Genomic DNA, 72089 nt, shown 5'->3' with positions numbered 1-72089 from the left:
GCATCGTCCGGTGGCTGGTTAGCAGGGGTCGTGTCGGGGGGCAGAGGCGATGGTTCAGGGGCTCGGGGGGGTAACGGTGAGGCAGCATGGGGGGGGGCAGTTCTCCTTGGGGCGGGCTCTCTCCTATGCCCGGTAATATCTTTGCTGCAACCTCCTCCATAGGCTCTGCTGGATTGTTAACAGCAAGGGCGGGGCTCCCTCACTCGTCTGGGTGTTGTAGGGGAGGTGTCTCTTGGGCCCGGGCAGGAGCAGCGGTGGATTGAGCAGGAGGAGAGGTGGTTTCAGATCTCGGGTGTCCAGAGGCGTCAGCAACGACGGAGCCGATGTCCTGCCGGGTCTCGGGGGTCTCGGGTGTCCCTCCCCGCCAGGCCAAGGGGCAGTCTCTTCGGACATGCCCCGCTGATAGGCAGAGGTAGCACCGGGCCTCTCCTGTGGAATAGTAGACCCGATAGTGGGCTCCCTGGTAGGGGACTAGGAAGGACCCCTCGAGCGCCTCTCCATCACGTATTGCCGACGGCGGTAAAAGCTGCACTTGCCGGAGGAACGAAAGGATGTGACGAAGGGTGGGGTCCTTGCAGCCCAACGGGAGAGGGCTGATGACGGAAACGGGTTTCCCCAGGGTGGAGAGAGCGGGTAACAGGGCAGCATTGGGTAGAAAAGGAGGGACGGAGGTCAGGACTAGGCGGACACCCAGGTCTTCTAGCGGCTCCAGGGGGACAAACACCCCCCCCCCACTGCCAGGCCCTTCTCCACCGCCTCCTGGGCGGCAGCCTCCAATGCTAAGAAAAAGACAACCTTCCCGTACATTTTGGAGGCAGCCACAATAACCGTGGGTCCTACCACCCTCTCCAACGCCTGCACGTATGTCTCCACGTGGGGCGAGGCGGGCACCAGGAGGCGACGGATGCCATGCTTCCTGGTCATGGTGGGAAAGGGGCCCCGGCCGCTATTGATGGTAGTGGAGGTGGTGGGTGGGCGAGATGACGAGGTGGCAGGCGGGGGGGGCTGCCACCGCCCGGGCATATGTCCTGGGGGCCGGGGGAGGGACGCTCGCAGAGCTGGTGGAGGGAACAGTGGGGAGGGACGCCATGGTCGATAATGAGGCCACAGCAGTGGGGGCAGCCTCTGCCATGGAGGGCTTGGTGGTTGTAGCGGAACCCTTCCCCTTCTTCGCACCCTGGCCTTTCCGGCTAACCGGGGGGGCTTTCCTAGAATCTGGGGGGGCGGTGGGCGTAGCAGTGGCAATAGTCACCCCAGTGCCTCTGGCTGCCGATGCCCCAGCAGGGCCGGTGGCAGGTGTTTTGGCAGCAGTGGGGGCGGGGGGCTTGGGGCTTGGGCAGGGGGGTAGGTGGGGGAGGGGTAACTGAGGTTGTTAGAGGGGTCTCACCCCTCTCATTCCCCGCCATCGTGAGCAGGGAGAGACGGGGAGACACCAGAAGGAGGAGAGGGAGGGGGAAGCAGATTAACCATTTCTCCCTGTTAGGCTGCAGGCGGAGGGGGGCAAATGGATTGGACTGGACAGGGGGAGGAAACAGGAGTTGGGGTCAGGTAGTAGGGGCAAACTGTGGGGTGGACAGTTCGGGGGGGGGGACGTGAACCCACGTGCGTTTGTCCAAAGAGTCTCATTTAGTCAGCTGTTGTTTCTGGTCTGGAAGGTGGAATCAGGGCGAGCAGCTGAATCCAGAGGCAGATGGCAAGTTGCCAGCAGGGACGGACGGCGGGGGGGCCATGACGGTTGTAGTAGTGTAGAAGTGACCAATGGATCGGGGGGCAGCTCCGTGCCACAACCCCTGTACCCCTACAAACGCGGTCAAGACACAGTCAAACCTCCCCCTACACGAGAGTACAGTTCAAAAGTTACTCGGTTTTACGGCCCCCTCCGCAATGGTTCGTAGCTTCACTGGGCGATTTCTCTGTCGGCTGTCTTCTCTCCCGGGCTTTGTGGAGCATTCCAGAAATGCCAAACAGATAAGAGAAGTTCCTCTTGGCCAGTACGGGTCCAAACAAACAGAAAACGGTTGGGTCTGGGGGCTTCCACTCCCCTCCTCCAGGGAGTGGGTTGGCAGTCTCCCCCCCGGGGGTTTCAGTTGGAGCAGTAGCAGCGTCCGAGGACAGGCAGCTAGCTGGCAGCCGACCAGCACTCGAATGGCAGCAGAAAAACAACAAAAAAAAACCAAAAATGAAGGAAAAGCGTCTGGCTCAGTTGCGGGGGTGGGGGAAGCTGAAGCAGGGGCAAAAAGTAAGAAAAGCCCAGGCCAGGGGGCTATAGGAGAGTAATAGAAGGCAGATATATAAGCCCCAGGCTAAGCAGGTCCCTTTTCCCTGGGTAAGGGAGCAGGGAAGGTTCAGGAACCTTCTGGAGACAATTAAGACAGGCTGATTAGAACACCTGCAGCCAATCAAGAAGCTGCTAGAATCAATTAAGGCAGGCTAATCAGGGCACCTGGGTTTTAAAAAGGAGCTCACTTCAGTTTGTGTTGTGTGTGTGAGGAGCTGGGAGCAAGAGGCACTAGGAGCTGAGAGTGAGAACGCGGACTGTTGGAGGACTGAGGTGTACAAGCATTATCAGGCACCAGGAGGAAGGTCCTATGGTGAGGATAAAGAAGGTGTTAGGAGGAGGCCATGGGGAAGTAGCCCGGGGAGTTGTAGCTGTTACACAGCTGTTCCAGGAGGCACACTAGACAGCTGCATTCCACAGTGCCCTGGGCTGGCACCTGGAGTAGAGGGCAGGCCCGGGTTCCCCCCAAATCCTCCCAACTCCTGGCCAGACACTAGAGGAGTCAACCTGGACTGTGAATTCAGAAAAACGGCCAAGCTGAGGGCTGCAGTGATGCTCCAAGGCGAGCAAATCCGCCAAACTGCAGAGGCAAAGATTGTAACTTGCTAACATTAAGCTGTAGTCACTAGAAAGCCTGGTTTGTTTGGTTTTTAACCAGACCTGTCCCTTTTTCTCTTGCTTAGGATCACTTTAAGGCTCTGCTCTTTGATAATAAATGTATTCATGTTCTATTCAAAACTGAGTGCTGGGGGTCGGAGTGAAGTGTGAGTCTTCAGCTCACCTGCCAGGTTGATGTGTGCCCTATCTCTATGGAGGCAGTGAACCTACTCATTTCTGTAAGTGTCCAGAGAGAGGAACTGGACACTGCAGGGTGACATCTTGGGGAACTCAGGAGCTGGGGTTCACTGCCTTGTTCATAGTAAGGCAAGGCTTAGACTGACAGAATGCTGCAGAGTTTGCTGGCAAGGTGACAGTGTGGCATGGCTGGGAGCTGACACAGCTTAGCCGCAGCAAACTCTCCCTTGCTGAGGCAGAGGGGTAACACTGGGGTTCACAGTTCTGGGTCTCCTGAGGTTGAGACCAGGGCTGATGGCCGAGCTAGCTGCTTGGCTTCATCAGAGAATAGAATCTCAGAACACAGCCCTTCAAAGGCATTTGATTTCTGGAAAGCAAATCAAGGTCCACTCTCCCTATCATTATTCTTTTCCCCATTCTATGCTGTAATTTGCTGTTTGTTGTTGCCAGCAAGGTGTTGCAGTGTGACTCTCAGTTCAGCCACACATGTGTAAGTATTATGGCCAGAAGCTCCAGAGGAAAAGAGCTCTCTACTTCCTCTGTAAGTGAAAAGGGAAAAGTGCTGCCATAGGGAGTGCTGCCATAGTCTGTGCCATTTGGATAGACGACCAACCCACAATTCACCTAGTGACACTTGAAGGGTCACCATAGCTACACATGAACCTGGATTTTTGGGTGTAGTGGGCTACTAAAGCAGCTTAAAGAAAGGAATGTTCTTACTTTGTGGTAAAGAGCTTATTTCCAAGTAGCTAGGATTCGGGTCAAGAGTTCTAAGTACAGAAAAGGCAGTAGCATTCAATAGCTATTTCTGTTCTGTATCTGGGTAAAACAAATTGATGAGAATCATATCATATGATAATGCATTCTGCTAGCATCTCAGAGGATGTTAGAGAGCAGCCACTCAACTCATACATTTAAAAAACAACAAATCTGGATAACTTGCGTCTAAGAATTTTAAAAGAGCTGGTTGCAGAGCTTGTTGGACATCAATCCCTGAACTTACTGAAAGTTTCCCAGTATCACCACTAGTGGCACTCATTATGGGGACGAATGGTTATGAAAACCAATACCCCAGTAAAAGAAAAAAGGTTGTCCCAATCCCACAGGACCAAGCCCCAGACCCAGGTCAATATACAAATCAGATCTTACCCACAAATCACGCTGTTGCCAGTCCTTTAGAATCTTAAAATCTAAAGGTTTATTCATAAAAGGAAAAAGATATAGATGAGAGCTAAAATTGGTTAAATGGAATCAATTACATACAGTAACGGCAAAGTTCTTGGTTTAGGCTTGTAGCAGTGATGGAATAAACTGCAGGTTCAAATCAAGTCTCTGGAGTACATCCACAGCTGGGATGGGTCATTCAGTCCTTTGTTCAGAGCTTTTGTTTGTAGCAAGGTTCCTCCAGAGGTCAGAAGCAGGATTGAAGACAAGATGGAAGGTTTTTTAGGGCCTTTTATATTCTCTGCCCATGGAAGGACAACCCTTTGTTCTTACTGTGGAAAATCACAGCAGCAAGATGGAGTCTGGAGTCACATGGGCAAGTCACATGTCCATGCATTACTCAGTTTGCAGGCTGATGCCATTGTTTACATGTTAGTTTGAATGTTCCCAGGAAAGCTCAGATGTGGATTGGCATCTCCCAAAGTTCATTGTCAGTTAAGTGTTTCTTGATTGGGCACTTGCTGAGAATAATCCTTTCTCAAGAAGCTGACCAAGTGCTTCACTGAGGCTACTTAGAATCAAAACACATTGAGATACAAGTACATAGCCAATATTCATAACTTTACAAAAATGATAGACACATACAGATAGCATAACCATAACCAGCAAATCATAACCTGTCCGTAGACACCTTACTGGACCTCCTTTGTATAAGCTTTGGTGCAACTATAGGACCTTGGTTGCAACAATGATCTATGCGGTCACAGTTCATGTCAATAACATCACAATTAGAAATCTCACATTGGTACTTTCTTTGCATTTTGTGAAATCTACAGTGAAATTGTTCTTAAAATGAGCATGTGCTGGATCATCATCTGAGACTGCTATAACATGAAATATATGGCAGAATGCAGGTAAAACAGAGCAGGAGACATACAATTCTCTCCCAAGGAGTTCAGTCACAAATTTAATTAATGCATTATTTTTTTAATGAGCATTATCAGCATGAATGCATGTCCTCCGGAATGCTGAATCATGAAGGGCCATACAATTGTTTAGCATATCTGGCAGGTAAATACCTTGCAATGCCAGCTAAAAAAGTGCCTGTTCTCACTTTCTGGTGTCATGGTAAATAAGACGAGTGCAGCATTGTCTCTTGTAAATGTAAACAAACTTGTTTGTCTTAGCAATTGGCTGAAGAAGAAGTAGGACTGAGTGGATTTGTAGGCTCTGAAGTTTTACATTGTTTTGTATTTGTGTACATTTGTAAGTTTCACTTTCATGACAAAGAGATTGCACTACAGTACTTGTATAAGGTGAAATGAAAAATACTGTTTCTTTTGTTTATCATTTTTGCAGGGCAAATATTTGTAATACAAAATAATATACGCTTTGATTTCAATTACAACACAGAATATAATGTATATGAAAATGTAGAAATACATCCAAAATGTTTAATAAATTTCAATTGGTATTCTCTTGTTTAACAGTGCAATTAAAACTGTGATTAATCACGATTAATTTTTTTAATCATGATTAATTGTTTTGAGTTAATCTGATGAGTTAACTGTGATTAATCAACAGCCCTACTGCATACATTTAGAAACAAAGAATTCAAGCCACACTTACCAGATGGGGGACTCTGAAAAAGATTTGGGGTAAGGAGGGGTGGATAATCAGCTGAACATGAGCTCCCAGTGTGATGTTATGGCCAGAAGGGATAATGTGATCTTTGGGTACATAAATAGGGGAATCTTGAGTAGGAGCAAAGAGGTTATTTTACCTCTGTATCTGACACTGGTTCAACTGCTGCTGGAATACTGTTTCTGGTTCTGGTGTCCACAATTCAAAGGATGTTTATAAATTGGAGAGGAGTCAGAGAAGAGCCATGAGAATGATTAAAGGATTAGAAAATCTGTCGTATAGTGATAGACTCAGGGAACTCAATCTATTTAGCTTAACAAAGAGAGGGGTAATGGGTGACCTGATTAGTCTGTAAGTACCTACATGGAGAACAAATATTTGACAACGGGCTCTTCAATCTGGAGAGAAAGGTTTAACATGATCCAATGGCCTGAACCTAGACACTTTCATACTGCAAATATGGTGTACATTTTTAATAGTGAGGGTAGTCAAACATTGGAACAATTGACCAAAGGTTGTGGTGGATGCCAATTTTTGAATCAAGATTGGATGTTTTTCTAAGAGATCTGCTCTAGGAAGTACGTGGGGGCAGTTCTCTGGCCTGTGGTATACACAAGGTAAGACTAGATGATCACAATGGTCCCTCCGGGCCTTGGAATCGATGAATCATGGCTCCCCACCCAAGGGGACATGGGTGATAATGCAGAGTGAAGACTGCAGCAAGGGATAGTAGCAGAGCTGAATGGACTCCAGGGAACTCCTGCCTACTGAGCACCTCAGTCAAGCTGAATCATTAGCTGGGTCAGGTGGTGACATCTGTAGGCAGGACCAGCTGCTTTGGGACTGGAGATAGAGCCCCAGAGACATTTAGATGCTGCTCTTTCTTATCCCAGCCATGAATGGGGATTGATGGATGGGTGAGGAGGGGCAGCCAAGGGGCTAGCACCTGTGGGACACTCACTGATGGATGGGAAGGGAGTTACACAGACTGAGGCCAACATTATTGGAATCAGGAGGGGAACAACAGATAAGAATGGCCATAATGGGGCAGACTAAAGGTCCATCTAGCCCAGTATCCTGTCTTCCAAAAGTGGCCAATGCCAGATGCCCCAGAGGGAATGAACAGAACAGGTAAACGTCAAGTGTTCCATCTCCTGTCACCCATTCCCAAGCTTCTCGAAAACAGAGGCTAAGGGGACCATCCCTGCCCATCCTGGCTGATAGCGATAAATGGACCTAATCTCCATGAACTTATCTAGTTCTTTTTTGAACCCCATTATAGATTTGGCCTTTACAATGTCCCCTGGCAATGAGTTGACTATGCATTGTGTGAAGAAGTACTTCCTTTTATTTGTTTTAAACTTGCTGCCTATTAATTTCATTTGGTTGCCCCCAGTTCTTGTGTTATGAGAAGGAATAAATAACACTTCCTTATTTACTTTCTCCACAACAATCATGATTTTATAGACCTCTATCATATCCCCTCTTAGTCTTCTCTTTTCCAAGCTGAAAAGTCCCATTCTTATTAATCTCTCCTCATATGGATGCTGTTCCATACCCGTAATCATTTTTCTTGCCCATTTCTGAACCTTTTCCAATTCCAATATATCTTTTCAGAGATGGGCAAACACATCTGCAAGCAGTATTCAAGATGTGGGTGTACAATGGATTTATATAGAGGCAATATGATATTTTCTGTCTTATTATCAATCCCTTTCTTAATCATTCCCAACATTCTGTTCACTTTTTTCACTGCTGCTGCACATTGAGTGGATGTTTTCAGAGAACTATTCACAGTGACTCCAAGATCTCTTTCTTGAGGGGTGACAGCTAATTTAGACCCCATCATTTTATATGTATACTTGGAATTATGTTTTCCAATGTGCATTACTTTGCATTTATCAATATTGAATTTCATCCGACATTTTGTTGTCCAGTCACCCAGTTTTGAGAGCTCCTTTTGTAGTTCTTAGCAGTCTGCTTGGGACTTAACTATTCTGAGTAGTTTTGTATCATCTGCAAATTTTGCCACCTCACTGTTTATCCCCTTGTCAAGGTTCCTCCCCCACTCTGAATTCTAGGTACAGATGTGGGGACCTGCATGAAAACCTCCTAAGCTTACTTTTACCAGCTTAGGTTAAAACTTCCCCAAGGTACAAATTAATTTTATCCTTTGTCCTTGGAATAACCACTGCCACCACCAAACTTTAACTGGGTTTACTGGGAAACTTAGTTTGGACATGTCTTTCCCCCCAAAATCCTCCCAACCCTTGCACCCCACTTCCTGGGAAAGGTTTGGTAAAAATCCTCACCAATTTGCATAGGTGACCACAGACCCAAACCCTTGGATCTGAGAACAATGAAAAAGCATTCAGTTTTCTTACAAGAAGACTTTTAATAGAAATAGAAGTAAATAGGAGTAGAGGAATCACCCCTGTAACATCAGGATGGTAGGTACCTTACAGGGTAATTAGACTCAAAACATAGAGAATCCCTCTTGGCAAAACCTTAAGTTACAAAAAAGACACACAGACAGAAATAGTCATTCTATTCAGCACAATTCTTTTCTCAGCCATTTAAAGAAATCATAATCTAACACATACCTAGCTAGATTACTTACTAAAGTTCTAAGACTCCATTCCTGTTCTGTCCCTGGCTAAAGGAGCATACAGACAGACACAGACCCTTTGTTTCTCTCCCTCCTCCCAGCTTTTGAAAGTATCTTGTCTCCTCATTGGTCATTTTGGTCAAGTGCCAGCGAGGTTACCTTTAGCTTCTTAACCCTTGACAGGTGAGAGGATTTTTCCTCTGGCCAGGAGGGATTTTAAATGGGTTTACCCTTCCTTTTACATTTATGACACCGCTTTTCCATATAATTTATGAATATGTTGAATAGGATTGGGCCAAGTACAGACCCCTGGGGGACAACACTATTTACCTCCCTCCATTGGAAAACTGACCATTTATTCCTACCTTGACGTTCCCCTCTGGTGTTATCTGGACTGGTGATCTGCTAGGTCACTCCAATCCTTGACTCTGGGAGCCAGCCTTACTCTGCTCTGCTGTGAGAACTCCCACTCCTGGCTGTTCAAGTGTAGCCTCTGGCATGTAAGCTGCTCCCAGCTACTTGCAACCAGATGACAATCGCCAATATCTCCAGTCCCAGACACAACCCTAGGAACCTCCATCTTGCAGTGTCCAGTTATGCCCGCTGGACACTGCAAGCTTATATGAGTTCATCAATTTAACAAAGAAATTGATATGTACCAGGCTTGTTATCCCACAGGAAGCCTCTGGTACACTTCAAACCAAATGCACTGCTTCAGGTAGAATAAACAAACAAATTTATTATCTATAAAGATAGATTTTAAGTGATTATAAGTCAAAGCATAACAAGTCAGATTTGGGCAAATGAAATCAATGCAAAATGCATTCTAAGCAGATCTTAACACTTTCAATGCCTTACAAACTTAGGAATTGGCTACAATTGCAAGTTAGAGTGCATTAAAGCAGCCCTGGGTGCCCTAACTCATGATGCGTCCACTCTGGCAAGGCACATAGAGCACTTGGACTCCACGGCTGGAGCGCTACTTGTCATCCACCTCCATGAGAAACATAATGCTTGCTGCGTCCTGGCTGGAGCACCACGGTGCCAGTGTGGACGCCCTGGTCTATTAATGCACTCTGATCAGCCTCCAGAAGTGTCCCACAATGCCTGTTCTAGCCATTCTGGTCATCACTTTGAACTCTACTGTCCTGCCTTCAGGTGACCAACCATCAGACCCACCCTTTAAATTCTCTGGGAATTTTGAAATTCCCCTTCCTGTTTGCCCAGCCAGGCATGGAGTGCTCTGAGCGAATTTTTCCAGGTGACCATGCCTCCACGCACCAGGCCATCCCCAGTATGGAGCAATGGCGAGGTGCTGGACCTCATCAGTGTTTGGGGGGAGGAAGCTGTCCAGTCCCAGCTGCACTCCAGGCACAGGAATTACGATCCCCCTCCCACCCCCTCCCTGCAGCCCTTGTGCCAAAACTCTTTCCTTTGTTCCTCCATGTCACCGCCAACCTGCTTTCCCCAACATCCGGGTTCTTATTGCCACTAGCTGCCTCCAACACCTATAGCTTCACCACACAGCCCTGCAAACTACAACCTTTACCCACTGCACTCAACCCCCATCACTTATCATGTCCTTTCTTCCCTCATGGCTTTCCCCCCATCACTTCAGAGTCAGGTGAGCATTACTTCATCTCAGTTCCAAACTGACCAAAGGAAGGGGGTGACTCCCTCGAGAGTCTAACAGATTCTTTGTTGCTGCCTAGGCCAGCATCTTTTGTTCCTGTGAAGCTGGGCTGGGTTTCTCCCATACCTGCCCTGATGAGGTGTGAACTGCCTCTTTGCTCTCAGAAAGATTTTGTCTGGGCTTGCTTTAAGCCATGAGGATATGTTTTCAGTCTCATAATTACATACATGAAATTATAAGCTATAACATTACTATAACATTACTGTAACAATTACTATAACATTACTATAACAATGATGCTCAGTGCATCATAAGCCATCCAAAGACACCCAACATGACAAACTTTGCATTGGATACCACACAATCATTTTATAGGGATGAACATGGGGGTTCTCGGTGTTCCCCCGACCTACACAGTGTCACACCTAGCCTTTGTTTCCAATCTATTAATCAGTTACCAATCCATGAGAGGACTTTCCCACTTATCCCATGACAGCTTACTTTGCTTAAGAGTCTTTGGTGAGGAACCTTGTCAAAGGCTTTCTGAAAATCTAAGTACACTATATCCACTAGATTCCCCTTGTCCACATGCTTGTTGAACCCCACAAAGAATTCTAGTAGATTGATGAAGCATGATTTCCCTTCACAAAAACCATTTTGACTCTTCCCCAACAAATTATGTTCATCTATGTGTCTGGAAATTTTGTTTTTTACTATAGTTTCAACCAGCGTGAGTGGTACTGAAGTCAGGCTTACTGGTCTGTAATTCCCGGGATCACCTCTAAAGCCCTTTTTAAAAAGTGGTGTCACATTAGCTATGCTCCAGTCATTTGGTACAGAAGCTGATTTAAATGATAGGTTACATACCACAGTCAGTAGTTCTGCAATTTCACATTTGATTCCTTCAGAACTCTTGGGTGAATACCATCTGGTCCTGGTGACTTATTGCAGTTTAGTTTATCAATTCGTTCCAAAACTTCCTCTAATGATACCTCAATCTGGTACATTTCCTCAGATATGTCACCTAAAAAGAATGGCTCAGGTTTGGGAATCTCCCTCACATCCTCAGCCGTGAAGACCAATACAAAGAATTCATTTAGTTTCTCCGCAATGGCCTTATCATCCTTAAATGCTCCTTTAGCATCTCGTTCGTCCAGTGGCCCCACTGGTTATTTCCTGCTTCTGATGTACTTAAAAAAAACTTTTGCTATTACTTTTTGAGTCTTTGGCTAACAGTTCTTCAAATTCTTTTTTGGCCTTCCTAATTATATTTTTATACTTCATTTGCCAGAGTTTTTGCTCCTTTTTATTTTCCTCACTAGGATTTAACTGCCACTTTTTAAAGGATGCCTTTTTGCCTCTCGTTGCTTCTTTTACTTTGTTGTTTAGTCATAGAATCATAGAATATCAGGGTTGGAAGGGACCTCAGGAGGTCATCTAGTCCAACCCCCTGCTCAAAGCAGACCAATCACCAACTAAATCATCCCAGCCAGGGCTTTGTCAAGCCTGACCTTAAAAATATCCAGGGAAGGAGATTCCGCCACCTCCCTAGGTAAGGCATTCCAGTGTTTCACCACCCTCCTAGTGAAAAAGTTTTTCCTAATATCCAACCCAAACCTCCCCCACTGCAACTTGAGACCATTACTCCTTGTTCTGTCATCAGCTACCACTGAGAACAGTCTAGATCTATTCTCTTTGGAACCCCCTTTCAGGTAGTTGAAAGCAGCTATCAAATCCCCCTCATTCTTCTCTTCCACAGACTAAACAATCCCAGTTCCCTCAGCTTCTCCTCATAAGTCATGTGTTCCAGTCCCTTAATAATTTTTTGTTGCCCTCCACTGGACTCTTTCCAATTTTTCCACATCCTTCTTGGAGTGTGGTGCCCAAAACTGGACCCAGTACTCCAGATGAGGCCTCACCAATGTTGAATAGAGGGGAACGATCACGTCTCTCGATCTGCTGGCAATGCCCCTACCTATACATCCCAAAATGCAATTGGCCTTCTTGGCAACAAGGGCACACTGTTGACTCATATCCAGCTTCTTGTCCACTGTAATCCCTAGGTTCTTTTCTGCAGAACTGCTGCCGAGCCATTCGGTCCCTAGTCCGTAGCAGTGCAGGGTTAGGGTTAGGGTTAGGGACATGGAGCCATTGATCACTACCTATTGAGCCTGACAATCTAGCCAACTTTCTATCCACCTTATAGTCCATTCATCCAGCCCATACTTCTTTAACTTGCTGGCAAGAATACTGTGGGAGACTGTGTCAAAAGCTTTGCTAAAGTCAAGGTAACACGTCCACTGCTTTCCCCTCATCCACAGACCCACTTATCTCGTCATAGAAGGCAATTAGATTAGTCAGGCATGACTTGCCCTTGGTGAATCCATGCTGACTGTTCCTGATCACTTTCCTCTCCTCTAAGTGCTTCAGAATTGATTCCTTGAGGACCTGCTCCATGATTTTTCCAGGAAGTGAGGTGAGGCTGACTGGCCTGTAGTTCCCAGGATCCTCCTTCTTCCCTTTTTTAAAGATGGGCACTACATTAGCACTACATGCTCTTCCCACTCTTCGTTAGGTGGAGCCCATGTCTGCCTAGCACTCCTCCTTCTTGGAACACCATCCCATGGTCAAAGAATCCAAAGCCTTCTCTCTGACACCACCTGCATAGCCATTCATTGACTTCCACGATTCGACGGTCTCTACCCCGGCCTTTTCCTTCCACGGGGAGGATGGACGAGAACACCACTTGCGCCTCAAACTCCTTTATCCTTCTTCCCAGAGCCATGTAGTCCACAGTGATTCGCTCAAGGTCATTCTTGGCAGTATCATTGGTGCCCACGTGGAGAAGCACAAAGGGGTACGATCTGAGGGCTTGATGAGTCTCAGCAGTCTCTCTGTCACATCGTGAATCCTAGCTCCTGGCAAGCAGCAGACTTCTCGGTTTTCCCGGTCAGGGTGGCAGATAGATGACTCAGTCCCCCTGAGGAGAGAGTCCCTGACCACCACCACCTACCTCCTTCTCTTGGGAGTGGTGGTCATGGAACCCCCAACCCTAGAACAGTGCATCTCATGCCTTCCAATTGGTGGAGTCTCCTTCTGTTCCCTTCCCTCAGATGTAGCATCTAGTCCACTCTCCGCATTAGTAGCTGTGGAGAGAACATGAAAACGGTTACTTACCTGTATCTGCGTTGCTGGTACATGGATGCTCCCCTTTCTTTTTCTGGAGGTCACATGCTGCCAAATTTCTTCACCGTCCTCCTGTCCCCACAATGCAGCCTGCTTTGAATCGTCAGAACGTTGTGCCTGTAGAAGTATATCTTGAGGTCTGTCCAGGAAATCTTCAGTTTCTCTTATGCAACGCAGGGTTGATACCTGTTGCTCCAGACCTTGAACCTTCTCTTCCAATATGGAGACCAGCTTGCACTTTGTACAGACAAAGTCACTTCTGTCCTGTGGAAGAAAGACAAACATAGCACATCCAGTGCAGGCCACAACAGCTGAACACCCCCCATCCATATTACCTTCCTTCTACGAGCTTCCTCAGGAGTTGTAGTAACTACTCAGAGAAGCCGGCAAGATGTAAGCCTCAGCGGGCTCTCCCCAGGCAGATCCCGGCAAACTCCCTCTGTTAGCTGCTCTGCCGTTCGCTGTTCAGCTGGTTCGCAGCTGACTGGCTTTTTATACAGTCAGGCCCACTCAAGGCTCACCTGGAACAAAGCACTCCCAATTCATACTTTTCATGGTGGCATTTTTTTGGTTCTCTTACTTTGCTTTTTAATTTGGGGTATACATTTAAGTTGAGCCTCTATTATGGTATCTTTAAAAAGTTTCCATGAAGCTTGCAGGCATTTCAGTTTTTGCGCTGTACCTTTTAATTTCTGTTTAACTAACTTCCTCATTATTGTGTAGTCCCCCTTTCAGAAATTAAATGCTCCAGGGTTGGACTGTTAGGTGTTTTCCCTGCCACAAGGATGTTAAATGTAATTATATTATGGTCACTATTACCAAGCGGTCCAGCTGTATTCAACTCTTGGACCAGATCCTGTGCTCCATTTAGGACTAAATCAAGAGTTGCCTCTCCTCTTGTGGATTCCAGGACTAGCTGCTCCAAGAAGCAGTCATTTAAGGTGTCAAAAAACTTTATCTCTGCATCCCGACCTGAGGTGACATGTTCCCAGTCAATATGGGGATAGTTGAAATCCCCCATTATTACTGAGTTTTTTAGTTTAATCTCTAAGCTAATCTCCCTGAGCATTTCACAGTCACTATCACCATCCTGGTCAGCTGGTGGGTAATACATCCCTACTGCTATATTTTTATTATTAGAGCATGGAATTACTATCCATAGAGATTCTAGGGTATAATTTGGTACATTTAAGATTTTTACACTTTCTTTCACATATAGTGTCACTCCTCCACCAGCACAACTTGATCTGTCCTTCCTATATATTTTGTACCCTGGCATTACTGTGTCCCACTGGTTATTCTCATTCCACCCAGTTTCTATTATATCAATATCCTCATTTAATATGAGGCACTCTAATTCACCTGTCTTATTATTTAGACTTCTAGCATTTGTATATTAGCACTTTAAAAACTTGTCACTTTTTAGCTGTCTGCCATTACATGATGTAACTGAATGGCATTTGTCAAGGTTTCTCCCCCACTCTGAACTCTAGGGTACAGATGTGGGGACCTGCATGAAAAACCTCCGAAGCTTATCTTTACCAGCTTAGGTCAAAACTTCCCCAAGGTACAAAATATTCCACCCGTTGTCCTTGGACTGGCCGCTACCACCACCAAACTAATACTGGTGACTGGGGAAGAGCTGTTTGGACGCGTCCTTCCCCCCAAAATACTTCCCAAAACCTTGCACCCCACTTCCTGGACAAGGTTTGGTAAAAAGCCTCACCAATTTGCCTAGGTGACTACAGACCCAGACCCTTGGATCTTAAGAACAGTGAACAATCCTCCCAACACTTGCACCCCCCCCTTTCCTGGGAAATGTTGGATAAAAAGCCTCACCAATTTGCGTAGGCGACCACAGACCCAAACCCTTGGATCTGAGAACAATGAAAAAACATTCAGTTTCTTACAAGAAGACTTTTAATAAAAATAGAAGTAAATAGAAATGAAGAAATCCCCCCTGTAAAATCAGGATGGTAGATATCTTACAGGGTAATTAGATTCAAAACATAGAGAACCCCTCTAGGCAAAACCTTAAGTTACAAAAAAGATACACAGATAGAAATAGTTATTCTATTCAGCACAATTCTTTTCTCAGCCATTTAAAGAAATCATAATCTAACACATACCTAGCTAGATTACTTACTAAAAGTTCTAAGACTCCATTCCTGGTCTATCCCCGACAAAGACCAGCATATAGACAGACTATAGACAGACACACAGACCCTTTGTTTCTCTCCCTCCTCCCAGCTTTTGAAAGTATCTTGTCTCCTCATTGGTCATTTTGGTCAGGTGCCAGCGAGGTTACCTTTAGCTTCTTAACCCTTTACAGGTGAGAGGAGCTTTCCCCTGGCCAGGAGGGATTTCAAAGGGGTTTACCCTTCCCTTTATATTTATGACAGCATTCTTTTTCATTTGACTGTTTCTCATCAGATTCTACCCGTATTTTATCATCTTCCATCTTCTCCTCTTTACTCGGACATAGAGAATCTCCATTAATAGATCCTTCCCTAAGGGATGCCTCTGGCCATACCAGGTGCTCTTCCGCACCTGTTGGCTTTCCCTCAGCCCTTACTTTAAAAACTGCTCTATGACCTTTTAAAGTTTAAGTGCCAGCAATCTGGTTCCATGCATTGGTATAGATGGAGCCCATCCTTCCTGTGTAGTCTCCCCCTTTCCCAAAAGTTTCCCAAGTTCCTAATAAATCTAAACCTCTCCTTCCTACACCATCATCTCTTCCATGCCTAAGTTGCCCTGAGCGTGGAAATAAAAGTATTTCAGAGAATGCTACCATGGAGGTCCTGGACTTTGATCTCTTACCTAGTAGCCTAAATTTGACTTCCAGGATCTCTCTCCTATCCTTCCCTATGTCTCTAGTACCTACATGTACCATGACTACTGGCTCCTCCCAGCACTACACATAAGTCTCTCTAGATGTCTTGAGAGATCTGCAACCTTTGCACCAGGCAGGCAAGTCACCATGTGGTTCTCCTGGTCATCACAAACCTGGCTATCTGGATGTTTAGGAGTGGGCTTTTTAAAGCCCTGGTCTTCCTGAGTAGCCCCACCCCCTGGTTAAGGGTTGTTGGGTGCTAAAGGGCTTCGGGGTCTAAATCTTGTTAAGATGCTCTCAGCCGTGCCTAGCAGGCTACTAGACTCAGCACATGGTCCCCCAAACAAACAGACCACACGGTATATTTCAGTCAAGCAGCAAGCACACCACAAACACAAACACACACACTACAGACAGCAAACTTACCCCAAGGATCACATAATCACTCCTCCTTCCCTTGGAGAACTCCCTCACAAAACTCCCCAGTTAGCTGCTCCTGTTCGTTAGTTCGGAGGGACTATTCTACTCTTAATTTGCATCTCTAGTCTGTGTTTTCCCATGTCTGACTCTGTTCCCTTCATGAAGATCCCCTTGTCTGTGCACAGCTTGCCATGCTGGTGAGTGGGAAGTTTTGCCTCTTGGGGCACCAGGGAGGGGGGCTCTGGGTTGGGCTCAAGCCAGTTTAGCTATTAGTCAAGAGGGACCCTAGACACACTGAACCCAGCCCTGAGCGCAGCTGTTACCCACCCGGCAGAAGGGTTACACATGCCTTTGTCACCCCTGAGCCAAGGTGCTGTTGCTGCTTGCTCAGACTGACACAAGCTGTGGATCTCTGTACACACTTCATTGGCTTCTGGTGCATTTTCAGGTGCAGTTCGTGCAGCTGTTTGACCTATAATCTCCCTAAAGCTTGGGTCTTGTTTACCCAAGAGACTCAATTCCCTTCTTGCACTCTGCTCTACAACTTCTTCTGGGATGTGGTGTTCAAGTTAACACCACATGTCACCTCCCAGTACCCAGTGTGAAATGGGGATAAGGGGACTGCCTGGCCTCCCAGGAGATGAGAGCACCACTAGATGTTGGGCTGGAAGGGTCAGCATGAACTGGTTACTGGTAGAAAGGAGGAGACAGAGTGAGTTGGCAGAGCTGCTCGCTGTCCAGCCTCACTGCCATTTAGTGTCATTACAGCAGCTACTTAAGTGTCCGACAGCACTGGATTTAACTCCTTTGGCCTTCGCCCATTGCAGCCTCCCCACAACTGCTTCCTCGGCATTCAAGATGAACTCTCATTCTCTTGCTCTCATACCCAGCCTCAGCAGATTCCTCAGCTGCAGCCCCCATGGCCAGCTGTACCTGTCTGTACAATCTTAAGTCACTCCCCATTAGCTGAGCTGGTGCTCTCACATGAGCTGACAAGGAGGCAGCCAAAGGTTAATGTTCTTGTGGTTTCCGTGCCAAAGCCGGTAGTCCCTAAATAACACTGAATTACAATATACGCAGCTAGTGACTTTCAGACCCAGCTGTCTGGACTCACTCCAGGGCTGCCTCCCTGCAGTTAGCATTTCATAGAATCATAGAATCATAGAATATCAGGGTTGGAAGGGACCCCAGAAGGTCATCTAGTCCAACCCCCTGCTCAAAGCAGGACCAATTCCCAGTTAAATAATCCCAGCCAGGGCTTTGTCAAGCCTGACCTTAAAAACCTCTAAGGAAGGAGATTCTACCACCTCCCTAGGTAACGCATTCCAGTGTTTCACCACCCTCTTAGTGAAAAAGTTTTTCCTAATATCCAATCTAAACCTCCCCCACTGCAACTTGAGACCATTACTCCTCGTTCTGTCATCTGCTACCATTGAGAACAGTCTAGAGCCATCCTCTTTGGAACCCCCTTTCAGGTAGTTGAAAGCTGCTATCAAATCCCCCCTCATTCTTCTCTTCTGCAGGCTAAACAATCCCAGCTCCCTCAGCCTCTCCTCATAACTCATGTGTTCCAGTCCCCTAATCATTTTTGTTGCCCTTCGCTGGACTCTCTCCAATTTATCCACATCCTTCTTGAAGTGTGGGGCCCAAAACTGGACACAGTACTCCAGATGAGGCCTCACCAATGTCGAATAGAGGGGAACGATCACGTCCCTCGATCTGCTCGCTATGCCCCTACTTATACATCCCAAAATGCCATTGGCCTTCTTGGCAACAAGGGCACACTGCTGACTCATATCCAGCTTCTCGTCCACTGTCACCCCTAGGTCCTTTTCCGCAGAACTGCTGCCTAGCCATTCGGTCCCTAGTCTGTAGCTGTGCATTGGGTTCTTCCGTCCTAAGTGCAGGACCCTGCACTTATCCTTATTGAACCTCATCAGATTCCTTTTGGCCCAATCTTCCAATTGGTCTAGGTCCTTCTGTATCCTATCCCTCCCCTCCAGCGTATCTACCACTCCTCCCAGTTTAGTATCATCCGCAAATTTGCTGAGAGTGCAATCCACACCATCCTCCAGATCATTTATGAAGATATTGAATAAAACCGGCCCCAGGACCGACCCTTGGGGCACTCCACTTGATACCGGCTGCCAACTAGACATGGAGCCATTGATCACTACCCGTTGAGCCCGACAATCTAGCCAGCTTTCTACCCACCTTATAGTGCATTCATCCAGCCCATACTTCCTTAACTTGCTGACAAGAATACTATGGGAGACCGTGTCAAAAGCTTTGCTAAAGTCAAGAAACAATACATCCACTGCTTTCCCTTCATCCACAGAACCAGTAATCTCATCATAAAAGGCGATTAGATTAGTCAGGCATGACCTTCCCTTGGTGAATCCATGCTGGCTGTTCCTGATCACTTTCCTCTCATGCAAGTGCTTCAGGATTGATTCTTTGAGGACCTGCTCCATGATTTTTCCAGGGACTGAGGTGAGGCTGACTGGCCTGTAGTTCCCAGGATCTTCCTTCTTCCCTTTTTTAAAGATTGGCACTACATTAGCCTTTTTCCAGTCATCCGGGACTTCCCCGGTTCGCCACGAGTTTTCAAAGATAATGGCCAATGGCTCTGCAATCACAGCCGCCAATTCCTTCAGCACTCTCGGATGCAACTCGTCCGGCCCCATGGACTTGTGCACGTCCAGCTTTTCTAAATAGTCCCTTTCGGAGATCCTGAGCTCTCATCCTCCTTTCCCTGAGGGCGAGGTCCATCCATGTCTTTTCTTCATTGCTCATTGAGGGTGGGGATACCCTTCCCTTCCTCTGCCTCCCTCAGAGGGGCTCCTGGGCCTCTGTGAAAATGGCTGGACCAGCCCCCTAGTAACTCACGGGAAGCACTGACTGTCCAGATTGCTGCTAGGTAACCAAGCAACCAAAACTGCATCATTCCAGAGATTCCTAGGCTACAGAGAGAACAACTTTATTCAAGAAAATGAAGTAGCAACTCCAGCCGAAGAAGCCACCTCCCAACTACTTCTTGCTGACAGATAACTGGTCAGGGAAGCACCCAAGCGTCTGTCAAAAAGACCACAGGAGGAAAGAGCCGTTATTTTGCTCTCCTGCCCTAGCCTGCTCTTCCCTACACAATGGTGGGGAAGTTGTAACTGCTATTATTTCTATCGCTGTTTTATTTTATTAGGTATGAGCTGCTGCTGCCTTCTCCCAGCCGTAGGCAGCCAGAGGATCATCCTTCCAGATAGGAGGAGAACGAGGGCTGGTGGGGCCGCCATGGCGCTGGGCTCTGTCCATGAGAACACGGCACCTACAGAGACTTTGGTGGATGGGAAGCAATTGTAAGGGCCACCGCTGCATGCTCTGTGTTTCTAGTTGCTCACTAGCTTTTAGTCTGACTTGTTTGCTTGTGACAGTTCTACTGCTTGGGGCATTTGGGGCCCCTCTATGTTTCTTCAGCTTTACACAGCTGTGGCTCTACTGAAACCACTGAAGTAACAGCAATGTCAAACCGAAGCAATGATGTGCTGAACCAGGCGCCTTGCTCCTTTTGGGAACATGGGCTGGCATCTGTCATGAGGGTTTTAGTTGTCTCACAGATGGGTGGGAAATTTCTCCATTCTTGAGAATATCTCCTCTTTATTGTAATGAATTGAGCTAGTTTTGCCTCTTGCTCTGGTGTGATTTTTAATTTGTTGTTTGCGGAAGAGCTATGAAGGCCCTAATGCAGAGAGGGGCTCGGGAAGGCCCCAAACAAGCATCCAGAGAAATTGCTTTCTGGACTTAACTATGCAGCACTACCAAGAGGAGGCTCATGCCATGCCTTCCAGATAGTGAGGATAGCCCAAAGACATCCCAGGGGCAGGAGATTCCAGCACTCTAGCTGCCTCCTCAACTAGAGAGAGGCTCCAGCATACATCGTTGTTGATTATTATAACCCCGGAGGTAACAATGGAATTTAAAATGGGTACTATCACTCCTTGTTAGGATAAAATAGATAAAAAATTCAATGCATTTGAAGGAGAAATAAAAATAGTGTCTGATAGCTCAAATATTCCTGCATGTGAGACCGCAAGCTCTAAACCTCTCACAGTCACCTTGATTAAGAAACATCTTAATTTACAGAGAGATTGAAGCTCTAGAAAATGTATCCAAAAATGGAATCCTCTGAGTATTAAATCTAATTGCAGGGGCTTGGAGGGATTTATATGTAGGTGCCTTTTTATTTTTATTTTTTTGCCCCCTCCCCTTTAGATCACAAATCCAAAACGACTCTGAGAGTTAGTAAAGTTTCTCAGATCCTAGTAAAGCGTATGAATCCTCACTTCAATTCAGGTCTGAAATTGTCCACTCTCTGAATATGTTAAAAGTCTGATCCTGCCTTTCTTGAGTTTAAGGGGAGTTTCCCATTGACTTCAATAGGAGCAAGATCAATTATTTCTTTGGTTTCTTGAGTGAGAATGAGATTATGTTGCATATTAATTTGGTTTGCAATGAGCCTTGACTATAATTTTCTCCCAGCAAAAGAGGATTCATATATTTCCATAAATTCCCATATGTTCCAAATATTCATAGACATTATCTACATTTCCAGATCTGGCCAGACAAAAGTTGGTTCCCTTTATGGATGAATTATTTTTCAGTGGTGATGATGTTTCTAATTTTTTAAAACAAAATTACACATTTGAACAAATGAGCCAAAAAATTCTTTTAGGTGAAGCAGTCTTTTTTTAGTGGTAAAAGTACCTTAAAAAAGTAGAAGATTGTTTGGAAAGTTTGGGAAAAGTATAGGAATAACTTTCAGTCATCTTATATTTTACTTAAGTTCTAGAATGTTATTCTTGCTTTCTGTATCTGAGCTGTTCTTTGAAATGTCTGAATGCATCTTATCATTGGTGTTCTATTTAATCTTTAAAAGAAAAGGAGTACTTGTGGCACCTTAGAGACTAACCAATTTATTTAGTCTCTAAGGTGCCACAAGTACTCCTTTTCTTTTTGTGAATACAGACTAACACGGCTGTTACTCTGAAACCTATTTAATCTTTGATTGGCTAAATGTTTGTATTGCCAGAGACCTAATAGTACCTTTTGGCTTTGAATGGTTCTTCCCGGGACATACAAAAGCGGTATTGGACAAGCCTCGGCTGGTGTAAACCAGCCTTGGTCCACTGATTTGTGGTACCCCTTGTAACATTCTATACCTTGGGGGACTGCCCTGTAACCTCCATATTCCTCATTTATATATAATTGTGATCTTGCATATAAAGCATATTATGCAAGGTATCAGGGTAAAGGTTATGATCTGCTGAAAGTCATTTCTCTATCCATATATGTATATCATTAATGCATGTGAAGTTATGAGAATTGTGCAGCATGGCTGTCAGTAAAACATGCATAAACTGCAGAATCAGCCAGATATTAGCTCCCCAGAGACAACAGCAAGGAAAGTAAGCAACGCCTGGGCGGGTGTCAAACAACCATCAACAGCCATTGTCCAGCAAGGGAGTTACAATTCAAGGACTCACCTGCATAAGGCCACACCAGGGGAATTGCTCAACTTTGCCTGGGGACTTAGCAATGCCCACCAGACATGCCCAGGGCCAGTGCAACCACTAGGCAAACTAGAGGGCTGCTGATGGCGCCAAGTGGTTGGGAGGGCCAAAAAGCGTGCTCGAGGGAGGCAGTGGAGTGGAGGTGAGCTGGGGCAGGGGGGCGCGGGGAGGGCGGCCCGCAACAAGTAATGGGGGGGTGCCAGGGAACCGCTTCCCGCCCCAGCTCACCTCCGTTCCACCTCCTCCCCTGACCACACTGTCCCCGCTCTAATTCTCCTCCCTTCCCAGGCTTGCTGTGCCAAACAGCTGATGGGCGCCACAAGCCTGGGAGGCGGGAGAAGTGGAATGGTGCCGGCATGCTCAGGGGAGAAGGCAGAGTGGAGGTGAACTGGGGCAGGGAGCTGCCGTGGGGGGGCTGCCCGGGGGGGCACTGCAGGGCTGGGAGCTGCCACAGGGGAGGCTACCCGGGTGGAGGGGGAAGTGGGGAGCTGCCACAGGGCTCCCTGGGCTGGAGTGGGAATGCAAGGTGGAAGTTTCACCTAGGGCGCAAAATATCCTTGCACTGGTCCAGGACATGCCTCTGCTTGTGTTCTCAAAGCACATGGGCTAAGAGTATTAAACAGAACACAGAGGACCCATGCTTCTCCTTTCTCCTTCCCCCACCTATGCTGCAAGCAACAAGGACACTCAGAAGACTGAAGACTCCGACAGAGAACACTGACCCAGGTTTCAAGGGTGAGATCTGTGTACTATGAACTGGATGTGACATTCCCCTCTGGTGTTATCTGGACCGGCGATCTGCTCCAATCCTTGACTCTGGGAGCCAGCCTTATGCCGCTCTGCTGTGAAAACCTCCATTCCTGGGCTGTTCACGCATGGCCTATAGCATGTAAGCTGCTCCCAACTACTTGCAAGCGAATAACACTAGCCAATATCTCTGGTCCCAGACACAACCCTAGGAACCTCTGTCTTGCAGTGTCCAGTTATGCCTGTGGAACACTGCAAGCTTATATGAGTTTGTCAGTTTAACAAGAAATTGATATGTATCAGGCTTGTTATCCCAAGGGGAGTCTCTGACATGCTTCAAACCAAACACAATTCTTAAGGTAGAATAAACACACAGGTTTATTAACTACAAAGATAAATTTTAAGTGATTATAAGTCAAAGCATAACAAGTCAGATTTGGTCAAATGAAATAAAAGCAAAACATATTCTAAGCTGATTTTAACACTTTCAATGCCCTTACAAACTTAGATGCTTCTTACCACAGGCTGGTTGGTTGCTCTTCAGCCAGGCTCTCCCCTTTGATCAGCACTTCAGTCTCTTTTTATGGGGTCTGTAGATGTAGGTGGAAGAGAGAGGAAGAGCATGGCAAACATCTCTCCCTTTTATCATGTTCTTTCTTCCCTCTTGGCTTTGCCCCCCCCCCTTCAGAGTCAGGTGAGTATTACCTCATCGCAGGCCCAGACTGGCCAGAGGAAGGGGGGTGACTCACTTGAGAGTCCAACAGATCCTTTTGTTGCTGTCTAGGCCAGCATCCTTTGTTCCTGTGAGGCTGGGCTGGGTTTGTCCCATACCTGCCCTGATGAGGTGTGAACTGCTTCTCTGCTCTTGGAGAGTTTTTGCCTAGGCTTATTTTAAGACAGGGGGATACATTTTCAGCCTCATAACTACATACATTAAATTATAACATATAAGATTACTGTAACAACAACACTCAGTGCATCATGAGCCTTCCAAAGACACCTGACATGACAAACATTGCATTTGCACACAATCATTTTACAAGGATGAACATGGGGGTGCTCCCCTGAGGTACAGAGCGTCACACTGGAATATCCAGTGGGGTGAGAAAAACTGCTTAATCAAGATGTTGCCCAGTCTAAAAGGGTTGAGAGTTTAGACTTTGTGCTTATATTTTCTTTTCTTTTGGTAACCACTCCTACTTTTTTTCTATCACTTATAATTACTTAAAATCTATCTTCTGTCATCAATAAACTTGTTTAACTCTTTATCTTTGCCTGTGAGTTTGCTTGAATTGTTTGGTAAGGATGTTTGCTCAGGTTTACACCCTGGGCTGGTAAATATCCACTTTCCATCAATGAAGTGGTGAACCAATTAATAAATTTGCACTGCTCATCTTGAGCAGTGCAAGACAGTATATTTCTGAGGTACAAGGCTGGAAGCTGGGGGGATTTGTCTGGTGCCTTTCTCTGTGTGATTCATGAGTGGCTCTGGGAGCATTCGTACAATCTAGCTGGATGTGGGGCTCCACATGTGGTAGTGATGAGTGATAACAGCACCAGGAGGCTCATGCTGCTTGTCACTAGCAAAGCATTGTGAGAGACAGCCCAGGCTGGAGAATTAAGGGGGCATAGCAGTCCCACAGTCCCAGGCTACACCCCAAGGATTGTGCCATACCCTTCACCTCAGCTTCAGGGGAGCTATGCCGAGGTGACCAGGCAGCTAGGGCTGTGGCCCACAAAAGGTACTAGAATGGGATGGAATGAATATTGTATCAGCACTAATAGAAAGCTAAACAAAGACAAATAGTAAATAGGTTCTCCAGGACCTTTTGGCTTTCTTGGGGAGAAGCTGCAATGTGAGGTGCACAAACACACACGTGCAGGCAAGTGGAACCAGCCTAAAACTAACTGTGTCAATAGGAAGCTTAAAGGACAACCCATAAGGACATCCTGCCCCTTGTACTGATGAGTTTGCTGCCTTCTTTTGCAGAGCCCACAGTGGGAAGGAGCTCTGGGGCTCACAGTTTCTCCGAGACACCCAGGTACTGTCCATGGTGTGACGTTATTGAAATGAACTGGGACCATATAGATCATTGTTGTAACCAAAGTCCTGTAGTGACACCAAATCTTATAAAGGGGGTCAAATAAGGTGTCTAAGACTAGGTTATGGCTTGCTGGTTATGATTATGCTATCTGTATATGTGTATCATTTTAAAGTTGAAGTTATGAATATTGGCTCTGTACTATCTGTATTTCAAACTTATGTTATGCTTCTGGGTGACACCCCAGACAAGTTGGTGTCAGCTCTGCCTAGCCTGCTTGATGGCCCATTAAAGACCATCAGCTGTATAATTGACCCTTAGGACGGAAGAATCCCATGCACCACTACTAGGGACTAGTATGGCTAGGGACTAGACTAGGGACCAAATGGCTCGGCAGCAGTTCTGCAGAAAAGGACCTAGGGGTTACAGTGGACGAGAAGCTGGATATGAGTCAACAGTGTGCCCTTGTTGCCAAGAAGGCCAATGGCATTTTGGGATGTATATGTAGGGTCATTGCCAGCAGATCGAGGGACGTGATTGTTCCCCTCTATTCGACATTGGTGAGGCCTCATCTGGAGTACTGGGTCCAGTTTTGGGCCCCACACTCCAAGAAGGATGTGGAAAAATTGGAAGTAGTCCAGTGGAGGGCAACAAAAATGATTAGGGGACTGGAACACATGACTTATGAGGAGAGGCTGAGGGAACTGGGATTGTTTAGTCTGCAGAAGAGAAGAATGAGGGGGGATTTGATAGCTGCTTTCAACTACCTGAAAGGGGGTTCCAAAGTGGATGGATCTAGACTGTTCTCAGTGGTAGCAGATGACAGAACGAGGAGTAATGGTCTCAAGTGGCAGAGGGGGAGATTTAGGTTGGATATTAGGAAAAACTTTTTCACTAGGAGGGTGGTGAAACACTGGAATGCGTTACCTAGGGAGGTGGTGAAATCTGCTTCCTAAGAGGTTTTTAAGGTTAGGCTTGACAAAGCCCTGGCTGGGATGATTTAGTTGGGGATTGGTCCTGCTTTGAGCAGAGGGTTGGACTAGATGACCTCCTGAGGTCCCTTCCAACCCTGATATTCTATGATTCTGTGACCCATTGAGAGAAGGTAGATACACCTTGTGACTCGGCAAGGCATGCAGGGACATGCCTATGGACAGAACGCTGAGGTTTTTCCATGCCATGTGATGTACAGCTTGTCTTTGGAACAAAGAAAGAAAGACCACATGGCAAGAGAATATAAAAAGCTGCTGCAGCTCCTCCATCTTGTCTTCAATCCTGCTTCTTACCTCTGGAGGGACTTTGCTACACTGAAGCTTTGAACAAAGGACTGATGACCCATCCCAGCTGTGGATGTATTCCAGAGACTTGATTTGAACCTGCAGTTTATTCCATCACTGCTACAAGCCTGAACCAAAAACTTTGCCATGACTGTGTGTAATTGATTCCATTTAACCAATTCTAGCTCTCATCTATATCTTTCTCCTTTTATGAATAAACCTTTAAATTTTAGATTCTAAAGGATTGGCAACAGCATGATTTGTGGGTAAGATCTGATTTGTATATTGACATGGGTCTGGGGCTTGGTCCTTTGGGATCGACAGAATCTTTTTTCTTTTACTGGGGTACTGGTTTTCATAACCATCTGTCACCATAATGGGTGGCACTGGTGGTGATACTGGGAAACTGGAGTGTCTAAGGGAATTGCTTGTGTGACTTGTGGTTAGCCAGTGGGTAAAACCAAAGTCGTCTCTGTTTGGTTGGTCTGGTTTGCCTTGGTGTGCACAGAAACCCCAGCCTTGGGCTGTAACTGCCCTGCTTTAAGCAATTTGTCCTGAATTGGCACTCTCAGTTGGGTCCCACCATAACCAGCATCGTTACACATGGCCAAAAGCTTTTGTGTCTAGAAGGGCAATTCTGAGGCAGTTTGTCAGGGCCAGGCCTTACAGCCGTTGTCTGTACTATCTAGGAAGGCTGGTCAGAAAACAACAATTCTGTTTTGCAAAATATTCTGAAGTTTCAAAGTTTGTTTTCATTCCACTGAAGAATTAAAAGGAGAACTTTCAAAATCTGAGAGAGCGGGAAAGACTCTGAGTCAGGGTCTCTCGCTGGTCTGATATATCTTTCTGACCAAACTGTCAGCAACCCAATATGTTTCTGTGAAACATGTAATTTTTTATGGGGAAAAGTTTTTCAAGAATATTTTGTCCAGCTCTGCATCCTCTATTGGGTTACTGCACAGTACTCTGCATGAAGCTACCCGAATGCTGCTCTGAAAGCACAGCTGGAGCAGCTGCCTCCAGACGTGGCAGGATTAGCTGCAGGGAAGTCTATTACATCAGTTCTCAAATAACTGCACAGATTCCAGGTGCAATCCAATCCAATTGACTTTGGCCTTATCTAGACAAGAAAAGTTGCACTGGATTAACTAATCAATTTTAAATTGATCTACTTAACCAAGAGCAAACCACTAATATGAATGCACGTACGCAAGTTTAACCCTGGCTTAAATTGGTTTAGCATTGAACCCTACGTCCACTTTCTGCCATGATGCTGCTTATACCAAGAATCCACTTCTACTGCAGCCAGCACCAACCTTCTCATTCCTCTTCAAACTATACTCCACTCAGCAAATCAATCAGTGATAGCCCTATCCATTAAGCTGTTGCAATTTATTAATAACAAAAATACTTGCTGCACTGTGTCACAGAAATGCCTTGCAATGCCTTGCCTTGTTCTTTGCAAACAACTCTGACCACATACCTGACAAAGTCACTACACCGAACACATGTCTTGCAGGGTATTAATCCAGCAGGATAAGACATAAGGTGTCTGCAGTAGGCTTGTAACTTATCAAGACTCTCACAATCATTGTGACAAGTATGTGTGGGTAATATTTAAGGAATAATGTAGCTATACTGAAAGTATACTTTATGGTATTGATATAAAAATTAGTCACTAGGTGATAATATGTCTCGGTGGTGGCTAATTCATATAGGAGGGAGTTGTCACCCTTCCCTAATTAGTCGGCGAAGTAATGCATGACTCAGTTGTCCAGCCTTGCTCCATCCCAAGACTATTGATGCAAAATCATCAGAGACAACTGCAAACAATTAAAACCCCTTGAAGGTAAGAAAGAAACATTGCAACAGATAGATGTTCATCCTGTCTATCAATCCAGACAGAAGATTATTTCAGTGTAATAGAGTAGGAGGAGGAAAGACCTTCTGCATCCTTTCAATGAGAAGACATCTTGGGGTGGGGGATCTCATGGAAAATTGGATCCTGGTTCCTGTGAGCTAGCTAGCTCTGCAATAGACTGAACTTTGGGGAGAAAACTAACTGTATTAGAAAGGAAAGGTAACTATTAAGTCTCTACTCAGGTTTGCATTTTGTGATTTTTGTTTTGTATGGTAACCATGTGTTTCCACCACCCTCTCTTGTTTCTAGTTAACTCTCCATTCTGTCTTAATGAACCCTACTTTTATTTTATTACACGGGCTCCCAAGTGCTATATGATTTTACAGGAGGGATGACTTGAGGTAAAACTGGTAAACTGGGGTACATTGTGCCTTTGGGAAAGAGGATCTGAGATTTCTGTGAGGAGCCAGTGTCAGGGGCTGGAAATCACAAGGGAATGATTCAAAGAGTCTCAGAGTCTGAGGTACACCTATTGTTAACCTGCAAGGCAAAGACAGCACTGACATAGACCAGAGGGGAGCGCTTGAGTGGCTGAAAGGCTGGTGGTCCTGTTGGGATCCTGGAAGTGGGTGGGCGGAAGCCTAAGGGGAGTAATGGTCTCAAGTTGCAGTGGGGGAGGTTTAGGTTGGATATTAGGAAAAACTTTTTCACTAAGAGGGTGGTGAAACACTGGAATGCGTTACCTAGGGAGGTGGTAGAATCTCCTTCCTTAGAGGTTTTTAAGGTCAGGCTTGACAAAGCCCTGGCTGGGATGATTTAACTGGGAATTGGTCCTGCTTTGAGCAGGGGGTTGGACTAGATGACCTTCTGGGGTCCCTTCCAACCCTGATATTCTATGATTCTATGATTCTATGATCCACAAGGTCCAGTATCTCTGAAAGGCTGGCGGTGTCAAGCAGTTGACTGTCAGGGTGGGTTGCGGACTGCCCATGGGCACAGAGCGAGCTGTTCAGTATTGGGGCTGAAGGTCAGAGATCAAGCCAGGGCCAGGCCAAGTCAAAATCACAAAGTCAAAGTCTGCTATTAAATTGAGAGTGTGAGGTGAGAATCAGGGTCAAGGCAGGCCAGTATCTTTCACGTGGGTCAGCAATGGTTTTAAGCCAGAAGCAGTAAACCAGGATCAGAGTCAGAAGCCAAGCCTAGGTCAATAACCAGGAGTCAGAGATCAAGGCAAGAAGCAGCGAGCAGGATCTAGCCTGAAGCACACCAGAGTTCTGCATTACTCAGACAACTCCCATAAATGGCTTCTTGGTTCATATGGGAAGTGCCAGCCAATCAGGGAATTGTGGAGAGCTGTCACTCATGCCCCTTAAGGTGAGACTTCCTGCAGAACTTAGCATCTCAGTTTCTCTGGGGGGCAACCTTACCTGAGTCCCTGGTGGCAGTGAGAAAGTGGTGCCTGCCTTGACCCCTGGTTCTAAGGCTGTAGATTCTTACATCACCCCCTCCTCAGGCCACCCTCTTCAGGGTGGAACCAGGTGGGCTTCTCTGGATGAGCCTCATGAAACTCTTCCTAGGTCAGGGGCATGGACATGGGAAGTATGTTTGCAACAGTGCTCTGTGGGTCCATATCCTTCCCAGTCTACTAAGTAGTACAGGTATCCTTGGGTGCATTTGAAATCAATGATGGCATGCACCTTGTATTCTTCATGGTCCTGGACCTTGACCAATAGAGGTGAAGTAGTGATTCAGTCAGGGACGGAGTTATCAACGTAGGGTTTTAGGAGGGATATGTGGAGCATGGAGTATCTTGAGGGATCAAGGAAGCTATAATTTGAAAGTGACTGGGTTGACTTTCTGGAATATCTGGAAGGGTCCCAGGAACTGGCAGGCCAGCTTGTTGGAGGGTCTACTGGATGGAGGACACTTCAAAGCAAGCCAAACTTTCTGGCCTACAGAGAGGGCCAGGACCTTCTGGTACCATTGGTCAGTGTACCACTAGTACACTCTCTTTGCGTTGTCTAGATGGTCCTTAAGTTCCTTCTGATATGATGGATTTGTTGGACCCAGTTTATGGTGGCTAGGTTCAGTGATGCTGCTGGTAGCACAAGTTGGAATCGGGGTTGGAACCTATAATTTGCAAATAGGGAACTTGGTCCTGTTAAGGCATGATCCTCATTGTAGCAGGAAAACTAAGCAAGTGATAAGAGGTTTTACCAGTTATCCTGGTGATAGCTAGTGAATCATCTGAGGCACTGTTCCAGTACTTTATTCACCCTCTGGTATGCAGTGGAGGTAGAGGCATTGATGTTCAATAGTTGTGGGTCTCAGTCAGGTCCTAAAACCCATGAAGATTAATTGCATGTCTTATCAAGAGTTGCCTGGTAACTTCAGCAGAGGGTAGGCAGCTGTAGAGGATGAAGTGGGCCATTTTCATCACATGGTTCTTGACTGTCAGTGTGACCATCAGAGTCTGGAAGCTCCAGGATGAACTCCAGTGAAATCAATGTCTAGGCCTTGCTTGGTGTTTCTAGGGGTACCAAGGGGCTTGGCTCAAGGTGTATTGGGGCAGGCACAAAGCTTACATGAATCCACAAAGGCTTGAATTTCAGCCCTCATAAGGGGCCAGTAGAAAAAGTGGGAGGCTGTGCAGGAGGTCTTACAATAACCCAGCGTCCTGCCAGTAGTGCATCATGACAAAGATGTAGTATCTTGAGGCAGGGACACCACCGATGAACATACATGCCCACACTGAAATATGGGCAAGCAGGTCCTCCTTTGAGGTGGGCTGAATGAGGGAGATCATACCTTGGTGAATTACCACATTGAGATTACTGGGTTTGAGGAGTTATGATAGTTTAGCAGTTGGTTCCTCACCTTTCTGTTAATACTCTCCTTTTCATGAGAAGGCATTGACCTTTCTATTTCAGGATTCAGGTTGGCAGGTGGTGGTGAACTTGAACTAAGAGAATAACAAAGGGCCCATTTTAGCTGCCTTTGATTTAAAGCTTAAGCCTTGTGGAGATACTTGAGGTTTTTATGGTCTGTGAATGGTGCCAAGCCCCCCTGAGGTAGTGTCACCATTGCTTAAACATGGTTTTAATTGTGAGCAGCTCCTACTTCTGAGTGCATTCTACACCAAAAAATTAAAAATTCTGCGCACAATATTTTAAAATTCTGCAAACTTTATTTGTCAAATAAATGTGGAGGCCCCAGCATGGCACTGGGGAGCACAGAGCACTGGCTGCACAGAGGTGGGAGATCACTGTGCAGCTCCCCCCAGGACACAGATTTAGCAGTGAGGCTGCACCCAACCTTGACACAGCACAAGGACCAGGCCTGCCTCAGAAACACCTCAGGGCCCTGCCCCTCCATGCCAGGTGTGGGCGGGCAGGCTCAGCAAGGCATGATCCAAGTGTGGAGGGGCTTAGTGTGGGTGGATCCAGGTGTGGGTTGAGAGGGCTCTATGTGGGGCAATCTGGGTGTGGGCAGCTCAGTGGGGGATCTGAGTACAGGGGGGATCTGAATGCACAAGAGCTTGTTGAGGGGTTCTAGATGCAACAGTAATGGGACTGTGCGGGGTGGGGTTGAGGTGAAGGTGGTTGGGGCTCAGAGGGAAGAGGGGTCTGGGTGTGGGGGGGACAGAGCTTGGAAGAGGGGTCTGGGTGTGTGGGGCTCAGTGGGTGGTCCAGATGCTGGGAGGGTGGGGCTCATTATGGGGGTGAGGGTTGGTGGAAGGGTCTGGGTATGAGAGGGTTTGGATGCATAGGGGTTGGGTGGATGGGGGAGCACTCCCTGTACAGTGATCCCTCCCCTGCAGCTGAGGAGCGATGGGTGCAGGAATCAGGGAGGGGGTGGAGTTTGTAGCGATTTCTGCAGCTGGGTGAGAAATCTGGGGGTGAGTCTGATTCATCCCCAGGTGCCATGCAGGGGAAGAGGAAGTTCCATCCTCCTTGGCCCAGGTGGGACTAGCAGCAGAGCCCGGCGCAGGGTAGGATCCACGAGCCGGGTTTTCCCCAGTCCTGCCCCTCGCCTTTCAGTGATTTACCTCTCTGGTGGCTGCCCTGGGCACCCAAAAGAAATCTTCAGGGGACATAAATTCTGTGCACGTGCAGTGGCGCAGAATTCCCCCAGGAGTAAGCAGCTCCTTATTTAGTATTGCATAATTTCTTTCCACTAGGGTGAGCTTGTGGGAGTAAAGTGTGCTGGGGGCAAGACTTGCTGGGATATGAGCTTCTGCAAGAGTACTGCCCCAAGGGCCAAATTGCACACATCAGTCTCCACCATGAAGATTGGATTGGGTTGGGGTGCACTAGGATGGGGGCCATTGTGAAAGCAGACTTGACCTGGATTAAGGCATGCTGGCCTTCCAGTGACTGAGTGAACTGGAGAGTCTTACACAGGAGTGAAGTCTGGGGAGCTATTTTTCCTGAGAAGTTAGCAATAAACCTCCAATAAAAATTGGCAAAACCCAGGAAGTGTTGTAATTCATGGGGGTTCTGGGGAACTACCATGTATAAGATTGCTACTGTCTTTTGGAGATCCATCTGAATGCCCCCTAGGGAGATGATGTAGCCCAAAAATTCAATGAAATAGTGGTCAAAGAAACGTATTTCCAATTTGGCATAGTGCCCATGATTCCTCAGCCTTTCTAGAACATATCAGACATGATGATAGTGTTATTCTTTGTTCTCTGAAAATACTAGAATATCATCAAGAACACATGATGACATTGAACCAGTATGTTTCTGAACATTTTGGTCAAAGTGTTGGAAAGTTGTGGGGACACTGGTTAAGCCAAATAGCATTATTAAATATTCAGTGTCCACACTGGGTATGAAAGTTGGTTTTTCACTAAACCCCAGATCTTATACACACCAAATTTGTAAGCTCCCTGAAGGTCTAGTTTTGTCAACATGCACGAATGGCCAGCATCATCTATCAGTTCTAGGCTAAGTGGCAGAGAATACCAGTTGCAGATTGTGACCTGATTTAGGACTTGATAGTCCACACAAAGGCACAACAACTGATCCTTCTTCCATCCAGTTCTGGTTGGGATCTGGTTTATATTCATATCCAAGGGCTGCAAATCTATGGGACAATCATAATCCCAGTGTAGGGAGAGGATGCCCTCATTTTCCCCCTCAAAAGCATTGGCATTTCTTGGAGAGATGGGGTTGTGGGCTCAAGGGAATTTCTTTCTCACAGGTCCCACCTTTCCTGGGTTTCCCCGCAGGTGGAAATGTCCCTTTCTGAGAAACGGAGATTGGCTCACTTGGGGGTTGCAGGCAGGTTTCTTGGCAATAATTGGAAGAAAAGTTGATGATCTTCCTCCTCCAGAAGATATGCGTGTAGTACTACTCCAACTATGGTATACTAAGTATTGGTGGGAAGGGCAGAGAGTAGATCACATTGAAGTATGGTAACTCATGGTGCTCTCCCACTCTGGCCTCTAAGAAAACAGCTTCATGAGTTTTTGGATCAGATGACAGAGGTGACCCATCAATTGGCCCCAAACTTCACTGGGCCTGGTAGAAACACAGGGGAATTTGTTGGATCTGGGCTGCCTTTCCAACTATAAAATTATCGGTGGTGCTGGAGTCAGTCATGACTGATAGCAGGGGAATTGACTTTCATCCCCCTAGGACAGTGGTCTCCAACCTTTTTATGCACAAGATCACTTTTAGAATTTAAGTTCAATCCAGGATCTACCACATCCCTTCCCCAATGCCCCGCCCAGGTCACTCCATCCCCCCTCCCTCTGTCACTCAATCTTCCCCACCCTGACTCACTTTCACTGGGCTGGGGCAGAGGGTGGGGGTAGAAGGGATGTGGGCTCTGGCTTGGGGCCAAGGGGTTTGGAGTGTGGGAGGGGGCTCCAGCCTGAGCCTGGGGCAGGGGGTTGGGGTGCAGGAGAAGGTGAGGGGTGGAAGCTCTGGGAGGGAGTTTGGGTGCAGGAGGGGGCTCTGAGCTGAGGCAGAGTGTTGGGGTGCAGGAGGGGGTCTGGGGTGCTGGGTCCAGGAGAGGGCTCAGGGCTGGGACATGGGGTTGGGATGCAGGAGGGGGTGCACGCTCTGGGAGAGAGTTTGCGTGTGGCAGGGTGTTCAGGGCTGAGGCAGGAGGTTGGGGTGGAGGAGGGGTGTGGGGTGCAGGCTCTTGGAGGAGATCAGAGTTGGGGCAGGGGTGCAGGAGGGGTGCAGGCACTGGTAGGGAGTTTGGGTGCAGGAGAGGGCTCAGGACTTGAGCAGGGGGTTGGAGTGTGGGAGGGGGCACGGGGTGTGGGCTCCAGAAGCAGCCAGCCAGTCCCTGTAGCCCCTAGGCAGGGGGGACAGGTGGCTCCGCATGCAGCCTCTGCCTGCAGGCACTCTTCCCTCTAAGCTGTGCGCGTGTGCGTGCGCACACAGATCCTAAATCCCACGCACATGGCAAAACACTGCATGCAAAAAAAATGTGCACAGAAGCCCAACAATTTGCACAGAAGAAATTTTTTGCACACACAGCCCGTCAAAAAATAATGGGAACATTGTAGCTGCAGGGGCAGTACCTGCAGGCAATTGGCCAGTTTCCAGCCAATGGGAGCTGAAGAGTCATCGCCCAGGGCGGGAGCAGTACACAGAGACCCCTTGTCCCCCCTCCACCCTACCTAGAGGTCGCAGGCAGGGACGTGCTGTCTGCTTCCAGGAGAGGCACAGGGCCATGGCAGGCAGGGAACCTGCATTAGCCTCACTGCACTCCTGGACTTTTAGCAGCCAATTTCCCGGTTTGGCTTCAGGAGCCTCCGGGAGATTGAGCCCAATTCTGGGAGACTCCCGGTGAACAGGGAGGGTTGGCAACCCTAGTTGCACGGCATGGGTCTGTGACTGCGCCCACTACTCATGCAGGGCAAGCACTTCATCCATGGCCTGTGCTCACTAGACCTGCAGTGGGAGGTTCTCCGTCTGTAAGCAAGCAGCTCATTCCTGGGAATTTGGGGCCCCTGGGAAATGCGAGTGGAAGATGCACCTGCCCCTTCCATCGTCTGTTGAGGGATTGCTGGAAGGGGTAAGTCTGAGGTTGTCTGAACAATCTGTCAGGGTCGGGCCATCGGTGGCCCGCGAGCACAGTGTGTTGTTCAGTATTGGGGCTGAAGGTCACAGGTCAATCCAGGGCCAGGCAAGGTCAAAACTACAAAGTCAAAATCTTACCAGATTGAGAGTGTGAGGTGAGAATCAGGGTCAGGCCAGGTCAGCATCTTTCACTGGGGTTAGCAATGGTCTTAAGCTGCTGACAGTAAACCTGGATCAGGGTTGTGAGCCAAGCCTAGGATGAGAACTGAGAGTCTAGGATCAAGGCATGTTACAGCGAGGAGTGGCTAGCGGCGCCTAAAACAGAAGCACACCAGAGTTTTGCATTGCTCAGATGACTCCCCAAAATGGCTTCCTGGTTTATATGGGGAATACCTGCCAATCAGGGAATTGTGGAGAGCTGTTGCTCATACCCCTTAGGGAGCAACTTCCTGCAGGGCTTTGTCTCTCAGTTCCTCTTGGTGGCAACACTACCTGAACCCCTGGTGGTGATGAGGAAGTAGTACCTCCTGCAGACCCTGGCTCTAGGCCTTGGGTACTTACAAAGATACCTTGTTATCACAAGCAAAGACTCTGTCTTTGCAGCCAAGGGGTTACGAGAGGACCCGAGATTCACCAGCTTCCTCCACAACATGTGTGCATGGTGCTTCTGTGTTTGGCTGTTCCCTGTGTCTGACTTCTTAGGTCTTATGCTGCTTAGATCAAGGACTGTGTCTTATTTCTATGTTCTATTTGGAGCCAAGCATCCTCCAATGCTTAGCTAATAATAATAATACTAAATCTGTAAGGTGTGGGGTGGAAATATTAAAATCCACCAATGTCAAAGGTGTCTCAGGAATTCTAAAAGTCACCAGAATTAAGGCCCAACTGATCCCAGATCCTCTAGGAAAGAGATGCAAGAAAAAGACATGGACAGTGTGACTTCATGAGGGGGCTCAAAAATCTAAGATTTAAAACAACTTTCCTAGAAAGGGAATAGCGAGAGGCAGCTAAACCAGATCACGCATAGAGTCAGACAGGACTTGGAGGAAAACATAATGGCCAAACAAGCAATGTGAGCTAATGGTATAGTCAAGGGAGTTTAGCAGAGTAAGAGGAGTCTCTATAAATATATCAGAGGGAAAAGAGAAAGTGGTAGTAAACAAGGAGCGGGGTAGGGGGCAGAGAATCAATGACCACTAAAAATCATTGAGAAACCGAGGTTTTTTCATCTTTAAAAGAAAAGAAGTTTGGGCACCCAAGGAGTACCGCTAGTTGCTATAGGCTCCCCAGGGGGAGCTGGGCAGGTGGTGACTGGCCTCTCCAGCAGCTGCCTCCTGAGTGAGCTCTGAGGTTGGGCTCTTATACTTCCTGTCCAGCCTCTGACTCTCTGGGGGGCGGGCTTGGAGCGCTCTGGCTCCACCCACTCTGGTATCCGGTGGAGCTCATCCCTGTCTAGGGCACCAGGGGACAACACCACCTCCCTACAAACAGGCAAATGAATATTTGGACAGCTGAGTTTATACAAAACAATGGACCTGAATAACGTACCCTTAAATGTGAAGAGAATCAGCAAGTCAGCTACAGCTACTTCATAGCGTTTAAGGCTGGATGGGACCATTACACCTTCTCATCTGACCTCCTGCACCTCACAGGCCATTACATTGCGCCCAGCTACCCCTGTATTGAGCCCAGTGACTTTAATTAGACCAAAGCATTTCAGTCCTCAGGAGACAGAACTATTGAGAGCCCCAGGCAGTGAACAGGTGGGACTGAGGGGCTCCAGTGCCCAAGGCCCCTGCACTGGCAGGGAACTGATTAGGTAAGGAGTGTTCAGATGACCCCAGCAAGCAAATCTCAACCCATGCTGTGAAGGAAAGTGACCCCCCACACACAGATCCCTGCCAGTCTGACCTCGGGGAAATGCCTTCCCAACCCCAAATTGGGCAATAAGTGTGACCATGTGAGCAAGACCCACCAGCCAGGCACCTAGAAAAAGGTGCACCACTTCAGAGCACTGGTACATCCCAATCAGTGTTCCATCTCCAGCGGTGGCCAATCTCTGATGCTCAGAGGAAGGCAAAAATAAGCTACTGACACATCTAGCCAAGTATGCATCAGGGAAAAAAATCCTTCCTGACCCCAGCAGGTGACTGCCTGAAGCCTTAGGACATGAGACCGGATTATAGTCAGTCTTAGTGCAGATCTGCAAGTGTTCTGAGCATGTTGTTAGCAATGTAGGCAAACCTGTTCCCCCTGTGGCCCAGGAAGGAAGGGGATGAACAGGAGCACACACAGATTCGCAGGCCCCTAGAAGGAGCACAGACGACACCCAGCCCAACTCCCTGCATGCACAGAATCTCTCATAAAAATTGGACGAATGAATATCTTTCATACAAGAAAGAATCTCTTTTTAAAGCCCACAAGTGCTGGTGAGTCTGCTTCTTCCCCAGGTAATCTGTTCCAGTGTTTAGCTACGCTCCCTGCTAGAAAACTCCATCATATTTCAAGGTTGAATTTGTCCGATGTTAGCTGCCAGCCATAGGATCTTGTTCTGCCTTTGCCAGAAAGGTTGAATCTCCCCTCCCACACACACACACTATCAGATCTCTTTCCCATGTGTCAGCGCCAAGACACAGCAATCGCGTCACCTCTCACCCTTTCTTTGATAAGCTGAATAAAGTGAGCTTCTTAAGTCTCCCATTGTATGGCTTATTTTCCAGCCCCTGGATCATTTTTGTAGCCCTCCTTTGAATTCTCTCCAGTATTTCCACTTCCTTCTTGATGTGCTGACACTAGAACTGGACACAGTACACTAGTAAAAAGAAAAGGAGGACTTGTGGCACCTTAGAGACTAGTGTGTGTGTGTGGGAGGGGGGATGCATCCGATGAAGTGAGCTGTAGCTCACGAAAGCTTATGCTCAAATAAATTGGTTAGTCTCTAAGGTGCCACAAGTCCTCCTTTTCTTTTTGCGAATACAGACTAACACAGCTGTTACTTTGAAACCAGTACACTAGTAGAGGTCTTACCAATGTTACATACAGAGGCAAGATCAGTCCCCCACTTCTACCTGCTATTCCCCTTTTCATTCATCTGAGGATCACATTAGCCCTTTTTGCCACAGCATTGCATCAAGAGCTCATACTGAGGTGGTTATCTACAGTGACCACTAAGTCCTTCTCTGAGTCACTGTTTTCCAAGACAGTCTCCCATCCTGTGGCTGTAACCTGCATTCTTGGTTCTCAGATGTATTATCTTGCATTTGTTTGAGTAAAAACATATTTTGTTGGATTGCAACCATTTAACTAGGTGATTCAGATCATTTGGTAATGGTAACCTGTCCTCCTTATTATGTACTACCCGTATGAATATTTATGTCATCCACAAACTTCAGCAGCAAAGATTTTACCTCCTTGTATAGATTGTTAATAAAATTATTGAACAGCGTTGGACCAAGAACTGCTCCCTGGTGGACTCTGCTAGCAATAGTTCTGCTCATTCATATCTCCTCAACAACTATATTCTGAGATCTGTCAATGACCCAGTTTTTAATCCATAGAATGTGTGCCATGTTAATTCCATATAATGAAATCAAACTTTTTTAATCAAAATGTCATGTGGTATTAAGTCAGATACCTTTGTGAAATTCAAGTATATTAGGTCAGCACAGTTACCTTTATCAATCAGACCTGTCATCTTGTCAAAAAAAGACAGCAAGTTTATTTGTCAAGATCTACCCTCCAGGAAATTATGCTGACTGATATTAATTATATTTTTAGCCTCTAATTCTTTGTTGATAGAGCCCCAACTTAACCATTCGATATTTTATCTTGGCTTGACATCAGGCTAACATATGTCCCTGCATTGTCTGTTTTACCCTTTTTAAAATATAGAAATAAATATTGACAATTCCTTTTGAAAAGACATGAAGAATGAGAGGAACTAAAAGATTGGGAAAAAAACAAATGTAGTAATAATCTTCACATAGAGAAAGAAAAGTGATCCTGACAACTACCATCCAGTTAGTCTAACTTCAGTCATTAGTAAAATAATGGTACAAATACTAAGAAAGAAAATCTCTAAACACGTAGAAGATAATGGAATCCCAATGAATAAACAGCATTAGGAAATAAGGACACATCATAGCAGAGAAACTGGCTTTAAAAAAATAAGAGCATATAATTGGCTGCAATCCTGCAAAGACTTGAGCATGTGAATAACTTCAGTCATGAATAATCACAATGAAATTCAGTGAGACTAGTTTCAGAGTAACAGCCATGTTAGTCTGTATTCACAAAAAGAAAAGGAGTACTTGTGGCACCCCTTCGAGACTAACCAATTTATTTGAGCATAAGCTTTTGTGAGCTACAGCTCACTTCATCGGATGTTGCATCCGATGAAGTGAGCTGTAGCTCACAAAAGCTTATGCTCAAATAAATTGGTTAGTCTCTAAGGTGCCACAAGTACTCCTTTTCTTTCAGTGAGACTAATCACTCGGGTAAAGTTACTTGTGTGTAAGTGTTTGCAGGCTTGAAGCATCTGTGGATAAAGGGAATGCCTTTCTGCAGATGTAATATATATGTGTCTAGATTGAGCTATACTGATGTACACCAGCTGAGGCTCTAGCCCTTCACAGTGTCATGCAAATGTACCGTATTTGTAAAATTAATTCAAAACTTAAAAGGACGATATCTGTACAGCTTCCCTAAGTGAGGCCTAAAAGGGAAGGGGGAAATGATAACTGTCTATGTGTATCTGAATGATGTAAACATGGAAGAGGAGGAATAATTTAGCATGGTACACAGTGGTGTAATGTGCTGTGCTCTACTGGGATGAAAGCAGAAAAAGGAAATGTATGTGAATTACAATGTCAGAAAAACCTCTGCAGCTGAGCTAGACCGGACACTGGGGCTGGGAGCCCCATCCCTGGAGACATTTCAGACTAGACTAGACAAATCATTAGGGAATGCAGAATGGGAGAAAGCCTCCCTAGGCAAGTCTGATAACCCAACCTCCTATGGTTCAGTGGTAGGTGGATTTTAATTCCCGATGCTCCCATTGATTCAGGACAGTCACATGAGATCAGCTGCTCTAGTAAGAACGGCCATATCCGGTCAGACCAAAGATCCATTTAGCCCAATATCCTGTCTTCCGACAGTGGCCAATGCCAGGTGCCCCAGAGGAAATGAACAGAACAGGTAATCAACAAGTGATCCATCCCCTGTTCCCCATTCCCAGCTTTTGGCAAACAGAGGCTAGGGACACCATCCCTGTCCATCCTGGCTAATAGCCATTGATGGACCTATCCTCCATGAATTTATATAGTTCTTTTTTGAACCCTGTTATAATCTTCACCTTCAAAACATCCTCTGGCAAGGAGTTCCACAAGTTGACTGTGCATTGTGTGAAAAAATACCTCTTTTTGTTTCCTTTAAATCTGCCGCCTATTCATTTCATTTGGTGACCCCCTAGTTCTTGTGTTATGAGAAGGAGTAAATAACACTCCCTTATTTACTTTCTCCACACAAGTCACGATTTTATAGACCTCTATCATATCCCCCCTTAGTTGTCTCTTTTCCAAGCTGAAAAGTCCCACTCTTATTAATCTCTCCTCATAGAGGAGGAGAGCTGTTCCATACCCCTAGTCATTTTTGTTGCCCTTTTCTGAACTTTTTTCAATTCCAATATATCTTTTTTGAGATGGGCGAGCACATCTGCACACAGTATTCAAGATGTGGGTGTACCATGGATTTATGATATTTTCTGTCTTATTATCTATCCCTTCCTTAATGATTCCTAACATGCTGTACGCTTTTTTGACTGCCGCTGTATATTGAGTGGATGTTTTCAGAGAACTATCCACAATGACTCCAAGATCTCTTTCTTCAGTGGTAACAGCTAATTTAGACCCCATCATTTTATATGTATAATTAGGATTATGTTTTCCAATGTGCATTACTTTGCATTTATCAATATTGAATTTCATCTGCCATTTTGTTGCCCAGTCATCCAGTTCTGAGAGATCCTTTTGTAGCTCTTTGCAGTCTGCTTGGGACTTAACGATTTTGAGTAGTTTTGTATCATTTGCAAATTTTGCCACCTCACTGTTCACCCCCATTTCCAGATGATTTATGAAAATGTTGACCAGCACAGATCCCAATACAGATCCTTGGTGGACCCCACTATTTACTGCTCTCCAATCTGAAAACTGACCATTTATTCCTACTCTTTTTTTCCTATCTTTTAACTAGTTACCAATCCATGAGAGCACCTTTCCTCTTATGCCATGACAGCTTACTTTGCTTAAGAGCTTTTGGTGAGGGACCTTGTCAAAGGCTTTCTGAAAATCTAAGTACACTATATCCACTGGATCCTTCTTGTCCACATGCTTGTTGACCCCTACAAAGAATTCTAGTAGATTGGTGAGGCATGATTTTTCTTTACAAAAACCATGTTGACTCTTCTCCAACAAATTATGTTCATATATGTGTCAAACAATTTTGTTCTTTACTATAGTTTTAACCAGTTTGCCAGGTACTGAAGTCAGGCTTACCAGCCTGTAATTGCTGGGATCACCTCTGGAGCCCTTTTTCAATATTGGCCTCACATTAGCTATCCTCCAGTCATTTGGTACAGAAGCTGATTTAAATGATAGGTTACAGACTACAGTTAATAGTTCTGCAATTTCACATTTGAGTTCCTTCATAACTCTTGGGTGAATACCATTTAGCACTGGTGACTTATTACTGTTTAGTTTATCAATTTGTTCCAAAACCTCCTCTAATGACACCTCAATCTGGTACATTTCCTCAGATATGTCACCTAAAAAGAATGGCTCAGGTTTGGGAATCTCCCTCACATCCTCAGCTTTGAAGACCGATGCAAATAATTAATTGATTTTCTCCGCAATGGCCTTATCCTCCTTGAGTGTTCTTTTAGCATCTCAATCATCCAGTGGCTTCACTGGTTGTTTAGCAGGTTTCCTGCTTCTGATGTTCTTCTGATGTACTTACTGATGTACAGACGTACTGATGTAAGTCTGATGTACTTACTTCTGATGTACTTTTGCTATTCCTTTTTGAGTCTTTGGCTAACTGTTCTTCAAATTCTTTTCAGCCTTCCTAATTATATTTTTATACTTCATTTGCCAGAGTTTATGTTTCTTTCTATTTTCCTCACTAGCATTTAACTTCCACCTTTTAAAGGATTTCTTTTTGCCTCTCACTGCTTCTTTTACTTTGTTGTTTAGCCACGGTGGCACTTTTTTTATTGTCTTACTTTGCTTTTTAATTTGGGGTATACATTTAAGTTGAGCCTCTATTATGGAATCTTTAAAAAGTTTCCATGCAGCTTGCAGGCATTTCAGTTTTTGCGCTGTACCTTTTAATTTCTGTTTAATTAATTTCCTCATTATTGTGTAGTCCCCCTTTCAGAAATTAAATGCTCCAGGGTTGGGCTGTTGTGGTGTTTTCCTTGCCACAAGGATGTTAAATGTAATTATATTATGGTCACCATTACCAAGCGATCCAGCTATATTCAACTCTTGGACTAGGTCCTGTGCTCCATTTAGGACTAAATCAAGAATTGCCTCTCCTTTTGTGGATTCCAGGACTAGCTGCTCCAAGTAGCAGTCATTTAAGGTGTCAAAAAACTTTATCTTTGCATCCCGACCTGAGGTGACATGTTCCCAGTCAATATGGGGATAGCTGAAATCCCCCATTATTACTGAGTTTTTTAGTTTAATCTCTAATCTAATCTCCCTGAGTATTTCACAGTCACTATCACCATCCTGGTCAGCTGGTTGGTAATATATCCCTACTGCTATATTTTCATCATTAGAGCATGGAATTACTATCCATAGAGATTCTATGGTATAATTTGGTACATTTAAGATTTTTACTCCATTTGATTCTACGCTTTCTTTCACATATAGCGTTACTCCCCCACCAGCACAACCTTTTCTGTCCTTCCGATATATTTTGTACCCTGCTATTACTGTGTCCCATTGATTATCCTCATTCCACCAAGTTTCTGTGATACCTATTATATCAATATCCTCATTTAATATGAGGCTCTCTAGTTCACTCATCTTATTATTTAGACTTCTAGCATTTGTATATAAGCACTTTAAAAACTGAATGTGCCTTTTTTCATTTGACTGTTTCTCATCAGATCCTACCTGTATTTTTTCATCTTCCATCCTCTCCTCCTTACTAGCACATAGAGAATCTCCATTAATAGATCCTCCCCTAAGGGATGCCTCTGGCCATACCATGTACTCCTATGCACCTGTTGGCTTTCCCCCAGCCCTTAGTTTAAAAGAGCCCAGGGGAGAAATTCTAAAACTCAAGGTACATGAAACACTGGTGATCATGTTGCAGCATAAATGTGACTTAAGACTAAAGTAGAAATGAAGGGGGGAAGAGAGGACTGAAACAGAAGAAGAGGATGGAATGGATAAAGAGCCCAAAACAGTGAGAAAAGAGGAGATGTAGGAGCATAGTGGGTATTGTCCTGGGAAGCAACTAGCAGATGAGATTTTGGAGCTCAGACTGCAGGCCCCCATGCTCTCCTATGTGGAATACACTCAATGGTGGATTAGCCACGGGGCTGATGGGGTCCCCAGAAAATTTGGGGTCCCCAGAAAAATGGACACTCCTGCACCTCAAGCCCAGTCCTTGGCAGAAGCTCCAGGTAGCGGGGCAAGCCCCAGCTCCTGGACCCTGGTTGCAGCCCCAGGACTGGAGGAGCTCTAGCTCCCTGCCACAGCCTCAGGGCTGGGGGAGCTCTCACTCCTGACTGCGGCCCTGGGCCGTAAAGGGTCGGGGCAGATCTTCTCTGGTCTTGTGGCCACAGTGGTGGGAGACATAAAGGAACAAATGGGAGCCCTGGGCCCTTTTAAATTGCCAGGGTCAGGGCAGCTACCCCTTTTTCTCCCCCCATCGGCAGCCCTGTGGGTCCATCTGGAAACTGGGCCCCACAGGAGCCTTTGCTGGGCTACTTCAGAGCCCAATGTTAGATACCCACTTGGTAAATGTTTGTAAGAAAAGCTCTTCTGCTCAACAGCCAAACCCTGAGCCCATCAGTCATGGGCCAGTGAGCTCCCCATCCACAGGATGGGCTTTCAGGCATAACACTTGCCTAGCATAGCCACTCCTGAGGTCTCTAAGGAGAACAGAAGCAGTATGAAGAACTGTTTTTGCAAGGGGAAACCCTTTCGGACATCTTTATCTCCCTGAAAGAACAAAGAAAGGCACAAACCTGATACTTCTAACCCTCTTCAGGTCACCATTAAGCTAGGTGGCAGTGTGGCAAACGTGTGGACAGCAGAGAGGATTGATTTCTGATGCCAGCGCATGTGTGGGAGCACTGCTGTTAGAGGCCACCCTAGCACTAGCGGAAGGAGATCTCTGAGTGGTAAAGGCCTGTGCTTTGCAGTGGAAGGGCCAGCATTTGAGTCCTGGCTCCACAGGAGCATGTGGGTCACCTGGGAAAACACCCTGGTAGGGTCCCTAGTTCCGCCTGCCTGAGAGGCCACAGTGAGGCACCACTCACAGTAGATTGTGCACTAGTTTAAATATGATCATGTGTGCTCTGCTGCAAGACTCAGGTTCAGCCCCCCTTCCGGGGGTGGGTCAGACGCACCTCTGTGCAGGGCTGGTTTAGGCAGAGTGGTGGGGTAGTGTTTATTTCAAATAAATATTTTTCTAATCCTCATGGTTGCAAAGAAAAGTTTGAAAATGTAACACAAGTGTAACCGGTGCAGTGCAGTCTGCCTGAGTCTGCAGAGAGCCTGAGAAAGCAGCAGCAGCACACCCTCCAGCCAGGGAGGAGCCAGCCAACTTACACCCACTGCAGATCAGAACAGGCCCCCAGCGCTCTGGGGCACCTGGGGTCATGACTGTTCTGTGTCACAATATGGAATTTTCTCTTCCTTGGTGGCCATCAGATGTGCTCTGGGCTCCACTCCATCCCTCTGACATTTTGGTTCCAGGGGTCAGTTGGGGGGGGGGGGGGCAGAAATGATGGTACCAGAATGGGATGCCACTCACAGCAGATTGTGGAGATCTTCACTATATGATCATCCTTCTCCTCCCTGCCATACTTTGATCAGCAATGAAACTGTTAGCAGTGCTGACATTTAAACAACCATCACTGAGATGATGTATCCCCCCCATCTATGAGCTATTGCTTCAGGCTCCCTGCAGACTCAGGCATATGTCACTGCACCAGTTACATGTAGGACATGCATTCTAGGTTTTCTTTACAAGCCTAAGGCTATATAATTGACTTTTTTAAAGATGAAGGCTGAAATGCAGGAGAACAAGATAGCAGTCTAAGGCTATGTCTGCACTGGTAACTGAACAACAAAACTTTTGTCTTTCAGAAGTGTTAAAAAAACCCACACACGCATCCCAAAAGACAAAAATTTTGCTGACAAGCGCCGATGTGAACAGCGCTTTGTCATCAGGAGTGCTCTCCTGTCAACAAAGCTAATGCTGCTCATTGGGAGTGGAAGTTTTTTGTTGGCAGGAGAGCCGACAATCAGCCGACATGACTGCTAGTGGCACAGCTGTAACACACAGCCATGTCGCTAAAAGCTGCGTAGTGTAGACATACCCTACACAAATGTACAGATCACTGATCGGGTGAGATACAGCCCCATTCAAGCCCTGGGTTTACTTTGGAATCGTGTCCACAGCACCTGGCTTTGTTCCATTCTGCTTGCACTGAGATAGCCATCAGTGTAGTGAGACAGGGCAGCTCTACGAGGTGTCAGCAAATCAAGAGATTTGTATTTAATGACTGCATTAGTATGGACAGGGAAAGATCTCTGCCAGAGGTGAGAGAGGCCCTGAGCACCCTCTTTCTGCTAATGGACAAACAGGAGGGTTGGCAGCCTGGCTTTGACCAGCCCACTTGATTGCTATATTGATTGTCCAGGCGTATCAGCATGGACAGTGAAGAGGCAGAGCAGCAGCAACTAATTTCCATATAAAATGGAAGAGAAAATACAGGAAAGGAGCAGGGTGATGAGAGGGATGAGAAAAGTAAAAGCATCAACATGGCTTTCTGGGCATGGCAAGCACTGGGTGTGCCTGGCTTGGTCTCTCCCTTCACTGTTACAGCAGGTCTTTCTCTCTCTCCTGTGCCTCTAGGCAGCATTTTCTGGAGACCTCCCATGGCAGCAGTGGGACGGGAGCAGCTCCCCAGTGGTAGCAGTGCTGTGAATGCTGGTGTGGGAGCGCAGAGGCACTTGAGTACTGTGTTCCGTTGGCCTCCCAGTAGCAGTGCTAGTGGAGTGTGATCCCTACACTGCATTGGCTGGGAGGGGCTTGTGAGAGGACTTGAGGCTCTTGTCCAGTTACCTTGCACAGGCAAGGGCAGTGCCACAGAGAAGGGGATACGTGGCTGTTTCTTGTCCTCTCCCAGGTGTGACCATGGAGAAGGCCACAGCTCAGCAGCTGGAGCTTGCCAGGCAGCCAGCGAGCACACAGCTATGCAGAGAAGTGCTGAGATGGCGCAGTCACTCTCTACAGATGGATTTTTTAAATTAAGCTTTAATTTCCTCTTCTTCTGATCTCAATCCCTCCCTCTATGTTTTAATGAGCTCACTCCCCCAGCATATCAAACAAGCCTGATCCCTAGTGCTCCCTCTTTGCAATTCCCAGTGGCTCCGAACCAAGAGATGTGCTGTTTAATTTTGCCAGGTTTCCAGCTTACACTGAAGCATTTAAAAAAAACAAAAAAAAAAAACCACCAGAAGGCCTGTATTTCTCCCAGCCTATTGATAGAGCACGATAGGTATTAAATTCTATAATTCTTTCACTGGCCTTTAAGCAGCCTCACTGTTAATATTTAATGATGAAAGATGCTGGTAATCAGCCCTGCATCCCAAGTGTCTGAATGCTTTATGTTCTGCCTTTGGGAGCCTGATTGTGAACCCAGCCCTCCAGAGCTTCCTACCCCAACTTAATAAACTTTGCCATTCAGGCATCAGCTTCCCCCCAGAGCCTCATCAATCTTCCACAGATGTCCCTAATGCCAGGCCCAAGATGAGTAGGCACGAGAAAGGGGGGGGAAAGGTAAGGGGAGGCCAATAGGAAGCATTGGCCAGCTTCTGTGCTACACCTAAAGAGACACAGCCAAGGAACAATGGGGCAAAGGTGGCCTAAGACCCTCTTGTGCTTCCTGAATTCTGGGCTGCTCCAGGGGCTGCTCTAATTGACACCGGCCTGGCATGGCTGCCTGTGGACTGCAGCCCAGAACTACCACACTGCAAAGGGCTTTGACCACTTCCTCTCCTGCCCTGGCATGTCCCCTCCCATCCCAACCACGGCCTTACCCCAGGGGCTGCAAAGGCAGGTGGCACAGATCTGTATAGACTGGCCCTGTCCTGCTACTCCATGTGGGGCATACTCCTGGGGCCACCCTGCTTCTATGACCCCCTACATCACTGGGGGAGTAAACAGAGGCCATCACAGGGGCAAGAATCTGTCCCTTAGTCCTCAGCAAATGCATTATTTATGGGGCTGAGCTGGGATTGCTGAGATGCTCCCTATGCATCTGGGTATCCATGTGTGGTGCACTGGAGCAGAGGTGGGCTGAGCTACTTGCATATATTTTAAATAACTGGGGCAGGGGAACAGGATGGAGAAAGCGGTCAGCTGAAACAAGAATGAACCTGAGCCTCTCCATTCTGAGAGCAGGTCTCTTCCAGCAGGCAGCCTGAGGCCCTGCCATCCCACCCAGCGAGGGGCTTTCCCATCTCTCACGCCAGCCTGGGTCTCACTGAGATTCGCCGCTGCCCGCTCAGCACTGGGATCTTGGCTCGGGATCCTGGCTGTCAGGTTCCAGGGTTTGATAGCATGTTGGAGCTCACCAGTGGGGGGCAGCTACACCACAGATAGTACGGCCTTGGGCTGATTGGCCTCAGGCAAAGTGAGAAGAGCAATGTTCCAAAGAGAGCTACCTTTACCTGCTAATAGTACTTACATATTGCAGCACTATGCAGAGCTGTGTGCAAACATGATCTAATTAACCACTGGGAGGATTTTACAGATGGGGTAACTAAGGCAGACTAGTTGAGGTGCAGTTACAGTAATAAAAGCCATATACACCCATGCATGATCTGTAGGATGACATGGATTGTACCCTCAGCAAGTTTGCAGATGACACTAAACTGGGAGGAGTGGTAGATATGCTGGAGGGTAGGGATAGGATACAGTGCGACCTTGTAGCGAGGTCAATGACTCACCACCACGGCACCTCCTGCTGGTCATCCTGGGAATTAGCTCCCCAACATATGGAGCACCTCCTTCTGCCAGTGGCTTGCCTGCCTCAGACTCCCATGTCCCTCCCAGACTCCAGTGCCCCTTTACTTCAGGGTTCTGCCCCAGCAGTACCCCCACACTCTGGGTCTCCACTCCTAGGGGAACCCCCAACCCTCTAATCCCACCTTGCCTCAGTAGCTACTGCCAGTCACCATCTAGCCCCCTTTCACTGGGGCAGACTGCTGTCTATAATGGCCATTCATCATTGGCAAGGAGTTAGGACCTGCTGCCTCTGGCTATCCCCAGGCTGTCCCTTTGCAGCCCCAGTACCTTTTGTAGGCCTTCAGCCTGGGGCTTTACCAGGCTGGAGCTCCCCAGCACCCTTTGCCTTTCCCAAGCACTGCTCCACTTCAGGTACCTCCCTCTCAGGCAGCTAGCCCTTCTCCCTCCAGGGCTGGAGAGAGACTCCTTCAGCTCTGGCCCCCAGCCCTCTTATAAGGGCCAGCTGGGCCCTGATTGAGCTGGCCACAGCTGTGGCTGCATCCCCAATTAGCCTAGCTTGGCTGCTTTTACACCCCTGCCGATCAGAGTGGGGCAGCTGCCCCACTACAGACCTAGACAAATTAGAGGATTGGGCCAAAAGAAATCTGATGAGGTTCAACAAGGACAAATGCAGAGTCTTGCACTTAGGACGGAAGAATCCCATGCACCTCTACAGACTAGGCACTGAGTGGCTGGGCAGCAATTCTATAGAAAAGGGCTAAGGGGTTACAGTGGATGAGAAGCTGGATATGAGTCAACAGTGTGTCCTTGTTGCCAAGAAGGCTAAAGGCATTTTGGGCTGTATAAGTAGGAGCTTTGCCAGCAGATCGAGGGACATGATCATTCCCCTCTATTCGGCATTGGTGAGGCCTCATCTGGAGTACTGGGTCCAGTTTTGGGCCCCACACTACAAGAAGGATGTGGAAAAATTGGAAAGCGTCCAGTGGAGGGCAACAAAAATGATTCGGGAACTGGAACACATGACTTATGAGGAGAGGCTGAGGGAACTGGGATTGTTTAGTCTGTGGAAGAGAAGAATGAGGGGGGATTTGATAGCTGCTTTCAACTACCTGAAAGGGGGTTCCAAAGAAGATGGATCTAGACTGTTCTCAGTGGTAGTAGATGACAGAACAAGGAGTAATGGTCTCAAGTTGCAGTGGGGGAGGATTAGGTTGGATATTAGGAAAAAACATTTTCACTAGGAGGGTGGTGAAGTACTGGAATGGGTTACCAAGGGAGGTGGTGGAATCACCTTCCTTAGAGGTTTTTAAAGTGAGGCTTGACAAAGCCCTGGCTGGGATGATTTAGTTGGGGATTGGTCCTGCTTTGAGCAGGGGGTTGGACTAGATGACCTCCTGAGGCCCCTTCCAACCCTGATATTCTATGATTCTATGCAGTGCTGTTGTATACATACACCACCTTACTGCACAGACTGCAGAGTTTAAGCTGTGACTTTTCTGACTTTGCCACTTTCACTATACCAGTATAGTGAAAACCAGTGACACCCCATACCCCTTAGTGTGGATGCAGTTATACCAGTACAAAAGTGCTTACACCAGTATAGCTTATTTGGGAAACAAAATACGCTGTACCAGTGTAAGGCACCTTTATAGGGCTATAGCGGCAACCACACTAATCTACTTAGACATCTGTAAGGCATTTGACTTGGTACCACATGATATTTTGATTTAAAAAAAACCCTCTAGAATGATATAAAATGAACATGGCACACATTAAATGAATTTAAAACTGGCTAACTGATAGTTCTCAAAATATAACTGTAAACAGGGACTCATCTTTCAGAGGATATTTTTCCAGTGGGGTTCCACGGGGATTGGTTCTTGTCCCCATGATATTTAGCATTTTTATCGATGACCTGGAAGAAAACATAAAATCACTGATAAAGTTTGCACATGATACAAAAATTGGGACAGTAGTAAATAATGAAGAGGACAGGTCACTGATACCAAGCAAATATTTGGCACAAGCAAATATCATGTGTTCTAATATCGCTAAATGTAACTGTATACAGTGGTGAGCTGGAGCCGGTTCGCACCAGTTCCCGCGAACCGGTTGTTAAATTTTGCAGCCGGTTGTTAAAGGGGTTCGGCAAACTCCGGCCCGCGGGCCACATGCGGCCCATGGGACCATCCTGTCCATCCCACCTGAGCTCTACTCATGCAGTAGCCCTGCGGTCCTTCGGCAGCACTTCGGCGGCATGTCATTCACTCACTCCGCTACTTCGGCGGCACTTCGACAGCGGGCCCTTCAGTGCTGCCGAAGACCCGGAGCGACTGAAGGATGTGCCACCGAAGTGCCGCCAAAGACCCGGAATGACTGAAGGAACCGGTTCTTCAGCTTCTGGCAGCTCATCACTGACTGTATACATGTAGGAACAAAGAACTTACAGGATGGGGGACTCTATCCTGGAAAGCAGTGATTCTGAAAAATATTTGGGGATCATTGTGGATAATCAGCTGAACATGAGCTCTCACTGTGATACTATGGCCAAAAAAGCTAATGCTATCCTTAGATGCATAAATGGGAATTTTGAGTAGGAGTAGAGAGATTATTTTATCTCTGAATTTGGCACTGGTGTGACCGCTGCTGGACTCCTGTGCCCAGTTCTGGTGTCCACAATTCAAAAAGGATGTTGATAAATTGGAGAGGGTTCAAACAAGAGCCATAAGAATGATTAAAGGGCTAGAAAACCTGCCTTATAGTGATAGACTCAGGGAGCTCAATATATTTGGCTTAACAAAGAGAAGGCTCAGGGGTGACTTGATCACAGTCTGTAAGTACCTGCATGGGGAACAAATATTTAATAATGGGCTCTTTAATATAGCAGTAAAATGTCTAACATGATCCCATGGCTGAAACTGAAGCTAGACAAATTCAGACTGGAAAGAAGGCATACATTTCTGAGTGAGAGTAATTAGCCATTGGAACAATTTACAGAGATTGTGGTGGATTCTCCATCACTGGCAATTTTTCTAGTGAGATTGGGTGTTTTTCTCAAAGATCTGTTCTAGGAATGATCTGGGGGCAGGTTTCTGGCCTGTGCTATACAGGAGGTCGGACTAGATCATCATAATGGTTCCTCCTGGCCTTGGAATCTAGGAATGTATTAATCACATGAGGGCTTATACTGGTATAAATATATCAGTCAATAATAATACCCCTAACTGACGTCATTGTAAAAGTGTAATTTTTGTACTGTGGACCAGGCCTAAGATATGTTTTACTGCATTCACTGGAGTGAGTCTTGCGTAGCCAGCATGACTTTGGGAGAGGGAGTTGGAGTCTCTTCTTACCTGTCCATCACCAACAAAAAGCAGTTAACTGAGGCCTGATGTACACTTAAAATGTAGATTGACCTAGCTACGGTGCTCTGGGGTGTGAAAAATTCACACCCCCTCAGCAACATTCTTAACCTGACCTAAACCCTAGTGTAGACGCAGCCAGGTCAACAGAGGACCTCTTCTGTTGAGCTAGATACCACCACTCAGATGGACAGATTACTTACATTGATAGAAAACCCTTTCTGTCCCTGTAGTAAATATCTGCATGATAACACTACATTGGCACAGCTGCAGCACTGGAGCTGTGCCGCTGGAGCTCCCATAGAGCAGACATGGTCTAGAATTTTGTCTACACTGGGAAAATGAGATGTGTTCAAAAACGTGTTAAGTAATATGCTCCTCCTCTGGAGTTTAAACACGAGCAACTAAAGCTCTAGACAGGTTTCAGAGTAGCAGCCATGTTAGTCTGTATCCGTGAAAAGGAACTTGTGGCACCTTAGAGACTAACAAATTTATTTGAGCATAAGCTTTCGTGAGCTGAAGTGAGGCAAAGTGAGCTGTAGCTCATGAAAGCTTATGCTCAAATAAATTTGTTTGTCTCTAAGGTGCCACAAGTCCTCCTTTTCTTAAAGCTCTAGACTCTGCTTAGAGGACAAAGAAAGTGATGTTAATAACATGTTAGGTACATTAGCATGTTTTCTAACACCTTATTTTCCCAATGAAGACATAACCTGAGGGTATGTCTGCACTTCAAGCTGGAGGTGTACATTCCCACTTTAGGAGACATACCCGCCTTTGGTCTCATTGAGCTAGCATGCTAAACAGAGAGTGTAGCCCTGGCAGCATGCAGGGCTAGCTGCCTGGAGTATGTACTTAATGTCTTGGGCAGTATGAAGGTGGGGTGACTAGACCCTCCCACAGCTACACTCTATTTTTAGCATGATGGCTCTATCAGAGCTAGCACAGGTTCACCTTCTGGAGGTGGAGCGCACACCTACAGCTCTGAGCATAGACTTACCCTTAGGCTCGGGTGGGAATGTGCAGGGAAAGGAAAGAGACTTGCCCAAGGCCACATAGCAAGACAATGGCTGAAGCAGGAATTGAACCTTGGTTTCTAGACACCCAAATCACTGCCACATCCACTAGGCCATGCTGCTTGCAAAGAGCACATGCCAATGCATGAGGCTCAGTGGAAAAAACAGCAGTCTGCCAGATGCCCCATTTCAGAGTGACAAACAGCAGCTGTGGCTCTCAGACCAAGGGAGGGAGTTAGGCAGGGGTGAAAGTGAGCCGGTACGAGCCAGTACGGCGTTCCGGTAAGGACCCGCACTGACCTGTACCCAGCCCACATTAAAGCACTCCCTGCCCCTTTTGCCTGCCCGGTCAGTGGCCCTGCCGGTACGGACCCTACCAGCAGGGCCGCCAATGGGGTAGGGATGTGGGGGGGACAGCAACATTAAAGCGCTGCCACAGCAAAGGACTGTCATTAAAGTGCTGCCGCAGCAGTACTTTAACATCGCTGCCCCTTCCCCCCGTCGGCTGCCCTGCTGCTAGGGTCCGTACTGGCAGGGCCACCAACAGGGGAGACAAAAGGGGCAGGGACATTAAAGCGCTGCCGTGGCAAAGGACTCCGTAGCGCTTTAACGTCCCTGCCCCTTTTGCCCCCCCCCGGCCACCACCGAGCCTGGGGGGGCCAGGGGCAAAGGGAGCAGCTGTCCTGGGGCCGGTGATTTAAAAGGGCCCGGGGCTCTGGATGCCGCTGCTGCTACTGCAGCTGCAGCATCCGGGGCCCCAAGCCCTTTAAATCAGTGGGAGCCCCGGGCGGCAAGGGCCACGCAGCATGGAAGGGCTGGCTGGAGGATGCTGACCCCCCCAGCCTTGCCCCTTCCACTAGAGGCCCCGCCCCTTCTGGGGGCCGGAGGCCCCCCCCACCAGTAAGTGTCAGTTACTTTCACCCCTGGAGTTAGGGGGCATGAGAGCACACTCGCCGCCTCCCTGCTCCTCAGTGCTGGCACTCTTTCCCACATCTCCCCTCAGTGCTGGCTCTCACCCTTCTGCCCCATCTCCTGGCAGGATGAGTTCTCACCCCACCTCATCTCCTGCCTGAATAAGGAGTCACCTCCCCATCTCCTGGAAGCTGTAATGTGCTGTGTTTAAGATCACTGTAAGGGCTCAAATGTTACTAGGAATCTTTTATTTCCATCTGCTCATTCTGACTCTTAACATCAGACAAACACAAAGCAAGAGTCTGTTTCTAGCAGCAAATGGTGCAGGAGGATGCACTGTAAACAGACTAATGAGATTAGTGCCAGTGAGAATAGCCCATGCTATTACATCTCTCTTCGCAAAATGAGAGAATCCTTCTGATACAATTTACTAGCATCATTAGCAGGGCTGCTGCTGCAGAATCCCTCCCTCCCCTTGGTTCAGCCCTCTGCTGCAGAAAACTTTCAAGTTTCAAATATCACAATTCTAACCTTATGGTTGGGAACTATGTGCAAGTAAAACTATGTCATGTTCCTGAGTCTGAGGCTATGTCTACACTCCATCATTTGTAGCAGCTCAGCTGTGCCTCTGTACTGCTTCTGGTGAAGATGCTCCAAGCCAATGGAACAGAGCTCTCTCATCGGCTTAATAACTCCTAGCTCTGCGAGAGGCAGTAGCTATGCCAATGGGAGAAGCTCTCCCGCTGACTTAGCGCTGTCTACACTGGCGCTTAGGTTTGTATAATTTAAGTCGCTCAAGGGGTGGATTATTCACACCCCTGAGTGACATAAGTTATACTGAAGTAATTTGTAGTGTAGACATAGCCTGAGAGATTTAAACTGCTCACATTCATATAAATGGGTGCTGATGCTGGAGTACAATGATGACAATGTGTCAACTTTATTACCTATTTCACTGATGATCATTTTAGCAGAAACATCAGTTGATGTATTTATCTCATAATCCCAAACTGCTTCCCAAATCTTATCAGCTGACTGTAGCCCCAATTGTCCCTTGGACAGCTGAGCTTCCCATGACAACTTGGAGAATGCAGTTATGCTTCTTCTCTTGAGCCATCTGCAGCACATGAAAGATTGAAAGTTAAGGAGACTGTAAGGTTGATTTAATATGGAAATAACTAATACTAGGGATACTGCACTCACTGCAGTGTTCATTGTCATACTCAGTTCAAAAATAATCTTCACTGCTGAAGTTATTAGAATGTGCTGTAGACTCTGCAGCCTGGCCCCCAGCCTGCTGCAAAATGTAGGTCCCTCTTTCAAAGAAAGCACTGGTGTTAGGGGGCTTATTCCTTCACCCACTTACTTCCCTGGTCCTTCTCACATGAACAGAGAGCAACAATACCTGAAGTCCAAAGGTGCAAACAATTCGATGTTTATTGGGGTGAACTTCCAGCAAGCATGATTCCAGTTTCCTTCCTTAGTATCCTCCTTCCCAGCTCTGACACCACAGAGCCTTACACCTGTGTCCCTGTTCCCATTCCTACCCTTAGCCAAACATGATTCCAACTTCCTTACTCCCATTCCCTGTTCCCATTTCCCCCTTTAGCAAAACATGATTCCAATTTTCTTACCCCCATTCCCTGTTCCCATCTCCCCCTTTAGCAAAACATGATTCCAATTTTCTTACCCCCATTCCCTGTTCCCATCTCACACACCCACCCCCACCCACACCCACACCCACACCCACACCCAGTCACTTCCTCATTGACTACAGATTATATAGTAAAACTTGAGTTCTGCTTAGCTATACCTTAACCAATCATTTTCCTGAAATTTAACTAACCAATCCTAACATATTGTAACATGATTATGTAACCAATTATATCCCACCACCTCAATTAGTTTACACCCAGCAAAATTAATTATACAGCAGACAGGAACAATCACAGAACCAGACAGAGATTATACAGACAAACAACAGCAAAGTGGGAACTATAATGACAAAACAATACAGAAGTGAGGATTTCACATCCCAGCTATTGATAAGTGAGTTCTTGCCAGACAGGATGCTATCAAACTAAGTTTCCTTTTACATTTTCTAGGCACTTCCCTTTCTCTGGAGGTGATAGGAATACAATCCTGTCCTGATAGTGCCTAACAGCCCAATAGCACCTTCTTTCAATGTGACTAGTTTGGAATGTGAGGATGTGACCGTTCGCTTCCCAGCTTATGGCTGCCTCTGCTGCTTAGCCAAAGGCCTTAGCCTAAGAACAGGGCCTCAGACTGTCACAGTAAGAGAAGGCCCTTACACCAGCAGACAGTGATTTTGATTCTTTCTTTTATACCTCTATCACTAGCCAAGTGATAAGAATACACCTAAATTCTTAGAGTACAGGCCTTTGCAGACAGGCCTGAATATCTATATCCTAACACTCCACCCCTTTTTTTTCTTTTTCTTTTGGGATCCTCCTGCCCAGGTATCCCTGGAAAAACATAGGACATATGGCGACACATTTCCTGATAGGGCCAGGCATCAAGGTGGAAGGTGTCGATATTCCATTTGTCCCACTGCCCCTTGTGTAGTATAGTGCCCTGCACCTTCTCTCATACGGGCATACCACACCTATTCCAATTAGTGTTCCAGACTTCCCATTAGAGTGGGCCTGAGAAGGTTGGGTCCGGGTTGTCTAGTACACTGCAGGGTTTGGAGGGCTTATTACATTCCTAATAGGTTATCTCCCTATGCAACGTAACACAAGTACAGTTAACAATACAAAATCCACAGCAACACCGAGTCCTGACCACTGCAGTATGGTCCAACATCCGAGACACCCCCAAAATACTGCCTCTCCTCCTTCGATGGGGTCACGATCTTGTGTCCAGTTGCTGGCAGTTGCAACAAGCTGCTCCTTCAAGTTTTGTATGCTTTTGTCCATATCACAAGTCCATTGAATGTTCACAGAGAAATGGGATATTGTCCAAACCAGCTTGACCACTTGGTATGGAATCAGGCAGTAAGCCCTGGCTTATTCACAGCAATAAGATTCACAGATCCATTTGTGCACCAAAGTCCATATAGCAGCATGTAGGTGGGTATAGTTTGGTTATGGGCTGGTGTAATTGTGCCCCCAGTAATATGTACATTCTCAGCAAAACACCTTATACACAGTACACCCAATTGTCCACCCCTTGCATAGGCCATTGATCCCGCTCCTCTATAGTCATAGGAGAGGGGCACATCCAAACATCTTCTATTAATTTACACTATTTTACACACACCCCCATTGATTTCCAGTGAGCTCCTCCCCTTCTCATTATTTCCATAGGGCTTGTGGGGGCCACCTTAGTTGCCATTCCATTTCCAGGTACCACGGTAGCTATTACACAGGTGCTGGCCTCCTAGTTGAGAATTTGCATTCCCATACACATCTTCCCCCCCAAGGCCAGCCTTTGGAAGCCATCCCCCACCCACATCATGAGGTTTTCTGTTCATTAAAACACAACAATGCTAGCAACAAGACAAACACCACAGACAAACAACTCAAAACATAGATCCATGGTATTCTGGGTTATTTTTCTGCTGGCTCCAGCTTGCTTGTAGAGTATCTGAAAAACAAAAGAAACAATTTCCACCCCCCTGGTGGGGACAGATTATTGCTTAATAATAATACCACTTTCTTTTACAAATGTCCTTGCTACTTGCAGGAAAAAACAGAAGAATTACCTCCAGACTGTCCTTATTTTGTTCTATAGTCAGGCTAGTGAATTACCTCACTCACTGGTCATTTATGAAATTCATGAGATGGTGTACCTCAGTTTCCCCTCTTGTACAACAGACCAAGTTTGCAATAGTTTCTCTGCTGTACCAAGCTTTAAGTTTATTCTCAGGTAATACCTGAGACACAGCTTCAGATTTTAGCATTGTACACACACACACACACACACACACCCCTTAAGGTTAACCTGTCCCCCTTATTTTCAGGCTTAACTTGTTTTTTTTTTTTCACCTCCCTTTCCTGAAGGGCCATAATCTGAGTCTTCTAGTAGCTTCTTTGCTGACCGGATGTATTCATTATTTGCAGCTCCTTTGTGCCCATCAGCTAGGTAATTTGCATTTACACACAGAGGCTTACTAGCTTGCTTTTGGATCCAAAGTTTTTAGCAGCTCAGACACTGTCTTAAAAGGGAAGCATTTTACTTCCACCAGAGTTCTGATTACTTTCCACTTTCATCTCCTGCTCCAAAACACAGCGATCTGAAAAAGAAAGCACAACCTATTGTGGCTCCTTTTGGAGCCCTATTAGGATTTTAATGAAGTACCATGTTTTATTTGCATTTCTTTTACTCCTTTTCCAATATACACTGCACATGTCCTGGGAAAATGCAAATTCCTTCCATATAGTTTAACCTCCATAACATCATATTAGCCAAATTAATTTTACACAAGGTATAACTGCCTCCCCCATGCCTACAGAGTTTTCATGCAGAACCCACCAAAGCAACAATCTGATCCCCCAGAGCCATCCCAAGGCTCAGTGTTCCCATCAACTGGATCTTGATCATTGATAATAAAACTACAGGAACTCAAATGGGGTTTCTATTTCTGGTCTGCGCTTGCATTTCCTGGTGGTTTGGGCAGTGCCTCTCAGTTAAATGGCTCTGAAGCAGCAGCTTCTGTTGAGGCTCCTGCTCCACTGCAGCCTGCTTCAGCTGTTCCTTCTGTAATCAGGGTCGGAATGAGCTCTCCCCGACAGCTAGTTGGGGAGGGGGAGAGACTTCAGGAGCAAACTGTATTCACATGAGCACACCTACTCTGCATAGATATCTAGCAGACAGGAGCTGTGTAGCTCAAAGTGATCAACTTTGGCTGGTGTTAGGTTACAAATCACTTTAGTACTGAATGCAGGGGAATGAAATGTTATCAATATTGTTATCTTTACTGTATGAGTAAAAGGGAGCAGAACTGTGTTGAGCCTGTCTCGATTGAGGGGTCACCCTCAGTTGAAAGGGACTCGTTAAGCCAGGGACTCGAATGCCAGACCCCTGTGAAAGTAAAAGGGGTGGGGACAGGTGTCCTAGCTAGGAAGTGTAGAGTCTCCCGTCAGGTTTAACCTGTTCCTCTCCCCTGTTCAAAGATAAAGCTAAATAGGCTGTGTTAGGAGTCTTTTGTTATGTTATGCAATCCCTAGAGCTGAAAACTCTTGTAGGGGGACAGCATTTCTGCCCAGCCTGCATCACTAAGAACTGAAAGTCATTAGGTGCAGACAGTCACTAAGAGTTGGACGGACTCTCAAGAGGTCACAGCAGAGAGGCAGGTGGCAGAAGCTGACAGGCGAGAGGAACGGTGGCTGACAAGGGGGCAAGTGGAAAGGAACAGCAGTTGGCAGGCGGTCAGCCAGAGCAAGCAAGGTGCCTTCTTCTACAGATGAGAGGTGAACTCACGCAGCTGCACCTCTGAATCCGGGGTCCTCACTGACCAAGGACACCTACTGAGAGTGGAGTATGGTGTGGGAGCAGAAAGGGACACAGAAAAGGAACTGTTCATTATAGAGCTTGAGAACATGAGGCAGAAAACACTGCCCCACACACGCTGGGGTGGGTGGGTGTCCTGCTCAGTTTTATGATTCTGAATCCTGCTTGCGGCATTTTCCCTATTTAATGTTGGATGACTTCCCTCCTTTCATTAAAAGTTTCTTTCCTATACTCAGACTCTGTGCTTGCAAGTGGGGAAGTATTGCCTCTCAGAGGTGCTCAGGGGTAGTGTGTAATTTTCCCAAGTTACTGGGTGGGGGCTCAAGATGGTTGTGTTTTGTATTGTTGAAAAGGAGCCCCTAGCTATTGAACCTGGCCCTGGGTGCTGCTCCACCTGGCAAAGGGGTTACACTTCAGAAGGTGCTGTCAGGCCTGCTGGGTTTGCTGCTGCTGCTGCTGTAGAACTGAAGCCTGGGTTAGCTGCTGCTGTCCCCACTGTGGGGGGCGGGAGGACCTCTTCCATTGTCCCCTTTGTGTAGGTATCCAGAAATGACAGGAGGTATGAATAGACATTCTTCTTCCACCACTCAACACAGCACATGCTTGCTCCCTCGCTCTCACACACCCCTCAAATTCAGCTCCTTTCCTCAGGCTTTCAACAGAACTTAGCCTGAACTGGCTGTTGTAGAGAATGGTTCACTGCAAGAGCTCCTTGCTCTCACCCTCATCCTGCCCTTGCTTTAAAAGGTCTCCACCTTTTATTTTTTCAAATTGTAGCTAATAAGACCCATCTGGTGTGGCTGCTGGGATGAATCAGCAGAGCAGCCCTGCATCTTCATGTGAGTGTGGTTAGATGTTTGACTTCGTGTGTGTGTTCTCCCTGTGTGTTGCCCCAGCTCTGCGCAGACAGCTGGCACAGCAGACCTTGAGTGAACCGCCCAGTGACCACAAGATCCATTAAGGTATGAATTAAGGCACGAATTAAGGCACCAGGCCACGTTTATTGTCGACAAAGCATGGTACTAGTATCCCGCAGACTCTACCAGACCACTAATACATGTATGCCCATAACAATGGACACAGCTTAGTGAATGGTGGGACTTTCCATTCCCCCCTTGCCTAGACCAAGACACTCTCTCAGAGATACCTCTTTGTACCCTGATACAAACAAGTTACGTACTGCCCCTCTGACATAGTTAGTTATTGCCCCCTGACATGCTAGTTATCACCCATCTCCTTGTACCTGTCGTTTTCATAAAAACATCTCTATTCATCATACTGTCATCCTGACCTAATCTTTTAGGAGGGGTCAGTGTGTTCCTGTTATCCTTGGGGAATGTTTTTGTACCATCCTTGATATTGGGGTGTTCTGGTACCACCTGATATTGGGATGTGTTGGTGTGAGTGCTCTTTGCCTAGCACTTCTTAGGAATGTGTGTGTCTGCAATACCCGCCCCGCTCTTGCCGGGTTCTGTGAACCTGCAAGCAGGCAGAGCCTGAGGTTTGCTCACCGCCTGACTTTTGCTAACTTTGCTTTATATCAGCAAAGTCTGCCCGCTGCTTTAGCTCAGGCCTCATGCCAGGCCTCTGATACAAGGGATTATATCTCAGGCTTTGAGATGCTTCTTCCAGAAATGTGTGGAGGAAAATTCCAAACAACTCTACTGCGGTGGCTGTGGCGAACAAATCCATCCTGCCAGAACTGTTTTGAAATTGGTCTGTAAAGCAAAAAAAATCCAACAAGCAAAACACATCCTTAAAAAATCACCTTCCAGTGGGGACGAAAATTCTGATTGTGATGCTGGCAGACCAGGTGCCAGCTCATGCCAAGGGCCTAGTCTCAACTGAACACTGACAAATACAGAGCTGGGACCAGTCTGGCTCACCTGTGGTAATATTATTAAAATAGGTATTAGATTATAAAAATGTGCCTCACTTTTAGACTTTATGAAGTGCTTTTAAACTTCTGCATGTATTAATCTCACTTATGATACCCATGTCCCATGTTATAAGGTAATATTTGTGTTTGCTCTGTAACTGTAAATCACCGATCGGGAAAGAAGCATTAGCTAGTGTGAAATACTAGTTTCCAACAGGAGATATTATCTTCTGCCAAACAAAGGAGGCCCATCAACATCAGCTACTACGGCAATGTATAAAACATTCCATTTGCGAATACCTGGATGATGAAGGGTGATCACTTGCAGCCTGCATGGATTTACCAGGAACAAATCATGCCAAACCAACTTGATTTCCTTCTTTGACAGCGTAACTGGTTTGGTGGATAGGGGAAAAGGGCATGGACTTAATATATCTGGACTTTAGCAAGGCTTTTGACACAGTCCCGCATGACATTCTGATGAGTAAGATGGAGAAATGCAGGTCTGGCAGAGCTACCATTAAGTGGATACAGAATTGGTTAAACAACCATAAGCAATAAGTAAGTTGTCAAGATTCCTTCCCCACTCTGAACTCTAGGATACAGATGCGGGGACCCTCATGAAAGACCCCCTAAACTTATTTCTACCAGCTTAGGTTAAAACTTCCCCAAGGCACAAAGTCTTTGCCCTTGGATTAGGTAAAATGCTGCCACCACCGAGTGTTTTAGACAAAGAACAGGCAAAGGACCACTTGGAGTTCCTATTTCCCCAAAATATCCCCCCAAGCTCTTACACTCCATTTCCTGGGGAGGCTTGAGAATAAACAAGATGTGCACAAACCCCTTGGATTTTTAAGACCCAAAAAACGCAATCAGATTCTTAAAAATCAGAACTTTATTAGAAGAACAAAAAAAGATAAGAGAAAACTCTGTAAGATCAGAATGGAAGATAATCTTACAGGGTAATCAGATTCAAAACATAGAGAATCCTTCTAGGGCAAACCTTAAGTTACAAAAAGACACAAAAACAGAAATACACATTTCCTTCAGGACAGCGAATTTACAAGCCCAAACAAAGAAAACCTAATGCATTTTCTAGCTAGATTACTTACTAACTTTACAGAAGTTGAAGGACTTGCATCCTTGATCTGTTTCCGGCAAAGGTATCACACAGACAGACAAAAAACTTTTTATCTCCCTCCAGATTTGAAAGTATCTTGTCCCCTCATTGGTCATTTTGGGTCAGGTGCCAGCGAGGTTACCTTAGCTTCTTAACCCTTTACAGGTGAAAGGATTTTGCCTCTGGCCAGGAGGGATTTTATTGCACTGTATACAGAAAGGTGATTACCCTTTCCTTTATATTTATGACATAGGTCTTAATGGAATGATGTCAGATTGGAGAAAGGTCTGAAGTGGGGTTTCACAGGGATCTGATCCAGGCTCAGTGTTGTTTAACATCTTTATTAATGACCTGGATATAGGAATAGAGAGCATGCTGATCAAATTTGCAGATGACACAAAGCTGGGTGGAGAGTTGTCAATACTTTGGAGGACAGAGTTAAAATTCAGAGGGATCTTGATAAACTGGAGAACTGGGCTATCGACAACAACATGAAATTCAACAAAGACAAATGGAAGGTGTTACACTTATGGAAGAAAACCCAAATTCAAAAATACAGAATGGAGGAAACTGGCTTCACAGCAGCACTGCTAAGAAAGATCTGGGAGTTGTGGTGGATCACAACCTCAACATGAGTCACCAATGCACTGCTGTTGCAAAAAAAGGAAATGCAATTTTAGATTGCATTAAGAGAGGCATAACATGCAAGTCATGGAAGGTGATAGTACCGCTTTATTGAGCACTGGTTAGGCCTCAGCTGGAGTACTGTGTCCAATTTTGGTCACCACTGTATAGAAAGGATGTAGAGAAACTGAAAAGGCTCCAGAGGTGAGTGACAAAGATGATGAAAGGGATGGAATACAAGCCATGTGAACAAAGGCTGAAGGAACTGGGTATGTTTAGTTTGGAAAAGAGGAAATTAAGGGGGGATATTATAACGGTCTTTAAATATTTGAAAGGTTGACCTGAAAGAGATGGAGAAAAGTTGCTCTCTCTTGCCATAGAGGGCAGGACAAGAGGCAATGGGTTCAAACGACAGCATAGTAGATTTAGATTAAATCTCAGGAAAAACTTCCTCACTGTAAGAACAGTAGGACAATGGAAAGACTGCCTAGGGAGGTTATGGAAGCTTCCTCATTGGAGGTTTTCAAAAAGAGGCTGGGTAGCCATCTGTCTCTGATGGCTTAGACATGAAAAATCCTGCATCGTTCCCCTCTATTCGACATTGGTGAGGCCTCATCTGGAGTACTGGGTCCAGTTTTGGGCCCACACACTACAAGAAGGATGTGAAAAAATTGGTAAGTGTCCAGCGGAGGGCAACAAAAATGATTAGGGGACTGGAACACATGACTTATGAGGAGAGGCTGAGGGAACTGGGATTGTTTAGTCTGCAGAAGAGAAGAATGAGGGGAGATTTGATAGCTGCTTTCAACTACCTGAAAGGGGGTTCCAAAGTGGATGGATCTAGACTGTTCTCAGTGGTAGCAGATGACAGAACAATGAGTAATGGTCTCAAGTTGCAATGGGGGAGGTTTAGGTTGGATATTAGGAAAAACTTTTTCATGAGGAGGGTGGTGAAGCACTGGAATGGGTTATGTAGGGAGGTGGTGGAATCTCCTTCCTTAGAAGTTTTTAAGGTGAGGCTTGACAAAGCCCTGGCTGGGATGATTTAGTTGGGGATTGGTCCTGCTCTGAACAGGGGGTTGGACTAGATGATATTCTATGATTCTATGATAATGGAGTGAGTGGGGATGGGGCCTCAGAGAAGGGGCGGGACCAGGGCAGAGCAAGGGTTTCGGTTTTGTGTGAGTAGAAAGTTGGCCACCCTAGCTCCCAGGTGCACAGTGAGTGTGAGCTCAGGACTCCACTCTGCACAGATAGGCCAGGGCTTTCTCCTGGGTGCACAGGGATTGTGAGCTCAGGATCCGGCTCTGCACGGAAAGGCCCAGGCTTGCTCTTGGGTGTACAGCGAGTGTGAGCTCAGGATCCGGCTCTGCACAAATAGGCCAGGGCCTGGGACAGGGAAAGATTTCCCACTTTTTGATACTATTTTAGCAAGCTAGGGCCTCTCGCAGTCATCTTCATTTTTTCTCTGCTACAAATCTTCGAACCTGGCTCGGTCTCCTTCTCCCTGACTTATGGCTTCTCTGTCCTCTAGGACAGCCCAATGCTGTCTGCCTCTTGGGTGCCTTTGACAGAAAAGGACCCTGCTATATGCCACAGGGTCTGATGCAGGTACTCCTCCTAGCTGGACTGTGGAGCACTGTGACGGCTGGCAGGTCATTGTTGTGCTGTAAGCAATTGACATTGGCTCTGAAGCCTTCATGGAGTAGGCACAGAGCAGCCATGTAAACCTGGCGGAATGTTCCTGGTGTACGGGCATCAGCATCAGGCACAGCACTGATGGTGCTAGCTCTGGACACTTTCCTCTGCTGCAGGGCTTGTGCCGCACCCTGCCTTTCTTCAGCTGCTGCAAGGCTGCACAGTGCCATGCGAGTGCCCCCTTTCCCCCCTGATTAGACTGCTGTGAGAGACCACAGCCAATGAGTCCCTCAGGAGCCTGAACAGCCACTGCCCCATCTTGGGGTCCCTAGGCGCACTCTCAGGGCACAGATCCTGTATCTAGCACCTCCTTTAGAGAGCTAGAACCTGCTGTCCAGCTGCCCAGGCCCTTGGCTCAGAGCTGACCCTTCAGACTCCCCAGTAGCATAGACATGCCCTGGATCCTCTAGGTCCTTCTCCTGCAGACCATGGTTTGTGTGCTGAACAATGGGGTGTTCTCAGCTTATCTCCTCTCGCTGTTGCTGTCCACCTAGTGCTTCCTCTTGCCCAGACCTTCTGTGTGTCTCTCTCACTTGCTTGCTTTCTGTAGGTTCCCTGTTTATATGCCCTCTTTCCAACACCTGGCTTTCTTTGCTCTGCATGTTGGTAACTTTCCACTCTTCCAAACCCCTGCCCCCATCCCCTCAAACCTAAGGAGGACGCATCTGTCCCTAGCAAACTCTCTTGGCACATCTGTTGACCAGGTTTTAGGAGTTAAGTGCTGCCCATCATCCCTGGTCTGGGAAGATGTTGTCACAACCCTGCTAACCCATGGTGGATACACATATACAGGAGCATTAATGATACAGCAATTTCCATAACAACAGTGGCTGTCTGGGATGGGCAGGGGGAGAGACACAGGGTGAACCTGCATCCTGCCTGTTAGGATATAGATATTCAGGCCTGTCTGTAAAGGCCTATACTCTAAGAATTTAGGTGTATTCTTATCACTTAGCTAGTTATAGAGGTATAAAAGAAAGAATCAAAATCACTGTCTGCCGGTGTAAGGGCCTTCTCTTACTGTGACAGTCTGAGGCCCTGTTCTTAGGCTAAGGCCTTTGGCTAAGCAGCAGAGGCAGCCATAAGCTGGGAAGCGAACCGTCACATCCTCACATTCCAAACTAGTCACATTGAAATAAGGTGCTATTGGGCTGTTAGGAATACAATCCTGTCCTGATAATGCCTATCACCTCCAGAGAAAGGGAAGTGCCTAGAAGATGTAAAAGGAAACTTAGTTTGATAGCATCCTGTCTGGCAAGAACTCACTTATCAATAGCTGGGATGTGAAATCCTCATTTCTGTGTTGTCCCCATTTCCCTATTGTTTGTCTGAATAATCTCTGTCTGTTTTTGGGATCGTTCCTGTCTGCTGTATAATTAATTTTGCTGGGTGTAAACTAATTAAAGTGGTGGGATATAATTGGTTAAATAATCATGTTACAATATGTTAGGATTGGTTAGTTAAATTTCAGTAAAACGATACGTTAAGGTATAGCTAAACAGAACTCAAATTTTACTATATAATCTGCAGTCAATCAGGAAGGGGGATGGAATGGGAACAGGGAATGGGGGTGGGGAAATGGGAACAGGGACACAGGTGTAAGGCTCTGTGGTGTCAGAGCTGGGAAGGGGAACACTAAGGAATGAAACTGGAATCATGCTTGCTGGAACTTCACCCCAATAAACATTGAATTGTTTGCACCTTTGGACTTAGGGTATTGTTGCTCTCTGTTCATGCGAGAAGGACCAGGGAAGTAAGTGGGTGAAGGAATAAGCCCCCAACACTGCCTACTCTCCAACTGCTTCGAGGCCAATATAAGCTGTGGAAGCCAGGGCACAGGGCTGCACAGCCCATGTTCGGGGAGCACAAACCCAGTCCATGCGCCAGGTTCAGCAGGGACAACTGAGGCCCAGACAGAGTAACTGTCACCCTACCACTAGTGTGTTGATGGCAGTTTATTTTTATTGCAGAATGTGGGTTGGTTTTGTTCATTTATCTTTTAGGGTTTTAATTCTGATTCTATTTTGTTTTGCATAAACAAGTAAAATAAATAATACAGCAAGACAGAACTAAGTGAGGGTAAAAAGAGAGGAACCCAGCATATTTACATAGCAGAATGTGTCACACTCTACTCAAACAGAGAGCAGCAAGCCTCACTCCTGAAAGGCGCTACCAGGAGCCTGTTGTGAAATACCAGGAGGGGCTGCTCTGAAAGGTGACAAATGGGAAAGGAGGATGAAATGCAATTAAGTAGAAAAGCAAGGTAGATTTCTCAGGTGTGACCAAATGTCATATTTCCCCCCAATTATTTCTGCCTAAGAGTGTCATCTGTTACTACTGTCGTTGCAGATCACTCCCATGACCACTTGCTGTATGCTCGTGTCGCTATGCCCTTACTAGTGCCAAGATAGTGCTAGCTCACCATTCCTTAGCAGTATCAGGCAGCACTAATTCACCAGGGCCCAGTGCAAAGTGAGGATTGGATACAAGTGGCATAGCATGAACTCCAGGCAGTGCAGGGATGGCTCAGGGTACATCTGCACTGTAGACGAAGGTGTGATCGCAGGGAGGGTAGGCACAGTCATGCTAGCTTTTATCTAGCTAGCATGGCTAATGGGCAGTGAGGACATGGTGGTGGGGGTTAGCCACCCTGGTACAAGCCTGCTGGGGACTCTGGGTAGGTACTCAAGTTGCTGGGTTGTGTCAGGATCCATGCTTCAGTTCCATTGTTACCCACCTCAGATGGACTAAAGCTAGCACAGGTGTGCCTCTTTGCACTCATTCACACCTTCATCTGTGGGGTAGATGATCCGAAGCTTGGGTGGGTGGTTGGGGAAAGGCTCCTCAAAGGGTAAAGCTTTTGCTTTATGAGCAGCCTTTTAAGTCACGTCAGCTGCAGAGTTTGGATCTCTCTGTTACCTCTTTCCCTCCCTTTAGCCACCTCTGGGACAGATGAGAAGGTGCCACATCACGCTTCTCCAGCCCTTAGCTCCCCTGTGTGGAACATGGCAAAGAACCACAGTCTCTGCTTATCCCCAGCTCTCTCAGCACTGGTACAACTGTTTGCAGCAATTTACCAGAGTTGGAAACAAACCTCTTCTTTGGCAAGTAATGTGAACTCTGGCTGAGGGCTGCCTGCTGCTTCTACAGCAGATAATAAGGTTTATGTTTTATAAGGGAGCTGGTTTTAATAGGGTTTAGTGGATCTGAGAGTCTCTGCTGTGTCATAAATTTCAGAGACAAGCTTTTGGTGTCACATTGCTTCTTGTTATAATGAAGGGGATTTGAATAGGATGTAATGTAGTTGGAAGCTGAGATACAGCAGCTATTCATCAAGAGAATCTGCTGCAGTGCTCAGTGTAATGAAGGCTTTCTTCGATATAGATACAGATAGATTGGAGATGGACTGGATGCTCACCCAGGAGTCTCCTTTATTACCGATAATATTAGGACAAAACACTGCTGGGCATTTGGCACTCTCTCTAAATGCATTCACACAGCAGTTGTGTATGTGATGCTCCCAGCCAGGAACTCCATTCCCACTGCTGCCTAAGGCATAGGAAGAAGGGGGCCAGCTGCTAGTAGGTGTGAGTATTGCCATGAATGGTGCTTAGTAAGCACAAGAGAAAGAGCCACTCAGATCCCCTTCTCTTCTGAATGAGATGAAAGGCACAGGCTAAATTCTGGCTTTTTCTCACTAGTTGAAAGTGTGAGCATAAGTGCATGCCAGGGAGGGATGGTGACCACCTGCACCTCAAGGAAGAAAAGGAAAAATCCCTGGAAAGCCCTGATTTGTAAGAGACAGCATCTACAATGGATTCTTGGAAGGAGAAAGCCAACTTTTGCCTTACAGTGCATTGCGGCTGGAATGTGGGAGAAAGTGGGTCCTATATTGGCTTGCTATGGAGTTTAGGCTTCAGACTAGGTCCCTTAAAATAGGGCACCAGGGTATAATCATAGAGAGGTAACACCCGATGAAGTGAGCTGTAGCTCACGAAAGTTTATGCTCAAATAAATTGGTTAGTCTCTAAGGTGCCACAAGTACTCCTTTTCTTTTTACAGATTCTCTTAGCCATGTTGCCTACTCTCTGGGTATGTCTGCTGGCAGTGCCCACTTCAGCATATGCTACGCAACTCCACTCAAAATCTGTCAGTTTGTGCATGCTGAAAAACGTGCTGCTGCAGCTTCACAGCTCTGGTACCCATGCTAGCGGATTAAAGGATCTTGGGTACATCTATTCCAGCTGCAGTCACACCCCTATGGATGGCTGAGGAGGTCTGCATGCAGGGAGCTCATCAGCAGTTCTTACAGCTTCTGCAGAAAGGTGCATTGTACAGCCCCTGCTTGCAGCTGCCAATGGGTACTGAGGGTGCCAGGGACCTGGCCAAGCCCTCTGGTCACACCCTCTTGGACCAGGAGTCCCCTCGGACACTTGAAGTGGGCCTTGCCTAGTGCTCACTGTGCAACCTGACTCCTGTGGAGCTGGTGGCCAGGGAGGGGAAATGGCTTCTTGTGCCCTCTCTCCCCCACAGGACGCTCAACCAGAATATGTGTCTGCAGAGCAAGAGGGCTTTGCTCACTGCCAAGCATGGAAACAGAAATAAGATGGCAGCAAAGACCCAGTTAGACAGAGAGGCTAGGGAAGAGCTAACGGTTTGTAGGAAGCTCTCCGGCCAGTCACCTCCACCCCAGAGCTGAGCACAGCCCTAACATAGCAGACTTCCCTTCTCACTACATGACACCACCAGCAAACACAGTCCATCACAGACTCAGGGAGCTCAATCTTTGGAGCTTAACAAAGAGAAGGCTTAGGGGGCTTGATCACAGTCTTCAAGTATCAAATGGGGAACAAATATTTAATAATGGGCTCCTCAGTTTAGCAGAGAAAGGATAACATGATTCAATAGCTGGAAGTTGAAGCTCAACAAATTCAGATTGGAAATAAAGCATCAGTTTTAAACGGTGAGTAATTAACCACTGAGACAATTGGCCAAGGCCCATGGTGGATTCTCCATCACTGACAACTTTTCAATCAAGATTGGATGTTTTTCTCAGAGCTCTGCTCTAGGAATAATTCTGGGGCAGGTCTCTGGCCTGTGTTATCCAGGAGGACAGACTAGATGGTCACAGTACTCCCTTCTGGGCTTGGAATCTATGAATCCCCCCTCTAGTGGCTGGACCACCTGAAGGGTGATAACCTACTACCCTAAAAAAAAACAGGAGTACTTGTGGCACCTTAGAGACTAACCAATTTATTTGAGCATACGCTTTAGTGGGCTAAAATCCACTTCATCAGATGGATGCAGTGGAAAATAAAGTAGGAAGATATATATATACACACAGAGAACATGAAACTATGCATGTTATCAGACACACTATAACAAGAGTGATCAGTTAAGTGAGCTATAACCAGCAGGAGAGAGAGAGAGAGAAAAAAACCCCTTTTGTAGTGATAATCAAGAAGGGCTGGAACAGTTGACAAGAGCATGTGAGGAACAGCAGGGGGAAAAATAAACATGGGGAAATAGTTTTACTTTGTGTAATGACACATCCACTCCCAGTCTTTATTCAAGCCTAATTTAATGGTGTCCAGTTTGCAAATTAATTCCAATTCAGCAGTCTCTCATTGGAGTCTGTTTTTGAAGTTTTTTTGTTTTAATATTGAGACTTTTAGGTCTGTAATCAAGTGATCAGGGAGATTGAAGTGTTTTCCGGCTGGTTTTTGAATGTTATAATTCTTGACACCTGATTTGTGTCCATTTATTCTTTTACGTAGAGAGTGTCCGGTTTGGCCAATGTATATGGCAGAGGGGCATTGCTGGCACATGATGGCATATATCACATTGGTAGATGTGCAGGTGAACAAGCCTCTGATAGTGTGGCTGATACCACAAACATGATACAGTTCTCTGGTGACCTAGAATCCTATTTTCGACGTCTCCGACTCAAGGAATATTTCCAACACACCTCTGAACAGCATACTGTCGTGGAAAAATTAATCATGCATTGTGTTTGGATCTGAACAAAGCCTGATGTCCATTTATTCAAGCATGCGCATACAGGGAGAGTCAGCTGAAGCTGCTCTGGCATAAACAGAAAATACAGGAGCTTATATTGCTGAAAACCACAATTTGTTAAGCCCACTTTCTTTAACAGTATTTTCCTTATTTGGCATATAGTGCAAGTTTCAACAGTAGCTTTGCCTTATTTGGAGTTTAGCAAAAACAAGCTTTTCCTGTTATTGACAGGTGTTTTCTCTGCGGTTAATGTTTTTTTTCTAACTTCTAGCGGTTATGGTTACATTTCTTAATACTAACCCACAGAGACCTTCCTACCAACACTACAAAAAGAAGGATTCTGGGTGGACTCCTCCTGAAGGTTGAAACAACAGACTGCACTTCTACACAGAGTGCTTCCGCCAACGTGCACTGGCTGAAATTGTGGAAAAGAAGCATCACTTGTCCCATAAGTGCCACAGTGCCATCCACAGCTTCAAAAACAACTCTGACATCAGAATCAAAAAGGCTGACAAAGGAGGTGCTGTCGTCATCATGAATAGGTCGGAATATGAACAAGAGGCTGCTAGGCAGCTCTCCAACACCACATTCTAAAAGCCATTACCCTGTGATCCCACTGAGGGTTACCAAAAGAAACTACACCACCTGCTCAAGAAATTCCCTGAAAAAGCACAAGAGCAAATCTGCACAGACACACCCCTAGAACCCCAAGCAGGGGTATTCTATCTGCTACCCAAGATCCATAAACCTGGAAATCCTGGGCACCCCATCATCTCAGGCATTGGCACCCTGACAGCAGGATTGTCTGGCTATGTAGACTCCCTCCTCAGACCCTACGCTACCAGCACTCCTAGCTATCTTTGAGACACCACTGACTTCCTGAGGAAACTACAATCCATCGGTGATCTTCCTGATAACACCATCCTGGCCACTATGGATGTAGAAGCCCTCTACACCAACATTCCACACAAAGATGGACTACAAGCCATCAGGAACAGTATCCCCGATAATGTCATGGCAAACCTGTTGGCTGAACTTTGTGACTTTGTCCTCACCCATAACTATTTCACATCTGGAGACAATGTATACCTTCAAATCAGTGGCACTGCTATGGGTACCCACATGGCCCCACAGTATGCCAACATTTTTATGGCTGACTTAGAACAACACTTCCTCAGCTCTCATCCCCTAATGCCCCTACTCTACTGGCGCTATATTGATGACATCTTCTTTATCTGGACCCATGGAAAGCTTGAGGAATTCCACCATGATTTCAACAATTTCCATCCCACCATCAATCTCATCCTGGAACTGTCCACACAAGAGATCCACTTCCTGGATACTACAGTGCTAATAAGCGATGGTCACATAAAGACCACCCTATACCGGAAACCTACTGACTGCTATACTTACCTACATGCCTCCAGCTTTCATCTAGACCACACCACATGATCCATTGTCTATAGCCAAGCTCTGTGATACATCTGCATTTGCTCCAACCCCTCAGACAGAGACAAATACCTACAAAATCTCTATCAAGCATTCTTACAACTACAATACCTGCCTGCTGAAGTGAAGAAACAGATTGACAGAGCCAGAAGAGTTCCCAGAAGTC

Source organism: Lepidochelys olivacea (assembly GCF_965140295.1).
Source record: "Lepidochelys olivacea isolate rLepOli2 genome assembly, chromosome: 8".
In the NCBI taxonomy this organism is placed as follows: Eukaryota; Metazoa; Chordata; order Testudines; family Cheloniidae; genus Lepidochelys; species Lepidochelys olivacea.
The sequence above is the reverse complement of the archived record's forward strand: the minus strand, read 5'-3'. Positions refer to the sequence as shown.